The sequence below is a fragment of the Nycticebus coucang genome, chromosome 21 (genome assembly GCF_027406575.1).
Source record: "Nycticebus coucang isolate mNycCou1 chromosome 21, mNycCou1.pri, whole genome shotgun sequence".
Classification (NCBI taxonomy): domain Eukaryota; kingdom Metazoa; phylum Chordata; class Mammalia; order Primates; family Lorisidae; genus Nycticebus; species Nycticebus coucang.
This window is the reverse complement of record NC_069800.1, coordinates 34342697-34413640: the sequence shown is the minus strand read 5'-3', so window position 1 is coordinate 34413640 and position 70944 is coordinate 34342697. Positions and strand designations below refer to the sequence as shown.

Below are 70944 nucleotides of genomic sequence, written 5' to 3'. Positions count from 1 at the left end.
CGCTATTATTTGGTTTTCCACCCAATTTTATCCCGTAAAGTTTTCTGTTTGCTTGTTTTGGTTTGATTTATAGCATTTTTGTCTTTCCTCTCTACTTGGTGGAGGTGGGTTACTGTGTCTGATCAGGTTAGCAAAGAGCTGCTGACCTCAAGGGAACCACACAACTGGGCACCCCCAGAAGGTGGTTTTTTTTTTAAGGTTGTATCAAAGTACTGTACTGTACACCTATATTGCTCTGTCTCCCTCGTTCTGTGCATCTCTTCTTTTTGTCAATATTCCTTTTACCCACCCCCTCTCCTTTCTCTATTTTTCTTTCTTTTTTTTTCTTATCACTCGGTCCTCCTTTCTTTCATCCCTTTTTTGCTCTTCAACCTTCTCACCCTTCTGGTCCTGTAACCTTAGTCCACAGGCACGAGAACTTAAAGAGCAAGAGGAAGTGAAAGGAAAATTAGGGCAAGGAAACAGATAAAAGAAATCCCTCATGAGGAAGAATCAGCAGAAAACTCCAGGCAACATGAAAAACCAGTCCAGAACAACCCCGCCAAGGGACCATGAGGTAGCTACTGCAGACGATTCCACCTATACAGAAATGTTAGGAATGACAGAAAGGGAATTTAGAATACACATGTTGAAAACAATGAAAGAAATGATGGAAACAATGAAGGAAACTGCTAATAAAGTGGAAAATAACCAAAAGGAAATTCAAAACAGAATCAAATAAGAGATGAACGATATGAAGAATATAAAAAGGATATAGCAGAGCTGAAGGAAATGAAACAGTCAATCAGGGAACTTAAAGACGCAATGGAAAGTATCAGCAACAGGTTAGACCATGCAGAAGAAAGAATTTCAGAGGTAGAAGACAAAGTTTTTGAGATAACTCAGATAGTAAAAGAGGCAGAAAAGAAGAGAGAGAAAGCAGAACGTTCACTGTCAGAATATAGGACTTTATGAAGCGTTCCAACATACGAGTTATAGGAATTCCAGAAGGGGAAGAAGAATGCCCCAGAGGAATGGAAGCCATACTAGAGAATATTATAAAAGAAAATTTCCCAAATATCACCAAAGATTCTGACACTCTGCTTTCAGAGGGCTATCGGACCCCAGGTTGCCTCAACTCTAACTGAGCTTCTCCAAGACACATTGTGATGAACCTGTCCAAAGTCAAGACAAAAGAAAAGATTCTGCAAGCTGCCAGGAGTAAGCGCCAGTTGACCTACAGGGGCAAATCCATCAGAGTGACCGCAGACTTCTCTAATGAAACTTTCCAAGCAAGAAGACAATGGTTATCTACCTTTAATCTACTTAAACAGAACAATCTCCAGCCCAGAATTCTGTACCCTGCTAAGCTAAGCTTAAAAATTGACACAGAAATCAAATCATTTACGGATATACAAACATTGAAGAAATTCGCCACAACAAGACCAGTTGTACAGGAAATACTTCAACCTGTTCTGCACACTGACCACCACAATGGATCAACAGCAAAGTAAGAACTCAGAAATTAAAGGACAGAACCTAACCTCCACACTGTTGCAAAAGATAAAACTAAGCAATGGACTCTCACAAAATAAGACAAATAGAATACTACCACACTTATCAATTATCTCAATAAATGTTAATGGCTTGAATTCCCCACTGAAGAGACATAGATTAGCTGACTGGATTAAAAAACACAAGCCATCCATTTGCTGTCTGCAAGAAACACACCTGACATCAAAAGACAAATTAAAGCTCCGAGTCAAGGGTTGGAAGACAATTTTTCAGGCAAATGGAATTCAGAAGAAAAGAGGAGTTGCAATCTTATTTTCAGATACATGTGGATTTAAAGCAACTAAAGTCAAAAAAGACAAAGATGGTCACTTTATATTGGTCAAGGGAAAAATACAACAAGAAGACATTTCAATTCTAAATATTTATGCACCCAATTTAAATGCTCCCAGATTCTTGAAACAGACCTTACTCAGTCTGAGCAATATGATATCTGATAATACCATAATAACAGGGGACCTTAACACTCCTCTTACAGAGCTGGACAGATCCTCTAAACAGAAATTAAACAAGGATATAAGAGATTTATATGAGACCCTAGAACAACTGTGCTTGATAGATGCATATAGAACACTCCATCCCAAAGATAAAGAATATACATTCTCCTCATCACCCCATGGAACATTCTCCAAAATTGATCATATCCTGGGACACAAAACAAATATCAACAGAATCAAAAGAATTGAAATTTTACCTTGTATCTTCTCAGACCATAAGGCACTAAAGGTGGAACTCAACTCTAACAAAAATGCTCGACCCCACCCAAAGGCATGGAAACTAAACAATCTTCTCTTGAATAACAGATGGGTGCAGGAAGAAATAAAACAGGAAATCATTAACTTCCTTGAGCATAACAACAATGAAGACACAAGCTACCAAAACCTGTGGGATACTGCAAAAGCAGTTTTGAGAGGAAAATTCATTGTTTTAGATGCCTACATTCAAAAAACAGAAAGAGAGCACATCAACAATCTCACAAGCCATCTTATGGAATTGGAAAAAGAAGAACAATCTAAGCCTAAACTCAGTAGAAAAAAAGAAATATCCAAAATCAAATCAGAGATCAATGAAATTGAAAACAAAAGAATCATTCAGAAAATTAATGAAACAAGGAGTTGGTTTTTTGAAAAAATAAATAAAACAGATAAACCATTGGCCAGACTAACGAGGAATAGAAAAGTAAAATCTCTAGTAACCTCAATCAGAAATGATAAAGGGGAAATAACAACTGATCCCACAGAGATACAAGAGATCATCTCTGAATACTACCAGAAACTCTATGCCCAGAAATTTGACAATGTGAAAGAAATGGATCAATATTGGGAATCACACCCTCTCCCTAGACTCAGCCAGGAAGAAATAGAGCTCCTGAACAGACCAATTTCAAGCACTGAGATCAAAGAAACAATAAAAAATCTTCCAACCAAAAAATGCCCTGGTCCAGATGGCTTCACTCCAGAATTCTATCAAACCTTCAAGGAAGAGCTTATTCCTGTACTGCAGAAATTATTCCAAAAAATTGAGGAAGAAGAAATCTTCCCCAACACATTCTATGAAGCAAACATCACCCTGATACCCAAACCAGGAAAAGACCCAAACAAAAAGGAGAATTTCAGACCAATCTCACTCATGAATATAGACGCAAAAATTCTGAACAAAATCCTAGCCAATAGATTACAGCTTATCATCAAAAAAGTCATTCATCATGATCAAGTAGGCTTCATCCCAGGGATGCAAGGCTGGTTTAACATACGCAAGTCCGTAAACGTTATCCACCATATTAACAGAGGCAAAAATAAAGGTCACATGATCCTCTCAATAGATGCAGAAAAAGCATTTGATAAAGTCCAGCATCCTTTTCTAATTAGAACACTGAAGAGTATAGGCATAGGTGGCACATTTCTAAAACTGATTGAAGCTATCTATGACAAACCCACAGCCAATATTTTACTGAACGGAGTAAAACTCAAAGCTTTTCCTCTTAGAACTGGAACCAGACAAGGTTGTCCTCTGTCACCTTTACTATTCAACGTAGTGCTGGAAGTTCTAGCCAATACAATTAGGCAAGACAAGGAAATAAAGGGAATCCAAATGGGAGCGGAGGAGGTCAAACTCTCCCTCTTTGCTGACGACATGATCTTATACTTAGAGAACCCCAAAGACTCAACCACAAGACTCCTAGAAGTCATCAAAAAATACAGTAATGTTTCAGGATATAAAATCAATGTCCACAAGTCAGTAGCCTTTGTGTACACCAATAACAGTCAAGATGAGAAGCTAATTAAGGACACAACTCCCTTCACCATAGTTTCAAAGAAAATGAAATACCTAGGAGTATACCTAACGAAGGAGGTGAAGGACCTCTATAAAGAAAACTATGAAATCCTCAGAAAGGAAATAGCAGAGGATATTAACAAATGGAAGAACATACCATGCTCATGGCTGGGAAGAATCAACATTGTTAAAATGTCTATACTTCCCAAAGCAATCTACCTATTCAATGCCATTCCTATCAAAATACCAACATCGTACTTTCAAGATTTGGAAAAAATGATTCTGCGTTTTGTATGGAACCGGAAAAAACCCTGTATAGCTAAGGCAGTTCTCTGTAACAAAAATAAAGCTGGGGGCATCAGCATACCAGATTTTAGTCTGTACTACAAAGCCATAGTGCTCAAGACAGCATGATACTGGCACAAAAACAGAGACATAGACACTTGGAATCGAATTGAAAACCAAGAAATGAAACTAACATTTTACAACCACCTAATCTTTGATAAACCAAACAAGAACATACCTTGGGGGAAAGACTCCCTATTCAATAAATGGTGTTGGGAGAACTGGATGTCTACATGTAAAAGACTGAAACTGGACCCACACCTTTCCCCACTCACAAAAATTGATTCAAGATGGATAAAGAACTTAAATTTAAGGCATGAAACAGTAAAAATCCTCCAAGAAAGCATAGGAAAAACACTGGAAGATATTGGTCTGGGGGAAGACTTCATGAAGAAGACTGCCATGGCAATTGCAACAACAACAAAAATAAACAAATGGGACTTCAGTAAACTGAAAAGCTTCTGTACAGCTAAGGAGACAATAACCAAAGCAAAGAGACAACCTACACAATGGGAAAGGATATTTGCATATTTTCAATCAGACAAAAGCTTGATAACTAGGATCTATAGAGAACTCAAATTAATCCACATGAAAAAAGCCAACAATCCCATATATCAATGGGCAAGAGACATGAATAGAACTTTCTCTAAAGACGACAGATGAATGGTTAACAAACACATGAAAAAATGTTCATCATCTCTATATATTAGAGAAATGCAAATCAAAACAACCCTGAGATATCATCTAACCCCAGTCAGAATGGCCCACATCACAAAATCTCAAAACTGCAGATGCTGGCGTGGATGTGGAGAGAAGGGAACACTTTTACACTGCTGGTGGGACTGCAAACTAGTACAACCTTTCTGGAAGGAAGTATGGAGAAACCTCAAAGCACTCAAGCTAGACCTCCCATTTGATCCTGCAATCCCGTTGTTGGGCATCTACCCAGAAGGAAAAAAATCCTTTTATCATAAGGACACTTGTACTAGACTGTTTATTGCAGCTCAATTTACAATTGCCAAAATGTGGAAACAGCCTAAATGCCCACCAACCCAGGAATGGATTAACAAGCTGTGCTATATGTATACCATGGAATACTATTCAGCCATTAAAAAAATGGAGACTTTACATCCTTCGTATTAACCTGGATGGACGTGGAAGACATTATTCTTAGTAAAGCATCACAAGAATGGAGAAGCATGAATCCTATGTACTCAATTTTGATATGAGGACAATTAATGACAATTAAGGTTATGTGGGGGGGGAAACAGAAAGAGGGACGGAGGGAGGGGCGTGGGGCCTTGGTGTGTGTCACACTTTATGGGGGCAAGACATGATTGCAAGAGGGACTTTACCTAACAATTGCAATCAGTGTAACCTGGCTTATTATACCCTCAATGAATCCCCAACAATAAAAAAAAAAAAAAAAGAAATAAGAGGGTATAATCAGTACTTGTTTGGTGTAATTTAATATGTGTCGATTAGTTCTAGTTGCCATTTGTTCACTTTTCTTTTTCATCAGTTAATAGGAGGGGAGGGCTGTGAAAATTTCAAAGTACAATTGTGATTTTAATTGTAAGAATTTCTGCTTTCTGTATATTTAGTTACATCATCATGAGAATTAAAATTTAAAATTCTTTGGTCAGAAAAAAAAAAGAAATTTGCTGGAAATATTGGTTACTAGCAATACCTTATGTTCTATAATATACATGAAATAGTTTAACAATAAACCTGAACAAAGGTTAAGATTTCTTTATGTGTACTATTTTGTAGTGGGAATATATCCGACCATAATATAATCAGAATACTATGTTCAAAGTTAATTGACGTAATATTTTTCTCTAAGTAGTTGTTACTTTTCTGATAATATAGTTGGATACATTTATTTTGGGTTGTATTCAATTTTAGGGTTTGCCTTTTTCTTTTCAGTTTAGTCTTGGAATATTATAAAATATTTGCACAGTTTAAAAGTTAACACTTTGGCTGGGCACAGTGCTGAATGCTGGTAATCCCAGCACTCTGGGAGGCCGAGACAGGTGGATTGCTTGATCTCAGGAGTTTGAGACCAGCCTGAGCAAGAGCAAGACCCTGTCTCTTCTGAAAATAGAGAAGAGCCAGGCATGTGTTGGGCACTGGTAGTCACAGCTACTCAGGACGCTGAGGCAAGAGTTTGAGCACCTGGGCGCAGTGCCTGTAGCTCAGTGGCTAGGGCGTCAGCCACATACATCGGAGTTGGAGGGTTGGAACCCAGCCCGGGCCTGCCAAACAACAAAGACAATTACAAGCAAAAAATAGCTGGGCATTGTGCTGGGCGCCTGTAGTCCTAGCTACTTGGGAAGCTGAGGCAAGAGAATCGCTTAAGCCCAAGAGTTTGAGGTTGCTATGAGCTGTGACGCCACAGTACTCTACTGAGGGTGACATAGTGAGACTCTGTCTCAAAAAAAAAAATAAATAAATAAATAAAAAAGAGAAAAAAGTTAATACTTTATAACACATCTCTTTTCCCTCCACTCCAGCTCTTGCCATGCCTATTGGCAACTTCATTTATATCTAGTTCATCTTCTGGTTTTTAATTTACGCAAAAACAACACATGCACTCTTCATAACTATATCTTTTATGTGTCTCTATATATCTATCTTATTTACCTTTGATTCTTACACAATGGGAAATATACATGTATTATACATACTTTTCACACTTTGCATTTTTCATGTAAAAATACACCCATATCTATGCACAGCCATCAGCCTCATTCTCTTGTACAGCTGTGTAGATATACCAAAGTTTATCCAACCAACTGCCTATAAATATGTGGGTTGTTTTTGATCATTTGCAATGACAAATAATTCCGCAGTGAAATGTCTATTGTTTTGCATTTGTGGAGTTATGACTTCAGAGTAGATTCCAAGGAAAAGTATTGCTGGGTCCAAAGCATATGTAACTTCATAGGAAATCTCTCTTTAAACCTTGATCTGATTCTGTGACAGTGACTTCCTATAGCTAGGATTGTGATCTCAGACTCTCATCCTGCTTACCCCTGACCTTGGCTCTAAGCACTGTTCTTCACTGAGCAAGCATACACAGTCAACACTCTCTACTAAGACTATTTCCTACCATGGAATGCTTCTTTGGACTGCTTCACCAGTTCAGATAGTACATAGATCCAGAATCTATTGCCAGTCTCACCTCCTCCATGAAGCCTTCCCTGAAGTTACCAAATAATATCTTGTTTTGTTATTTAACTCTTCATTCACCATTTCCTGAACAGAACAACTTAAAGACCAAGACCTGGTACTGCTTTCTGGGAGCCCATGCCAAATTTCTCTGTTCACATGCTCAAAAAATTGTTTGAATGAATGAAGTGCCAAATAGAGATTGGTGTAGGGAAGGGCAGACCTGGAGGCCCAAGGACAATTTGGGAGCTGTTGCAATCACCCAGAAGGTCAGTGAAGCCTAGTCTAGAGTAGATGGATATGACGCTTTGGCTATCAGGAGCGAGAGCAGGCAAATAAGTCTCAAAACTAGGCAAAGCATCCAACTTTCTGGCCTGAGCAACAGGACTGATATTGGTTCCTTCACCAATCAGGTAATTTATAAAAGAAATAGGATTTTATGGGTACGTGGGGAGGTGGGCTTCCTTTTACAGGTATTTTGTTTGAAGTACCTGAGGTTCATCCAAGCAGAGACATGTAATTGTCAAGAGTTTGTATGAAAGGTCAGGGGACTTACCTAGACTGAAGGTATCAATTTGTGGGTAATTAGTATATGGATGGCAAATGATGAGAGTGTGACTTGAGAGAAGTGGACAGAGCCACTGGAGGAATTGCCACATTTATGAGTTGAAAAAAGGAGACTGAGAAAGAATGTCCAGAAAGGTGAAAGGAAAGCCAGGTGGCTGGTGCCAAAGAGACCAAGTACACTTCTAAGGAAGGAGGAAATGGTTAGGGAGCCAAATGATTCCCAAGAAGGTTAGTCAGGGGAGGATGTGCAAAGATCTGCTGAGGATGTTATCATTACAAAGCAGTTTCAGTAGAGTGAGGAAGGCAGAAGTTCCAGGGGCTTGAGTGACATGTGCAGCAGAAGGCAGGGAGGTACCAACAAAGGTTTGCTCCATAAGCAATGAGAAGAAGCTCAAAGTGGGGGATGGATCGATGAAGGAAGGGGGAACCCTTTGAAATGGGGTCTTCATTGTCCCTCAAATCCAGCTAGGGAGGAGGAAATCTATGATGGGACACAGAAGTAGAGGAGGAATGTGCCAACTGCCATTCACCCCATCCGAGGAAGCCAGCCAAGGCTGGGCCAGAATATCTGGAACGGAACCCATCTTCCTTTTGCAGCAGGAAGTGGAGCTGGGAGCTGAGTTGACTGTGGAATTTCCGAGCTTGGAGGATGTTCCTGGTGAATGCATTTTATTTATTTATTTTTTCATTCATGAAGAAAGAGTTGGAATTAAGCAAGCCCCCACCCCCACCCCCAAACATTCCCTCCCACAGAGGAAGCACTGAATTTAGCCTTAAGTTCTTAGTTAAAAAATATCCCTGAGGTTTGAAGGCTTCTATTGGGTTGTTTGTCACCCTCTAATATGGCAGGATGTTAAAATCAGACTCTTTGAGTCTTGATTTCGGCTGAGTAACTAAGAGAATAGGTGGCACCGTCCCAACCACAATGCCAAGAGGAAGTCCTCTTAGACAACCTGCCAGGGATGTGGGAAGAGGTGTTGAAATCCACCTTTGGGAGCCTTAGATGACCCTGGCTTCATAAAAGAGGTTGGTGAGAAAAAGAGGGAGAGGTGAAAATCAGTGAAAATTTCTTTAGAGAATTTCATAGGCACTTGTGCAATGGGTCTATCTCCTTTGGGATGAGAGAGAGAGAGACGGCTCCCTCCTCCATTAGGGTCGAATGAAGAGGTTTTCATGGCACCATGGAGAAAGCATGCTATAAGCTCTGGTAGCTTGCAGGACAAAGTAGATTGGTATTTGATAAACCCAAGAAATTTGATCTTTTATAGACTGAATATAGCTGACTGTCAGAGATCTAAAAGAAACTATGGTTGTGTTTGGAAAGTAACTACAACCCCAAAGTGGCAAATTAAAGGGCCTACTAGTCTTGGCCTGGTACAATGGCTCACGCCTATAACCCTACCAATCTGGGAGGTTGAGGTGGGAGGCTTCCTTGAGCTCAGGAGTTCAAGACCAGCCTTAGCAAAGTCAGACCCCATCTCTACTAAAAATAGAAAAATTAGTCTTCTCATAGCTGATGTGGCCACACATAAGAGGCAAAGAGGATTGTTTAGATCCTTCCACAAAGGACTTCATGGCATAAGGTGGTGATCACAGCATAAGGAGCCTTGAGATGAAGCATCCAGATACTTGGGTATCTATAGAGGTGGCTTTGAAAAGAGATAAGAGTGGACCCCAAGGTTCTTTAAAGCTTTACAGGCTGCACAGGGGGTACCTGACCAGCCACAAAGACCAGAATATAGCTGCTCCCCTCACAACTAAGTCTACTCTTAAATGTACTCGAGGGGGCTATCGTTAAGCTGAATAAGGGAGGATGTCACAGTACAGAGCCAATGAGTGAAAGTTAAGATTTTCCAAATGTTAGAAAAACATGTTCTTTGTACTTAAACATCAAATTGAGTATGAACAAATAGACTTGAAGCCTTGTAGGGAGTTGAAAAAGCTGGATTGCTAACTCCAAGTCTGGTTTGTACCCCCGACAGCAATCCTTGGGCCTGCAGATTTGCACCAGCAGGAAGCCAGCTGCCAGAGCCATGCAGAACCCAGGAAGGGCACACACTTCAAAGCCCACTCTAAATTGAGAAGAATTGATCTCCATGTGGGCAATGCCAAGGTCCAAGAGGAAAGGAGCAGCATTAAATGGAACAACCAAGGAATTCATCCTTGCTGTCAGGGCAGGGAGTTTCATAATTCCTGTCCATTTACTGGGGCTTGACAATAGCCTTGGACTACCCTCTGCTGTGCAGGTTTTCCATTCCACCATTTTTCAAAGTAGAGCTTTTTTTGGTTGTTTTTTTTTTTTTTGGTTATCTTGTTTTCACTCCAGCATTGTACACATCCCCATGGGTAATGGGGGCCAGATAAATTGTCTTTTATGTGGGTCACTACAAAAGTTTTGAGACAGTCTCTTATTGTCCATTATTTCACTTCCAAGAAACACAGTCAACAGACTTCTTCCTGATTCACCCCTGCAAGTTTCAACCTGCTCTGCTTACTGGTGTTGCTGGGACGGCTTCATTTATTTCCCTCATGTGGATTTTACATTCTTTGATTAGTGTGTATCTCAAAACTCTTTAATGGCCATATTTTATAGGCCATTAAACATCCCTGATGGAGAGAGCTATACATTTCCCAGAAATTTTGGACTTTGAGCTGGAATTATTAATTGGATAAAACTTTAGGATCATATCCCCTGCAGAAGGAGCAAGGGTTTTTCTATGGATGGGCAGAGGTATTTGCATGGATTAAGTAGTGGGCTGTTAGAAAAATTATCAATGTGGCTTGGTGCCCATAGCACAGTCGTTACGGCACCAGCCACTACACCAGGGCTGGTGGGTTCAAGCCCAGCCCGTGCCAGCTAAACAACAATGACAACTACAACAAAACACAGCTGGGCATTGTGGTGGGCACCTGTAGTCCCAGCTACTTGGGAGGCAGACAAGAGAATCACTTAAGCCCAAGAGTTTGAGGTTGCTGTGAGCTGTGATGCCAGGGCACTCTACCCAGGGCAACATAGTGAGACTATCTCAAAACAAACAAAAAAACAAAACAAAAAAAAAAAAAGAAAAATTACCAACTTGTATCCCATCTTCTTCATTTTCCTTTTATTCTGTAGCAGTAGAAGTTTGTTCTGGGCACTTGATTGCTCAGCTATGACCTTGTTTCCTAGCTTTCTTCTGCAGCTAGATGTGGCCCTGTATCCAGGTCAATGGGATACAAGTGACACATGCTTATGTACAATTCCCCCTTGTACCCTTAAAAGGAAATTTATTTATTTATTTTTTCTTTTGAGACAGAATCTCACTCCCTCACCCTGGGTAAAGTGCCATGGTGGCATCATAGTTCACAGCAACCTCAAATTCCTGGGCTCAAGAGATCCTTTTGCCTCAGCCTCCAGAGTAGCTGGGACTATAGGCATACGCCACCATGCCTAGCTAGTTTTTCTCTTAGGGGGTTTCATTCTTGCTCAGGCTGGTCTTGAACTCCTGAGCTCAAGCAATCTTCTTGCCTCAGCCTCCCAGAGTGTCAGCCACTGCCCCTGGCCAGGAAATTTACTTGTATTCATTCTAGTTTAGGTTTCATTTCTGCAATTTTGATGTCGAATTCTGCATTTCTATTTTATTTCAAATTCTTTAAGTGCTTTCTTTCTCTCTCTTTCCTTTCTTCCTTCTTCTCTCCTTCCCTCCCTCCCTCATTCCTTCCTTCTTACTTTCTCTCTGTCTTTTTTTTCAGAGTCTCACTCTGTTGCCCAGGCTAGAGTGCCCTGGTGTCAGCCTAGCTTACAGCAACCTCAAACTCCTGGGTCCAAGCAATTCTACTGCCTCAGCCTTCCAAGTAGCTAGGACTACAGGAGTGCACCACCAGGCCTGGCCATTTTTTTCTACTTTTAATAGAGAAGGAGTCTCACTCTTGGCTCAGGCTTGTCTTGAACTCCTGAGCCACCCACAGTGCTAGGATTACAAGTGTGAGCCACCATGCCTGGCCCCGTCACTTTATTTATAAGTTTTTCTATTCTGATTTATGTTGCTGTTTCATATCTTACATAAGTTCTCAATGTCTTTTAGCTCATTTCAATACAGTAGATTAAATTTTAAAATCTATTTTGTGGGCTCATCTTTCTGGCTTGTGTTTGTTGTGGTGAATGTTAAATCATTTTTTTTTTTTTTTTGAGAGAGTTTCATTATGTCGCCCTCAGTAGAGTGCTGTAGCGTCACAGCTCACAGCAACCTCAAACTCTTGGGCTTAAGCGATTGATTCTCTTGCCTCAGTCTCCCAAGTAGCTGGGACTACAGGCACCCGCCACAACACCCTGCTATTTTTTGGTTGCAGTTGTCATTGTTTTCTGGCAGGCCTGGGCTGGATTCGAACCTGCCAGCCTTGGTGTATGTGGCTGGCACTCTAGCCGCTGAGCTATAGGTGCTGAGCCAATGTTAAATCATTTTTGAATTCTGGAGGCATATCTAACTAGGGAATGATGTATTATTGTTTGAATATATTGCTAGATATAGTTCACGGTATTTTGCTTTTCATATCTATGTTTATAAGTGATCTTGGTCTGTGATTTTTCTTTCATATTTTGCTCTTGTTTGGTTTAGAGAGGAAATTTTCTTTAACTTCATGAAACGAATTGGGGAAGGTCCTGTTTTTATTTTCTGGAAGAATTTGTATGAGATTGGAATGATCTGTGTCTTAAACGCTTTGGAAAAAACTGCCCATAAAACCATCACAGGCTATTTTTTAGGGTGTAAATGTTAAATTCTTGATTAAATTTTCCAAATGGTTATAAAATTACTTAGTTTTTCTATTTTTTCTTGAGTCAGTTTTGCATGAATATATTTTCCAGAAGTTTACCTGTTTTACCTAAGTTTTTAAGTTTAGTGGCAAAAAATTATTTATTGTTTATACTTGCTTATAGTTTAAATAATTTACTATAATTATGCATTTTTATTTTGAATACTGTCAAGTTGTGCCTTCTTTCCTATGTATTTTATGTGTATTTAATTCCTAAATCTTATTATTTTATTCCTTCTGTCTTCTTTGGATTTATGCTATTATTCATTACTTCATGTCTAATGTTAACTGTGTAGCTCAATAATTTTCAGTCTTTCTTTTTTTTTTTTAATTTATTTTTGAGACAGAGCCTCGAGCTGTCGCCCTGGGTAGAGTGCGGTGGCATCAGAGCTCACAGCAACTTCCAACTCCTGGACTCAAGCAATTCTCCTGCCTCCACCTCCCAAGTAGCTGGGACTACAGGCACTCGCCACAACGCCTGGTCAGTTTTTGGTTGCAGCCGTCATTGTTGTTTGGGAGGCCTGGGCTAGATGCGAACCCACCAGCTCAGGTGTACGTGGCTGGCGCCTTAGCTGCTTGAGCCACAGGCGCTAAGCCAATTTTCAGTCTTTCATCCTTTATTTTCTTTATTTATTCTTGAGACAGGGTCTTGTTTTTTCACCCATGCTGGAGTACAGTGACGTTATCATACCTCACTGCAGCCATGATGCAGCCTCGAACTCCTGTCCTCAAGCTATCTGCCCACCTCAGCCTCCTGAGCACACCTGGGACTACGGGTGTATACTACTCTGTTTCCCCGAAAATAAGACAGTGTCTTATTTTAAGGTGTGCTCCCAAAGACGCGCTAGGTCTTATTTTCAGGGGACATCTTATCTTTCCTGTAAGTAGGTCTTATTTTCGGGAAACAGGGTACCATGCCTGGCTAGTTTTTGTATTTTGTGTAGAGGGGGAAGTCTTGCTATGCCACTGAGGCTGATCTTGAACTCCCAACCTCAAGTGATCTTCCCACTTTGGCCTCCCCAAAGTGCTGGGATTACAGATGTGAGCCATTATGCTTGGCCTTGACTTTCTTCTTTTCTAATATTACCATTTATGGTTATACATCACTCTTACGTCCTGTTTCCTGTTTCCTACGATGGATATTCTTTACTTGATCTTAGCCAAAAGGTTAAAAAGCAATGAAGATGGAGATTCTTGTGTGAGAGATTTTTTGAGGGACAGTTCTCAGAATAAGGGAGCTAAAGGAAGCTGGAAAAATGATGCAGAGGATGGAGCTAAGCAAGGATTTGTGTTTAGCTGCGGTCTGCCCTTGGCTTAATTTCACAAGGTGCTCTGGAGCATAAGCAGCCACAGAACTGGTCCTACCTTGAGGCAAGTAGGCTAGACTTTTGTATCCCTATTTGAGTCAGTGATGGGCTACGGACAACTGTGGGATGGTGGCTGTTAGCATAATCTCTCAGGTGAGATGACTGTCATCAATTGAGGGCAAGTCTTCGGAGAAGCAGCAGCCATGAGTTGATACCAGCAGCCAGAGGATGGGCACATTGACCTGTTATAAGGGATATTGTTGGGGTAGTTAAGTAGCCTCAACATCTATATACTTTAAATAGGTGAATTGTATGGCGTGTGTTATATCTCAATAAAACTTATTGTAAAAAATATATTCAATGATATAAAGACAAACAACCCAATTAAAAGATGGGCAAAGAACTTAATAGACACTTCAACAAAGAAGATATACTTTTTAAAACTAAAAGATTAATAATTCATAGGGCAATGAAAGTTTTCATCTTCAAATGCAGTTTACTGTTTCACTGGGGAAAAATAAAGATGGTCTAAAAAATAGATAAAAACAAACAGAAAAGATGACAAAAAAGCACACCAAAGGATGTTCAACATCATTAGTCATCATGGAAATGCAAATTAAAACTGCAATGAGATGCCAGTACACATCTACACTCAGCAATCAACTTCTAGTATTTATCCAAGTGAAATAAAAACATTGTTCAGAGCCAAGTGCAGTGGCATGTACCTGTAGTCCCCACCATTCAGGAGGCTGAGGCAGGAGGATGATTTGAGCCCAAGAGTTCAAGGTCATAGTGCACTATGATCAAGTCTTGGCATAATTACTCCACTCTGCCCCTCTAGGCTGGACAACAGAGCAAGATTCCATCTCTAAAAGCAAACAAACAAACCAAAAATAACTTCTATTGACACATAAATCTTAAGCATATGTTTATGGCAGTTTTATTCATAATTTCCCCAAATAGGAAACAATTCAAATGTCCCTCAATTAGTGAATGCATCAACTGCTGCACATTCACAGAATGGAATACTACTCAGCAATCTCAAATGCAGAAGCCAGACTCAAGAGGATATATGCTGTATGATGGCATTTATTGTGGAAGAAGCCAAAAGTATAGGGACAGAAAACAGATGAACTAGTTCCAAAGGCTGGGGAATGGGAAGGAATTGATTACAAAGTGGCATGGGGAAATATTCTGGGGTGATATAACTGTGTTATATATTGATTATGCTAGTGATAACGTAACTGTATGAATGAATCAAAACTTGCAGAACTATACACTAAAAAGTGTGAGCATTACTGTATATAAATTATACCAAAAAAAAAAAGAAGAGAAAAAAATGGAGGCTGCGTAGTATATTTTATAATTTTGCTGTCTTTGTCATGGACATAAATGCTGTTTATACATTCCCCTCCCGACATACCCACATTCCCCTCCCCATGCCCCCCAAATTGGTTGTTGTTGAGTCAAATTTCCAGAACCACTTCCTCCAGCCCTCTTTTTAACAATGACTTTTCCACCTACCTTACTGACAACTGGATTAGATGAACACATCTGACCTTTCTCTCCTCCATCTCAAATTTCCTCTCCTTATTCATATGAGAATATAAGATGACTTCTAAGCACCTCAGGATGTTTACATTCTAGCATGGAAAATAATTAAAAAAATGATTAACAAGTATGCTGAAAAGAGCAGTGAGGAAAAGAATTTTAAAAAGTAGAATAAGCTCACCAAAAAGTATAATGAGTTGGTGGTATGACCAGACATTGGCATCCCTGAACATTTCAGGGCTATTTGTGAACTATTTAAGGTTACATGGAAGAAGCCAATTTGAAAAAGCTATGTACTGCATGATTTCAGTTATATGACATTCTGGAAAAGGCAAAACTTAGAAGACAGTAAAAAAAATCAGTGGTTGCAGGGGCTTGGGAGAAGGGTGGGATAAATAGGAAATTATTATTCTGTAATGTTGGATTTATGTCATATGTATTTATCAAAACTCATAAAGTGTACACCAAGAGTGAACCCTAATGCAAACTATGGACTCAAATGAACAAAAATGCATTGATGTGGGCTTATCAGTAGCAACAATATACCACACTAATGCAAGATGCTGAAAATAGGGCAGCAGGGGAGGGAGTAAAATGTAAATTCATTTTATTTATTATTTTATTTTTCAAAGACAGGGTCTTATTTTGTTACCCAGGCTGAATGCAGTGAAGTGACCATAACTCACTGCAGACTTGAACTTACAGCCTAAAGCAATCCTCCTGTCTCAGCCATTTGAGTAGCTGGGATTACAAGCATGTACCACCATGCCCAACTAATTTTTAATTTTTTTTGCAGAGACAAGATCTTGCTACATTGCCCAGGCTGGTCTTGAATTCCTGGCCTCAAGCCATCCTCGCACCTGGGCCTCCCAAAGTGCTGGGATTATAGCTGTGAGCCACCAGCTCAGTCTCTTTATATTATTCAATTAGAGTTTTTCTGTAGACCTAAAACTTCTCAAGAAAAGAAGTCTACTAATTAAAAAAAGGTGATGTGAATGAGTTGAACTTTAAATGTGAAATTTTAGGAATTCTTAGCCAATTTTATTCTGCATAAAATTTGCTTCTTATGTAAGTATAAGAGTGACAAGCCATAATTCATTGATCCTAACACACATATTTTAAACATCTCTGAAATCAGGTTGCATCTTAAAATGAATGGCACTTTACATTTGATGAAATATGGTATGGTATGGCTCAGCACCTGTAGCTCAGTGGTTAGGGCGCCAGCCAAATACACCGGGGCTGGTGGGCTCGAACCTGGCCTGGGCCTGCTAAACAAACAAACAACAGTAACAACCAAAAAAATAGCAGGTGCCTGTAGTCCCAGCTACTAGGGAGGCTCAGGCAAAAGAATTGCTTGAGCCTAAGAGTTTGAGGTTGCTGTGAGCTATATTATGATGCCACGGCACTCTACCAAGGATGGTGAGACTCTGTCTCCAAAAAAAAAAAAAAATATGGTATGATAAAATATAAATGTTCAAATAAGTCTAAAAGAGCTCATTTAATAAGTATAAAATTATCTAAGAAAGTATTATATCAGAATTTTATCGGCAATATTTTTCCTTTTTAAAAAAATTTCAGGTTAATTTGAGGGTATAAAGAATGTTTGCATTTGTTAGGTAGAGTCCCTGTTGTAGTTGTGTCCTGCCCCAGGAGCGTTGCCATATGCCCCCATAATATACCCATTAAGTGGGAGCAATATTTTTCTTTTTAAGTGAGGCTTAAAATAATAGTGCATATTACAGTTAATAAAACCAATCAGATTAAATTAAACATGGCATAAATTTAAGTTTAAATGGATACTGATTTATCTATTGTTGTAGGGAGCTAAAGGGATTACTATTTGATTTGTAGTGTTTTTGTTTCTTGTATTTAAAAATGGTATTAAACATTAACAATGATAAAATCTGAGAAGCAGAAGCATGATGTTATGCCTTTCTTGGTTATTTCTGTTATTTACATATTTTAAATGACAAAACAGAAATGCCTGAAAAAATAATATACAAGAACAGCTCAGAAACCTCCTTGGGGCAGCCTGCCAACCATTTTATTTGCTGGGGAGTATTCTTGGGCATTTAGGGGATGGTGGAACTTGGGGGAGGAAAAAGTTAGCCAGGCAGACCCAAAAGGACAAACATCGCATGATTCCACTGATATGAGGTGCCTGCCATAGTCACCTTCTTAGAGACAGAAAGCAGAATAGTGGTCACCAAGAGCTGGAGCTTGGGAGAAGGGGGTGTCACTGCTAAATGGGTGCAGAGTTTAATTTTGGGATGATAAAAATATTCTGGAAACGAAATCTAGTAATAGTTGCACGAATTGTGAATATACTTAGTGTCACTGAATGGTACACTTAAAAATAGTTAAAACAATAACTTTTATGTTACATTTGTCACCTCCCTCCCACCCCCTGACTGCACACACTCACACAAGTAGGGCAGGAAACGCCTGTAATCCTAGCACTCTGGGATGCTGAGGTGGGAAGGATGGCTTCAGCTCAGGAGTTCAAACCACCCTGAACCAGAGTGAGACTGGTCTCTGCTAAAAATAAAAAAAATTAGCCCTGCATTGGGGCGGGTGCCTATAGTCCCACCTACTTGGGAAGCTAAGGCAGGAGGGTTGCTTGGACCCAGACGTTTGAGGTTGCAGAGTAAGCTAGGCTGATGCCATAGCACTCTACCCAGGATGACAGAATGAGACTTTGTCTCAAAAGCAAACAAACAAACAAAAAAAAAACAACAAACCAAACAAAAAAATCGAAGGCCCGTCACACCTGTAATCCTAGCCCTGTAGGAGGCAGAGTGGGGAGGATTGCTTGAGCTCAGGAATTCCAGACCAGCCTGAGCAAGAGTGAGACCCTGTCTTTAAGCTGGGCTCTGTAGCTCAGTGGTTAGAGTGCCAGCCCTGCGAGTTTGAACCTCACCTGGGCCTGATTAAGGAAAGAAAAAAAGCATCATTGTGCTGGGCATATGTAAAAATTCTGAAACAAATACAAACAATAAGTGAGTGAGATCCTGTCTCTACTAAAAATAGACTAGCTTGAGTGTGGTGGCATCCACCTGTAGTCCCAGCTATTCAGGAGGCTGAGGCAGGAGGTTTGCTTGAACCTAGGAGTTTGAGGTTGCTGTGACCTGTGATGCCATGGCACTCTAGTCTGGGCAACAGAGTGAGACTGCCTCAAAAACCAGCCAACCAAAGAATGGTTTTATTCTGGCTGTGTTAAGTATGAGATGCTCAGGAGGTAGTTGGATAAAAATCCAGGTTCATGAGAGTGAGCCAGGCTGTAGCTGTCATATTAGCAGACACCATTTTGATGCTGCCCAGCCAGCCAGAGGCTTGGGGAGGGGAGGCCATCAGGGCCAGGATGGGCCCTCCCACATTCAGAGGAGCAGTGTCCAGTGGGGCAGGAGGGAAACCAGGAGAGTGTAGGGTCAGAGAAGCCCAGGGCAGAAAGCCTCCTCAGAAGGCGGCAGTGGTCAGTGTACTGAATGTTTCTGGAAGACGGTGGGAGGTGAGGACCATTGGATTTGGTGCTGTGGGAGGCACAGCTTCAGCATAAGGCTAGAAAGAAAGCTGGGTGGAGGTGGGCTAGAGAGGGAAGGATCCCCAGCCCTTGGCAGGAGTGAATACTAGCTAAGGAGTGGAGTGTTGCTGAGGACAGATAAGGAAGTATAGTCTTGTTTTAGGTGAAAGGGACAGAGAAATGCTTGTGTGCTTATGGCAAGGGTCCATGAGAGAAGGGGTAATGGAAGACATAGGAGAGAAAGGAGACCTGAAGGAGGAGGGACAACTTAGTCTGAAGGGCCTTTGGTGGGAAGGACCTTTACCTTCTCCATTGCAGGAGGGGCAGCAAAGAAATGGGCCCAAGGAGGTGGGGTTGAATCTGGTGGTGAGAAAATGATGGCTTCTGTCTTCTGCCTGAGGTGGGAGCAAGGTCAGCTGCTAAGCTGGGGACTCAAGGGAGTGTTAGAGGCTTGAGGACACACAAGATGGTGTGGATGGTCACAGAACAGAGTGAGAAAGACAGCCAGACAGTGCAGGGTCTTGGGAACCTTGGGGCCTAGGTACAAAGGGAGACTAGTGTGATGAGACTGAGCCATCTCCCCAGCAGTGTTCTCTCTGCAAGTTCTCTGAGGGGCACAGGTGTGTGTGCAGAGTGTGTGAGTAGGTGGTAGGTGAATCTAACCCCATCAGCGATGAGCTCCCCAGACCAGCAGCATCACCTGGGAACTTAGAAATGCAAACCACTGGGCACCACTCCAAATCTACTGGATCAGAAGCTCTGGGGGTGGGAACAGTCATCTGAGTTTTTCACAAGCTGTCAGGTAATTCTGAAAGTTTGAAAAGTACTGAAATAGGGTGAAGGAGCCAAGGGTGTACAGATGATCTATAACATCTGGATGAGAACGCCTGCCTTCCTCCAAGGCAGCAGAAGCTCCCAGCGCAGTGGTGGTGTTTTCTCTATTAACCAGTGACAGATCTATAAGCAAACCCTAGAAATTGCCAAGAATGAAATGTCATTTTAAAAAAACTCTGAATCTTTTTTTTTTTGAAACAAGAGTCTCACTCTGTTGCCCCAGACTAGCGTATAGTGGGGCATATAGTGGCTGCTCTATCACAGCAACCTCAAACCTCAAACTCCTGGTTCAAATGATCCTCCTGCTTCAGCCTCCTGAGTAGTTGGGATTACAGGCAACCACCATGTGCCAGGCTAATTTTTCTATTTTTAGTAGAGATGGGTTTTCACTCTTTCTTAGGCTGGTCTCAAACTCCTGAGCTCAAATGATCCTCCTGCCTTGGCCTCCCAGAGTGCTGGGATTAAAGGTGTGAGTCCCTTGCCCGGCCAAGAAACTGAATCTTTCTAATGAGAGGTTATTTCAGAAGGCAAACAGCATTACTTAAACATACTTATTCTTGGTTTCTAAGTTTGTATTTAAATATTGAGTTTGGATATATCGATCTTCACTCCTGCTAAAAGAGCCTGGACTCTCTCTCCATAGGTCACCTTTTCTATGCTTGACCCAAGGTCCTTCTTGGGTCTTAGTCTGTCTTTCCACTTGGCTCAATTCTAGTTTTCAGTTCTGTTGGGAAATAGCAACGACCTAGCCATCTGTGTGTGTGAAGCCTTTTTCTTCTCAGCTGAAATAAAGACAACGATGACTCAGCCTCTCTCAACATCCAGGATTTCCCAGTCCTCCCAGTGACTCAGAGGATGGTCTGTTTAATGGGTAAGTGCTCCTCCCAGGAAGTTGGCAGCTTCAGCCTCCCCCCACCTGAGTCACCAGTCCTGGGGTGCACCTATCAAGGTCCACTTACCACCAAGACCAGGGGAGGCCAGCCAAGAAAATGATAATTCAAAGGCTAAATTTGTTCCTCTTTTGCTGGTGGTGGTGGGCTGATCAATAAAGGACTCAGCGCCTCCATTTGAAAATGGAGAAATTGTGCATCCTACCATGTTAGTAAACCCACATCCCCCCAAAGGAGAGAAGATAGTCTGATTGGAGAGTCACTTTGGAACTGTGGGAGCCCTGAGGGTGGTTGAACCTGGTGGATTGCTAGGACAAGCTGTAGCAGGAACAGGGCCTGGCACAAGGGTGGGTGAAGGTGGGGAGGCCTTCATGGGTGAGGCCAGGATGAAAAGAGAAGGCTGCAGCAGATCAGGTGTGGGGAGGGCTGGCTGGTGGCAAGGTTTGGGGTGAGAGTGGGAGGCAAAGAGGGGATCCCAGCAAGGAGAAACCTCTGGGATGTACCTAGGATCACAGAGCACCTGTTGGAAACACAGTAGCTGAGACCATGGTTTCCTCCGCGGGTCGTTGGCTCTGGCTTTCTTCTGTCTCTGTTGTCCTTGTTCTTCTCTATTCATCCCCTCCCCCTTCCCTTCTCTCCTCCCCTCTCTCCTGTATCACAGGGAGTATGGAGGCAGCCCTTCCTCTGGGCTGAGTGTTCTCCTTCCTGTTTAGATAGTGGGTGGCATCTGCTTACAGAGGCAGCCATCGACCCATCCTGTTTACTTGTTGCTGACAGTGGGTTGTGGTTGAGCCTGTCTACCACAGCCCCCCAGGGTGGGGTGGGGAGCAGGCTGCTGACACCTACAGGCACTCACATAGCAGTGAGCAAGTCAGGCTGAGGAGGCCTGGGCTGTCCCTACTCCGATGTTGAGGATGCTGCGGGCCAGTTGGGCTGAGGTCACCTCTTATGCTGCTGACATTGACAGCCCAGCTTGCCTGGCACGGCCCAGGATGCAGAAAAGACCTCCTGACAGAAGCTGAGTGCACAGTGTACAGCTCCTTGGAGGTTTGGGGAGGTGACAAAGGCAAGACGAGGGCAGTGTCGAGGTAGGGTCCCATTTCACATGAGGGAGTCAGGGCTGGACCGTACAAGGGACTTGTGGATGGCGCCTTGACCACATCCTTTCTCTGTTCTGCCTCCCATGATTGGTCCCCTCCTTAATTCATATGATTTGAGATACACTCCTTAGTTTGTTTTTCTTGGTTTCCCCAAATCTGTGCCATGGCTACTGTTCTGAGTTTGACTGAAGATTGGTGAAGGCTTCCAGGCGTGGGGGCATGGGTGGGAAAGGTGCAGGTTTGTGGGAGGACAGAGGGTGGTGATACAGTGCATTTAGATAGGGGCATGGAGGAACCCAAGGCAAAGAAAGTGGTCCTCTTTTTACAAGATGGTTGCCTACAACCCGATTCCTAAACTCTGAGCATAGGGCCCAAACATACAAAGATTGTCAAACAGAAAAAACAAGGAACAAACAAAACCCATATAAGTAGGGAGGCTAGGTGCACAGCCTTTGGTTCTCCAAGGGAATTTATGGAATTCCTGAGGTCACCTGAAACTCTCCAGGAATCTGGCCTCCTAGGCTGAATGAGCACCAAGAATAATGGTGAAAAGCTCTGGGCTTAGGACACCCAATGTGCCACTCCCTGCTGTGTGACCAAGTTCACACTTTGATTGAAAAAGTTTTCATCATTTGTCTGAAATTCAGACTTACCTGGGAAGCCTGTATTTTCATCTGCTGAATCTGGCAACCCTTCCAAACCGTCCAGAGGGCAGCCTACTTGACCTGAGGTCATCAACAGCAGACCTGGAATTACTCTGAAGTCTGAGATTTCACCTCAAAAACTCACATAAATTTTAAGCTCTTCTTTATGTTTCTATTCTTGTTTTGATATAAAACAAGTCTTATATTGTCCTGGTTAAAAAGCAAATGTTTCTCACTCCTTTCTATACAGCTGGCTGTGGATTGGTGCACATCTCCACTTTCCAGAGGGACAGAGGAAGACCTGGCCCCTGACTGCAGTGCTGGGAGTGTTTGCACCAGGCACCAGGAAATGAGGAAAAGAAGGGCAGGAGTGGGAGATTTTCGAAAGGTCACATTTGAATTTGATCGATTCCAAGGTCTCCTCTTTTGCCTTCCTATTTTGCCTTTTTGATATGTGTTTAATTGTCTCTTCTTTCACAAAATGAGAATAATTTCAGTTAATAAAAAGCTTAAGTTCCCTTACTTGGCAAAATAGTGGAAAACAGAGAGCTAGAACTTCAGAAAAGTGGGGAGGGGGCAAGGAGGTACCACGCCCCTGAAAACAGCAAAGGGTATGTTCAGGGCTGTGGCTATGCATTGAAATCTCCTGGGAGATTTACAAAATGAGGGTATGCAGATTGCACCTGAGGCTCACTGCATCAGAAGCTTTGGTGATGGGACCTGGCATTAGCACTTTTAAACTACACATAGCAGTCCCATGTGCGCCCGAGGTTCACATTATTGCTTTAGAGTTTTGCTGCTCCAAGTGTGGCCTGCAGAGCAGCTGCAGCAGCCTTACCTGGGAGCTTGATAGAAACACAGACTCTCAGTCCCTACTTCAGGCCTGCTGAATCAGCACCTGCATTTTAACAAGGTCCCCAGGTGATTTGTATGTGGTCTGAGAAGACCTGCCTCAGCAGACTGGTCAGGAGGCCATCTTGATGGGCAGGTAGGAGCAGCAGCAGGTGTCCTTCAAAGCGGACCTGAAGGCCACGCATGCTTGCCCTCCCCACCAGAGCCTGCCCCAGTGTCTCCCACCCTGGCTGTACAAAGTTGGAGCTTTTACTTACAGGAGTGGAACTTGTGTCTTTTGCCTGGGTCTGCGTCTTTTCCATCAATGCATCATTGTTCTCTTGGAACAACCATACAGTAACCAAGAATGTTGGTGGAAGATCAGGGACTCCTATTCTGGAGGATAAACCTCAGAATAACCAGCCAGGATATGTGTGGAGAAGATAAAGTAGGAAGTTTGGCTTTGACTTCAGATGCAATTTCTATATATTGCACAGCCTTGCAAGCCTGCTTTTAAGCCACGTACCTTCTTGTTTTCTAATTCTTTCTTCAATCATATTGTGCTGACACAAGTTATGAAAAGACTGGGCAAATGAGGAGTATTCATTTTGTGGATCAGTCAGTTATTATCACAACAGTGCTGTGTAATGGCCAGGAAACCTCGCTGGCATGCAACAATTTGTTCTTATTTCTCACGTGTGTAGGTTGGCTGGGAAGACTACTGATCTCATGCATCTGTAAGTTGGCTGGGCATTTAAAAACTGAACTAGGCTTGGATCAGATGGGTGGCTTTGCCTCAAGATACTGGTCTGGGTGAGTTCAGCTCTGGGTGCTAGGTTGAGCCCTGGCCTGCTCCTCATTGCATTCATTTTGTCTTCTGGGGCTAAAGGACAGTAGCTGCGTAGGAAAGTACTTTTCATGGAGATGGTGAAAGCTGAAGGCTTTCAGAAGGAAGTGGAACTATGTAGGAACTCTTTCTTTTAGAGACAGAGTCTTCCTTTATCACCCTTGGTAGAGTGCCGTAGTGTCACAGCTCACAGTAACCTCCAACTCCTGGGCTTAGGCGATTCTCTTGCCTCAGCCTCCTGAGTAGCTGGGACTACTGGTGCCCACCACAATGCCCGGCTATTTTTTTTGTTGCAGTATGGCTGGGGCCAGGTTTGAACCTGTCACCCTCAGTATGTGGGGCTGGTGCCCTACCCACTGAGGCATAGGCACCACCAACTCTTAAAGGTAAGGCTCAATATGGACACAGTATCACTTCTGTCCCATTTCATTGGGACAGAGGAAAGAAGATAGAGAAAGTCACACGATCCAGTCCAACATCAGTGAGTAAAATAAAATAAAAATATATTCCACCTCTCTGAGTCTATGGCAAGAAAGTGAATGCAAAGTTTATACAGGGAATTGGAGAGATGTGGTCTATTAGTCAACTCATTATATCCTCCAACCAGAAGCTACCCTTCCACGAGATATATGACCTATCCCTTCTAGAACTTTATAAACTCCCTCATGGCAGACTGCTTACTGGTACCCAAATATCACTGTCCTAAACATTTCCTAACACCCAACTAGAACACATTTACCAGCCTCCCTTGTTGTTAGGTATGACTATGTGATGTGTTTTTGTCAATGATCTGTGAATATAGGTAATGTCATTTTTCAAGCTAAGGCTTTGCTCTGCTGCTGGCTTTGGGCAGATAATCACAAAACTGTAATGGTTGCTGGAGGCACAAGATGGGATGAGCTTCAATCTTTGAATCACTATGTGGAGGAAAGCCATTATGAAATCAGAATACTCTTTTATTGTGTAGGTAAGATCTACATTTCCATTATGTTGGAGCCAGCATATTCTTCGATCTCTTTGTTATATCAGTCAGCATTACTGTAACGAAAACACTTCTTAAAACCTTTGTTTGTTACTCTGCTCTCAGATCATGATGCAATCCAACTCCCCGTGATGGTGGGTGTGAAAATGCTTTGCATGGCTGGGCGCCTGTAGCTCAGCCACTAGGGTGCCAGCCACATACACCGGAGCTGGCAGGTTCGAATCCAGCCCGGGCCTGCCAAACAACAACGATAACTCCTGGGCCTGCCGAACAACAATGACAACTCCGCTGTGGTGGGCATCGTAGTCCCAGCTACTTGGGAGGCTGGGGCAAGAGAATCACTTAAGCCCAGGAGTTGGAGGTCGCTGTGAGCTGTGACATTACGGCACTCTACTGGGGGTGACAAAGTGAGACTGTATCAAAAGAAAAGAAAATACTTTGTACATTGTGAGGTGTTCCACACATGTGAAGTATGACTGTGACCAATACTTTACTAATGTTTCAACACTAAATGGAGTCTCAGATGTACTAATGTGGCAGAAACTAACACTAATAATTACTGACATTTGAAGTGGACTTGATGGCTTAGACATCACTTTTCCTACCCTTTATTCTTTTTAATCCTTACCATAACCCTGAGAGATAGGTTTTTTATCATCACCCCCATTTTACAGATGACGAAATGGAGTGTTCCAAACTTGCTTACAGCTGGAGCTGGTGGTCAGATACTTGAGCCCGTCTTCCTTCCTCCTCACTGTCCTGAGAGGAAACAATGAGGAAATGTGTTAACTTCACACCAGTCAGGTTCCTAGGTCCTCTTAAAAAGCGAGGCCCAGACCTGAGGCTGCTGCTAGTGCTGCTATGACCTGTAGGAAAATTTAAATTTCCCAGGGCCTACTTGAGCTTGCCTTTCCCAAGAATCCATTCTTGGAGACCATGGAGAGGTATTTCTAGGGTCTTCTTCTTGGTGGTAGATAGACTACAAAGATGGCTGCCAAAAAGTCTTTCAATTCTTGTGTGCACATTTGATATGGGATAAATTGCGTTCTCCCTTATCTTAGAGTTTAACCCTAAGTACCTCAGAACATGACCTGATTTAGAGACAGAGTGTTATATTATTACATATACTTATATTATACATATATTACATATATGTATAAGTACACATTATACATATTATATATATGTATAATAATATACATTGAGATTTATTCACAGTTCCTGGCTCATAGCTCCTATAGCCCTTTGTCTTTGGTTTATGACATAGCTTTGGAACAGCTTCAGAGTGATAAAGGGGAAAGGTAGTTTTTTGTTATAAGCTTGGGGTACTTTAGGCCTCAGAAGCAGTCCTCATAAAACAGAATCTCTCTCTCCAATTGCCTGACCTCCTTTCACCTGCTTCTTATTTATGTCCAGCCGTAGAAAAAAAGATATACTCTAATCTTTCCCCAACCTTCTGTCTTGGAGATGCCCATAAAGAAATTATCTGACTTATCTGATTGCAGGTCATAATACTTCCTATTTTAGAAGGGGTCTTGCCCCATACCTTGGAGGAAGGAATGCTGCACAGAAAGGCCAAGAGGAATCTGAACAGATTTGCTAGGTTTTCCCAGTCAGTCTATTAGTGTTAGATGACACCCTTTTTGTCTGATCTTATTTCTAAATGGTTGTCCATGCTTTAGCCACACCTAGCCAATGAAATCTCAATGAAAGGCTCAAGAAGACAGGGCACACGGAGTTTCTGGACAGCTGAACTCATAGTAAGGTGAAAAAGAACTCATCCACATGCCAGGAGGGTGGTGCACTCCAACTCCATGGGAACAGACACTCCTGCACTTGGGATCCTTCCAGACTTCACTCTCTATATTTCTTCATCTTGATGTTTATTTGTATCCTTTAAAATGTCCTTTCTAATAAACAGTAAACATGTTTCCCTGAGTTTTGTGAGTTGCTCTAGCAAATTAATTAAGAATGCATGGGAAGATGATGGCAGAAATAGGGGTGAGATATATATTAATACAAGCCAAGGAACACCAAAGATTGCCAGCTACCAGAATCTAGGAGAGAGGCATGGAACAGATTCTTCTTCGTAGAAGAAACCAATACTACTGACACCTTGATCTTGAACTTCTTTTTTTTTTTTTTGTAGAGACAGAGTCTCACCTTATTGCCCTCGGTAGAGTGCCATGGCGTCACACAGCTCAAAGCAACCTCCAAATCCTTGGGCTTAGGCGATTCTCTAGACTCAGCCACAACACCCGGCTTTTTTTTTTTTTTTTTGTTGTTGTTGTTGCAGTTTGGCCGGGGCTGGGTTTGAACCCGCCACCCTCGGCATATGGGGCCGGCGCCCTACCCGCTGAGCCACAGGCGCCGCCCTGATCTTGAACTTCTATCCTCTAGAGTTGTGAGACAATACATTTCTATTGTTCTATTGGTAAAGCTACCCAATGTGTGACATTTTGTAATGGCAGCCCTAGCAAATAAATATAACACTCCACGCTTTCCATCTGGCCTTGTGACTTTCTTTAGCCATAGGATGTCGTAGAAATTGTGACTTGCCATTTCTGAACCTAGGTCTCATGATGCTTGGCAGCTTCCATATTCACCTTCTGGAAAGCTGAGCCACCATGTTGTAAGGAAGGGTAGGCTATCTTGCTGGAGAGGTCCCTTGGAGAGAGAAGCCATTTTGGTTGTCCCAGCTGCAGCCAAACTTCCAGCTAATATCCCTAGTCAACATCGCATGCAGCAGAGGAACCATCTAGCTGAGCCTGATCAACCCCCAAAATTATGAGAAGTAAGACATTATTGCTGTAAGCCACTAGGATTTGGGGGTGGTTTGTTAGGTAGCAAAGGACAACTAAAATATGATTCTGCATTTTTTTTGGCAAGTACTCCAGCATCTCTGCCATTGTTACCTGTTGACCCCAAAGCCAGATGCCTCCAGGGCCATCCTTGCTAGATTTGTATGGTAGAGTGCTGTGGCCTCATAGCTCACAGAAACCTCAAGTTCCTGGGCTCAAGCAATCTTCTTGTCTCAGCCTTCCTAGTAGCTGGAACTATAGGCACTCCCCACAATGCCTGGCTATCTTTAGGGATGGGGTCTTGCTCTTGCTCAGGCTAGTTTCCAACTCCTGAGCTCAGGCAATCCACCCGCCTTGGCCTCCCAAAGTGCTAGGATTACAGGCATGAGCCACTGAGCCCAGCCCCCCATATTAATATTTTCATTTAATAAACTCTTCGGAGTAGTACCATTCATTAACTCTATTTTACAGAAGATGAAGAAGCAAACAAATTTAAGTAACTTCCCTGAGACTACATGGAGCTACATTCAAACCTAGGAAATGTAACCCCGAGAGCTCACTCATAAACATTTTGTTCTCCTTGGTGACAAGGAAAGATTCACAGAGGAGGGTATGACATTTAATCTACATTTAACCTCAAGAGGGCATAGGAGTTTGCGGGGAGGGGTGAGGAGAAGAGGCTTCCAGGTGGATAGAAAGCTTGGTCCAAGACAGGCCTTTTCTGCTGAGAAGAAACCTGACCAGAAATTCATTTGTCCATACCCTGAAGCCTGTTCCCAAGCGGTTCCTTCTTGTAGGGGAGCATCAAACCTCATCTCTCCAGGGTCACCTCCATCCTCTTAGCTTCTGAACCCTGCTGACCTATGCTCTGCACCAGGGCCGGTCTAGTTTAGGGAAGTAGGGAGGGAGTGTGGGTCCAGGTGGGAACCGGGAAGCCAGGCTTCCCAGGCAGGGTCAGTAGTTCCCGGCTTTACTGGCCTTCAGATTTTCTCCCCGGAGGGGCGGGCCCGGCCCGGGGAGGGGCTCGGCGCGTCCCCGCCCAGAGGCGGAGCAGAGGGCGGGGCCGGAGCGGGGAGGGTAGGGGACGCGAGGCGGAGCGGGGCTCCACACAGGCCGCGGCGGCTGGCTCGGGCCCCTACGGTCCCGGCGGCGGCTGGAGGAGGAAGCCAGGCGGCTGGCCGCGGAGGAGAGGCGGAGGAGGCCGAGGCCGGAGCGCCGCTTGCCGAAGACTCATTTCCCCGGCTCAGCAGGGAAAGGTACCTTGCGCTCGCTCTCTAGCCGCGAGCCCGGGCCTTCAGCCCTCCCCCGGTACAGGCGGGGGCTGCGGCCGCCGCCAGAGGGTGAGGGGCCCAGGGCGGCCCCCGAGGGCTCCGCCGGCGCGGGGCTCTGGCGGCCGGCGCGGCGCTCCGGCGAGAGGGCCGGGGTGCGGGTCGTTCCGGGAGGCTGGTGGACAGCGGTGGGCGCCGCGCCCCCCTGGCTCCCACGAGGAAAGCAGTGGTGTAGCCCCGGGTGGCGGCGATCGCGAGGCGAGAGCTGCGCGAATCGGGCCGGACGCCGTGGCTGGAGGGTAAGCGGGACCCCGCGGACTGCGTGAGGGAGTGGAGCGCCCCAGGCACCCGGCAGGCGCGTCCCATGGGCGCAGACAAAGCCGGGCGCCGACACCCCGCGACGACTCGGGCGTCCCGAAGGGTGGGCGCTGAGGAGAAGAGAGAGGGCTCCGGGGCGATGGCCGGGACACCGGGAGGCTGGGCTGCTCTCTTTCTGGGCTCCGGGCGTCCAGGTGGTTTCCTCGGCGACCCCGGGCAGTGTGGGAAAGCAGCTCTCCGGAAGACCAACTAAGGGCTCACCGGTTTTCCCGGGCTAGGCGAGAGTCAGGTTCCGAAAGGAATTGACTGTGTTGGAGTGCTCACTTTCGGGGAGGGGCTGAGTAAAGTCACGCGGCGGAGGGGCCGGGGCGGGGGGAGGCGGCAGTAGCCGATGGACCCTTCGGAGCTTGTACCAGCAGGGTCTGGGCCCGGTGAGCTAAGCGTGTGGCTGGCACGTGTAGTGAGTAGAGCCCACAGGTTGTTTGTGGAAACTACTGGTGGTGGCAAGTCACGTACCAGTCGACTAGGGCAACTTGGCCCTGGTAGGAGCAAGCAGCAGGTGTCCGGGGATCAGCAGGCGTGGGCATGAATGGAGGGCAAGTTAAGCGTGCATCTGAAAGTGTGTGAAGTGAAGGCCCTACATTTGCATTCTGCCACCTCTGCCCTCTTCCCTCTTGTTCTTAGTGCAGTGCTAGATGGCCCCTTACCCGGGAGGAGTCATGGGAGAGGAGGGATTGCAATTCCTACGGCTGGCCAGTGCTCCCACTTGAGCTCCAAGGTCCGTCCCCTGTTTCCCATTACTCTGCCACCTTTCCTCTCTCCAGTGTTATAAGTGGTTTATTTCCCTCTGGATCATTCGTAACAGTATATGAACATGCTTTGCCACCCGGCACAGTGGCTTATGTCTGTAATCCCAGCACTCTGGGAGGCTGAGGTGGGTGGATTGCTTGATCTCATGAGTTCAAGACCAGCCTGAGCAAAAGCAAGACCCCATCTCTAAAAACTAGCTAGGCGACTGGCAGGTGCCTGTAGTCCCAGCTACTCAGGAGGCTGAGGCAAGAGGGTCACTTGAGCCCAAGAGTTTGAGGTTGTTGTGAGCTAGGAAGCCATGGAACTTTACTCAGGGTGACAAAGTAAGACTGTGTCTCAAAACAAAAACAAAACCTCCCACCTCCCAGTTTTGTAGTCCCTTTTTTGGCTGATCCTGGATTCCCCTCCATCTAGGAACCCTGTTCTTTTCACAGCAGAACTTCTCTGGGAGCTGGCTCTGCCTGCTCCTTAAAGCACATCTCTTAGGTTCTTTAGCAGTTTGGCCTGACTTCTGTGCCGCACACCCCTCGACTGAAACTGCTCCAGCCACAGTCTCCAGTGATTTCCCTGCCCCCACAAGCAGATCTTCTTCCCCCTCTCTTGGTCTCCTTGAATAAATACTTTTTCCTTCTAGAACTAATGACCTCCCTTGGCTTGTCCTGGTTTTCTTCTTCCTCTCCTGCCTGCCCCTTCCTTAGTCTTTTTAGACAACTCCTTCACTCAACTCTAAATCTGGGGGGCCCCAGGGCTCTGTTCTCTGCCCCCTCCTTTTCTCACACTCCCCTTCTTTTCCTTCCTATTTATACCCCCTAAATTCATTCTCTTATGATTTAAAAAAATCAAGCATTAATTTATAAATACACAGATTTTAAACGTACATAATTTTCATTCTCATGATTTTAAACAGCAGATTTGATCTTCAGCACCAGCCTCTGTATCTCACCCCACCAGCTGATGATTTATGGTGTCCTGGATGATGAAAACCTTAATATAGACAAAACAAGAGCCCTGACTGCACTCCCTGAATGTGCTTTTCCCTAGGTCTTCCCATGTCAGTAAATGCCCATTCACTTTTCTTGTTTTTTTTTTTTTGAGACAGACTCTCACTCTGTTGTCCTGGGTAGAGTGTCCTAGCATCATAGCTCACAGCAATCTCTAACTTTGGGGCTTGAGTGATCCTCTTGCTTCAGCCTCCCAAGTAGCTGGGACTATAGGCACCTGCCACAACGCCTGGCTACTTTTCTGCTTGAGCAATCCTTCAGCCTCGGCCTCCCAGAGTACTACAATTATAGGCATGAGCCACTGTGCCTGGCCAATCCACTCACCTTTTACAGCAGGAGACCAGGTAGCATCAACTTTTCCAAGAAATAGTCCTTTTGGCTTTTTTCACAGAATCTATCTCAGGCCTGTTCTTTGTGCTCTGATTCTACTCTTATTGCTCCAGGCCACCCGTTCAAGTCCAAGCTACCTTTTAAGTCTTGCTCAAATGGCTGGGAATGGAAGTTCATCATGCCTGTAATCCTAGAACTTTTGGCTCAGTGGGTAAGGCGCTGGCCCCATATACCGAGGGTGGCGTGTTCAAACCCAGCTCCGGCCAAATTGCAACAACAACAACAAAATAGCTGGCGTTGTGGTGGGCGCCTGTAGTCCCAGCTACTTGGGAGGCTGAGGCAAGAGAATTGCCTACACCCAGGGGCTGGAGGTTGCTGTGAGCTGTGTGACGCCTCGGGACTCTACAGAGGGCTATAAAGTGAGACTGTCTCTACCAAAAAAAAAAAATCCTAGAACTTTGGGAGGCCGAGGAAGGAGGGTTATTTGAGGCCAGGAGTTTGAGAGCAGCTTGAGCAAAATAGAGAGATCCCATCTCTACCAAAAAAAAAAAAAAAAAAAAGCTGGGTGTGGTGGTGTGCACCTGTAGTCCCAGCTACTTGAGAGGCTGAGCCAGGAGGAACACTGGAGCCCAGGTGTTGAAGGCTGCACTGAGCTATGAGGATACTACTGCATTCTAGCTCCAGCAACAGATGGAGCCCCTGTCCTCCCCTACAAAAAAAATTCTTGCCTGAATGCTGTAGTAGCAGCAGCTAACCCTCTCCCCATGTCTCTCCTTGCCTTTGTCTGATCCATATTAGCAGACCAGGAAGAATGATACAGAAAATTTTGAATAGATCCTCTCATTTCTTTAAAAACTATAACTCTCTATTGCACTGAAAAAAGATTTTGAAACTTTTCCATGGCCTTCCCGATCCTCTATGATTTGGCTGAAGCTGACCTCCCAGCCTTATCTTGACCATTGTCCCCTTTGCATTCTCCCTGACAAGTATAGCTGAATCATTTCTGCCCCTTGAACATCCTAAGCTTTTTACTGCCCCAGGGCTTTTGCTTGTGCTGTCTTCTCTGCCTGGAGTGTTTTTCCAGAACCCTTCACTGGACTAGCTCTGCTCCTTATTTTTCAGGCCTCAACTTAATTATATCTTCCTCAAATGCTTTACCAGTCTTGGTAGAGGTTCTTTTCTCTCCTATAGTTCATAGTTAACACCTGACTTGCTTACTTTATTATATTTATTATAGTCTGTAACTATTCGTTACAGTTGTCTGTTTACTTTCTCTGGTTTCTTAGGGACTTGAACCTTCACTGAATGAACCATTGCTGTGTATCTAGCACAGGGCCTAGCATGTAGCTGATGCCCAGGAAATCTTGAGCCAGGTGGGTAGGTTGGGGCTGAACTGAGGTGTTGCAGTTAGCACAAGGAGCCCTCTTTAAACCTCAAGTGACCCTGAGGATTTTTATTTTCTTTCCACAAAAGCAGTTGTGCACATTGCTGCAAGAATCTGAGGGGACCAATGGGATGTGAAAAAGGGAAGTGGAGAAGGTACAGTGGCTCAAGAGTTGGCCTGTGCACTCCAGAAGAGCCTGGGGACCCCACAGGGTGTGAATCTATGTGTAGGGCGTAAATGATTTTCTCCTGCTTTCTTTGGTGGAAGTCCAAGCTAGGTCAACAGAGCAGGTGTGTGTGTGTGTGTGTGTGTGTGTGTGTATGTGTGTGTTAGGTGGGAGGGAGATTCTCCTAACTTCGGACATGGGGCAGCTTAGGCAGGGAGGGATTTCAGCCTAACTCCCCTAGGTGACTTTTGGGTGTCCAGCCCTGGGGGTCTCCCTATAGATCCTGTTTCTCTACCCACAGTTGTTCTGTTTACATAGATGAGCCAATTGAGTGTTGAATCATGTGGCTGGTACTCTCAGAATGGAGGGCTGAGAGCCAGGGGCCCTCAGATCTGGAAAGGAGGGGAGTTGGGGGCAGGGGGATAAGGATGAACCAAGATAACACCATGAAGTGGGCACTGGAACTAGGGACTGGTAGTCCGTATCTGGGGTTTGGCCTGCCTAGGAAAGGTCTTGAGCTGGTATAGGTGGGAACAAGCAGGGCATCCCTGGTGGGAGAAATTAGGCCAAAAGGTGGGGGCAGGTCTCTGGTGGGGTGCCAGACATTGTTTTAAGGATTTTGCAAATATTAACTCCTTTTATCCTCTTAACAGCTCTATAAGGTAGGTCTTATTCCCATTTTAAGGTGGGGTAAACTGAGGCACAGTCATAAAGCTAACTAGTGACAGAGGGAGGGCTGAATCCAAGCAACCTGGCTTCCGAATCCTGGCCATACATCAGTCTACTCTGCCACTTCTCTCTATGCCTGAGGGCTTCTTAACAAGTGAGGTTTTTCCTGCCTCCCAGAGGTGTCTGGCCATGGGGAATAGGGAGGTAGGAAAAAAGCTATGCCCTCTAAGATAGAAGGGGTCCTTGCTTGGGGTGAGTGAGCTTCACGCCCCACTTTTTCTTCCAGGAGACTGTCTAGACCCAGGCTAAGAAGCCGGGCATCATGAGTCTATGACTTTGGGTGCTGGGGAGATCTTTGTGTGCTTCTGGTATAAAAACATCTTTCTGCTGGAGATGTCACTGTCAGAGTATCAGGCTTCTTGCTTTAGCATTGCTCTCTCATTATCTGCCTCTTAAAATCCCAGCCTTCTGGGTGAAGGGAGAGAGGTCAGGTAGAGGCTCTGTAGATAAGCTGGCCTGTTTTGGATTCCTCTAGAATGCTGTGAGGTGGAGCTTTAGGGTTGGCCTTGGGACACCTTGGTGGGGGTCTGAGTTGGGCCAGATGGAATGTGGAAGCAGATTTGGGAAAATAAATGGGAAATGGAAACTTAATCCACTTTGCTATTGGTCCTGCCTTGATCTTTTTTTTTTTTTTTTTTTTATCTGTCTGTAAAATGGGATTAGGGAGACTTTTTTCTTTGCTTCCCTGAGGGTACATGCTTGAGTGCCTTCTTGCAGACCCAGTGCGAAGGAGTAAGGATGTCCCGTGAGGTGCTGGTCCTAAGGAACAGGGCCAGGAAGGAGGGAGGAGGGTGAGGCACCTCTGCCGGTGAGGCTTTCTTGTTTGGGAATGAGGACACTGCTGGGCAGGTGACCTGGCTTCCCAGGGACCTGACTGGCTGTCTGAGGAAGGGTTTGCTGACCACACAAGAATGGGGTCTGTTTTCTTCATATTCTTAGTCACAGAGTTGAGGGGATCTGCCCATTGGTCCAGAAGGAAGAGAAGGAGGCAGGGTTAATGGTCATTCTCTTCTGCATCTGGGGAAACTGAGGCATGGAGCAAACAAATTGCTATTGGAAGTTCACCAGGCTTCATTGTTGTCAGGAGGTGCTCTCTGCTATGGCAGGGGGGCACAGAGGAGGCCTGTCCTGAAATAAAGGCTGTGGCAGAGCCAGAGGTGGGTAGGCTAAAGCTGAGGGTGGACTTCCTGACAACTAGATGCTGGGCCTTGTTGGCTGCAATTTGCACCTGGCACCTCCTGTGCTCCAGCCTGGTGCTCAGAGGCTCTGGTCCTCACTATCTAGGAAATAAAAATGAGCCATGCCAGGTGTGCTATGATGAGGTGCAGTTTAGATTATCTTTCTGGAGGAAGGGGTGCTTTGAGAGGGTCCTGAAGTCCTAGGTAGCTTTGGCTGGCTGAGGAGGGGATCGCATTCCCAAGGTAGAGCAAGACTGGAGAAGTGGGTTGAAGCCAGGCTGGGAAAGGCTGTAACTGCCAAGCTGCTGAGTTTGCCCTTGATTCACTGGGCCCTGGGGAACCATTGAAGGTTATAGGCTATAGGTGTAGTTCAAGTGGAGCAGAACAGGTTAAGGGAACCACCTCCCTCTTATAGACTGTGTCAGGGGAGGTATAGGAGCTGCCTCTGTGGAGGTCCCAGGGGGTGAAGGTGAGGCTGGGACCAGGCAGAGAGGAGTGTGTAGGGTGTGGAGTGCAAGGGGCACTCTGCTGGGAGGTGTGGCTTGGTGAGGGGTCTCAGGCCAGGAACACAGCCCTGAATTGCAGCGTGCCTGACTGAGGAGCTCCCCAGACCACAAGGGGGTATATTGGGTAACTGTGTCCCAGGACAGGGTGACATGCAGACGGCATGCAGGGCACCTTATCTCTTCTCACAGCTGAGTCTGGCGCTGTGGGTAGCCAATCTGGGGTTAGCACCCTTCCTCCAGCCAGGGTGGGGCCAAGAGACGGGGAAAACAGCTGACTCCAGCCCTCCAGCTCCAGTGTGACATGTTCTCATAAAAACCCTCAGTCTCCCCAGCTGCTGGGCCATCACCCCCAGCATGTGTTGTGTCCCTTGCCCTAGCCTGTGTGAGTCTTTGCTGCTACTGCTGATGGTTACGTGAGCTGCTGGCAGGGTCTTTCCCACTCTGGCTACCTCCCTGGTGTACATGGGAGTCAGGGGGCCTGGATGCTTCTCTCTGCTTTGCCCCTGGCTGGGCCACCACAGGTAAGTGGCTGTTCCCCTTTGAGGCCTCAGTTTCCTCATTTGTAAACTAAGGGAGTCAATGCTCCCTGGAGTGCAGTGGCCCAATCATAGCTCCCTGGAGTGAAGGAAGGGAAGAAGGGAGGATGTTACAGGGTTTGCTGGGTGGGGCATCTTCCCAGAGTGGCAGCTTAACACAGTTTAGTTCTGGCTTAATATTAGAACTAGCATGCTAATGATGGAATAGAATTGGCAATTTGCTTGGAAAAGAAAACCTGTCCAACTTGCTTTGGGGGATCTCCCAACGTCCCTTGTTCTCTAGGCTTTGCATGGCTTGGGATGGATATCTGAGGGCAGTGGTCAGTTGAGGTCCCCCTAGAATCTAGGGGGGCCTAGATGCTGGCAGGGGGTAGTAGTAGTCATCACACTCCAAGGAAAGCAGGGAGCGCAGATGCTGAGGGCAAAGATTCTACTGCCTTGGGTGGTGCTGAGAGGGGGCTGGCAGGATAGGGGTTGACATGCTGTCAGTCTGAGCTCCCCAGATATCCCTCCTACACACCTCAAAGGACGGTGAGCAAGGCCAAGCCAATCACACTCCCCTAATCTCTGCCCCTGTGCCAGGCTGGAGTCCTAGGGTGGGAGGGAGCAGTGTTTCTCAAAGACTGTTGTGAGCAACCTCAAAGGTTCAGGGACACATAAGGGTAGACACTGGGAAATTCACCCCCCTACTCTTAAATACTCAGAATGTATTTAAGAGAATTAAATGCTCTAGTAAGTCCTATAGAACAGAGATCATTTAGTGTTGCCCAAACTGATCTGACCATGGAAATCTTTTTTAAAGATTTCCCAATAATATTTCACTGACACACACCCCATGGGAAGAGCTAATGTGGAAGTATGCTGCTTATCCGGAGACCACAAATACGGATGGTGGGAATGCCAGGAAGGAAAGTAAGGATGGAGGGATAGCTTTCTGGACTTGGTGGCATGGGCATGTTTCTACAGTCAGAGGAAGAAAAGGGCATTCCAGAGGGAGGGATGGCCTGGCTGTGACCTGGGCCCAAAGCCAGCCCTGGGATCTTGTGGCAACTGGGTATGTGAGGAAGTGACCTAGAACGAGCTGTCTGGTGCCCAGGACCTCATGGTAGGTAGGCCTGGCTCTTCCAGATTCTGGGAGGGCCTTTTGCCCTATACCTCCCGATCACCTCCTTGCTCTACAAGTTCTCCAGTCTTTCATCTCAGGTTAACAAAGCCGGATTGTGATCTCCAAACAAGAACCCAAACCTTGCTGTGGATCTGTTTCCTCATTTGTACCATGGTGATAGCATTACCTCCCTTGTGGGGTGGCTGTGATGCTGGAATACTTGTCAGCTTTCATGAGTGTGATTAACATGGCTGGAGGGAGTTTCTCTAGGAGGGACCCTGGAAAGGGGCTTTCATTGTGGACACCAGAGGCATAAAAGCCAGCAGACAGTAACGTGAGGCTTAGGGTGGGGTCCTGGTAACCCTGAGCAGTCAGTAGAGGTGAAGGATGAGTGAGGGCGGAGGTAGCCAGGACTAGTTTTCTGGAGGAGTGGCCAGCTGGGTGGGGAGGTTCGGGCAGAATGAGAAGTCACAGGTTTGGGTCTGGGAGTCAGAGGATCCTGGTGTGTGTGTGTGTAGGAGACAGGTAGTCCATGGGCAGAGAGGAGACGTCAGGGATCTGCCTTCATTCATTAGGCCCGTGGGGAGCCATTGAAGGTTTTTTAGCAGGGCAGGGATGTGATCAGAGCAGTGCATTAGTGAGAAATGAAGCTGGGATGTGCAGTGATGGTGGGTTGGGTGTATGTGCTGGACCTCCCATAGAGAGCTGTGCCCCTTCATGGGTTCAGCCTAGGGAGGGGTCGGGTTGCCTATGGGACCCTCATCCTCAGATCCTCAGGACAGTCATGAAACTATCCTGCTTTGCCCTGTTTTACCTCATTTTCTGTGCAGTGTGAGGGCTTTTTGTTCAGCCCCCTCAGGTAGGGGAGGTGTGCTGTGGCATTGCAAGCAGTACCCAGGTAGAGGAGCTGCAATGGGGCAACATCAGGTCCTGGAAGGCTGCTGGGGGTGGGGGACAATAGCCTTCAGGGAGGTAGGGAGTTCAGGAGGTTGTCTTACCCCAGCTACTCTCTCCTGTTCCCCTTTGCCCCTTTGTCTTCATATATATATATATATATATATATATATTTTTTTTTTTTTTTTTTTTAATGAAGAAAAAGTGTATATTGCATTTAAAGCAGAGATAAACACAGGCTTTTCCAGAGAGCGGAAAAGGGTTCCCCTTGCAAGGAAGAAGAGACCTTTTCTTTTTGTGAGACAAAAGTCTCTCTCTGTTGCCCACTACAGTATCCTGGTGTCATAGCTCACAGCAACCTCAAAATCCTGGGCTCAAGCAATCCTCCTGCCCCAGCCTTCCAAGTAGCTGGGAATATAGGTGCCCACCACAGATAATTTTTCTATTTTTATTTTTATTTATATTTTCGAGAAGGAGTCTGACTCTGTTGCCCTGGATAGAGTCCCATGACAATCATAGCTCACAGCAACCTCAGACTCCTGGGCTTAAGATCCTCCTGCCTCAGTTTTCCTATTTTTAGTAGAGACAGGGTCTTGCTTTTGCTCAGCCTGGTCTCAAACTCCTGAGCTCAAGGGATCCTCCTGCCTCAGCCTCCCAGAATGCTAGGATTATAGGAGTGAGCCACCTCATCTGGCCCCTTGTCTGTCTTCTTCAAACAGGCAGGAGCCCAGGGCTCTGTACACCTGAGGGTTGGAGGATGGAGGATGAAGAAAAACATCTGGGTTCAGGAAGAGCAGGGGAGCCTGGCTGGGCGAGAACGCAGCACTCCTGCATTCTCAGTCTAGATTCCCTTAACCTCTACCTGCTTCTCGGGGTAGGGTATTAAGGAAGGTGTGATTTCAGGCCAGGAGGAAAAGCACTTTGAAATGAGTTGTAACTTATTAGAAAACAGAACAGAGAACTCAGCCACCCCTGCCAACTCTTTGCCAGGCCCTGGCAGACACACAGTTCCTGTCCTCCACACACAGCCCCACGAGGCTTGAGCTAGGCGGGATGAGACTCACATCCAAGCTCTGGGACATCTGGCCCTATGCCCTTACCTCACCCCTCCACCCCCCTCAGAGTCTGTCCTCAAACCTGAAGAAAGGGCCTCACTCATAACCAGACCCCCTGGGCCACCCTAGCTCAGCTGCCTGCACTCTCTTCAGATTTTGGGTGTGGGTGTGGGTGGTGGTACTCTTTGCAGACTGGCAAAAAACTAGGTCCTGAGTCAGCTAGATTTTAGGATGACTCAACCAGGAGACACCCAGGACCACCAATGGGCAAATATTCTTAAGAAAGATTTTTAAGTGATGCTTTTGAATGTTAAACACACAGAATCCTTTGACATTCTATTATTTTGAAACATTAATTTAAAAAATCACACACAATGTGAAACCTTATGAATTAATCTGGAAAGGTTTTGAGTTTAAAAAGTAACTGAAGGAAAGACAATGGACTTGACTCCTTGGTTAGATTTAAAAAAGAATAAGACCTGGGGTTTAGGATCTTACTAAGTAAAGTTTAGAGTGCCTTCTGTCATATGACAGGTTGTGAAATCTCTGTGAACCTCAGTTTTTTCCTCTGCAGCATGGAGGTACTGATTCCGTGTGAAATGCTTAGCTCTGCGCTCTATACTTCAGTGGAAAATAGCAGTAACAATGATGATAGAATTTTAAGAACAGACTTTTCTTGATTTCAAAAGATGGTGAGGCTCAGAGCCCATGGCTCAGTGAGTAGGGTGTCGGCCACATACACCAAACATGGCGGATTCGAGCCTGGCCTGGGCCTGCTAAACAACAATGACAACTGTAACCAAAAAATAGCTGGGTGTTGTGGCAGGCTCCTGTTGTCCCGGCTCCTCAGGAGGCTGAGGCAAGAGAATTGCTTAAGCCCAAGAGTTAGAGGTTGCTGTGAGCTGTGATGCAACGGCACTTTACCCAGGGCGACATAGTGAGACTCTGTCGCAAAAAAACAAAAGCTGGTGAGTTATTAAGTCTCTCTTTGAACTCAACAAAAGGGCCTGAAGAATATGTTTATTGTCCAAACTCAGTGTCTTAACTCCGTAGGTGTTTTATAGATTAAGTTACGAGCCCAGGGCCCACATGTGCATTTTGAAATGAACACCAGTGGCTTTTCAGAACCTGCTTCCAGGTTGCTAGAGTGGGTGGGGGTGCTGTGCTTCAGAGTAAAACTTTATGGAGAGCCCTTCGTTGTCTGGTCTTGTGCACTGGTTAGGACAGCACAGTTAAAACACTTGAAGTCTGCCGGTGGGGGTGGGGGGAATCTCAGCCAGGGAGAGCAGGTAATTGTCTAGACTAGTGTTTTTCAACCTTTTTTATCTCATGGCACACTTGAACCTATAGTTAAACCTTGGAGGCACACTTAAATTATGTTGATCAAAAGAAGAGTAAAAAAAAGAATATTCTCAGTATGCTTTGAACTTCTTTTGAAAATAATTAATAATCTTTAAAAACACCAGTTGAAAATCACTAGTCTAGATAGAAGGAATTAAGAGTTAGCTGCTCTTTAAATTTTTTTTAATGTTTTTTTTCTTTTTTTGAGATGAGGTCTCATTCTGTTGCCCCAGGTAGAGTGCATTGGCATCAGCCTAGCTCAAGCAGCCTCTAACTCCTGGGTTCAAATGATCCTTCTGCCTTAGCTGAAGGTGGACTCAGCTACTTAGATGGATCTGAGTAGCTGGGACTAGAGGAGCCTGCCACAACACCCAGCTACATTTTCTATTTTTAGTAGAGACTGGGTCTCACTCTTGCTCAGGCTAGTCTCCACTCCTAAGCTCAAGTGATCCTTGGGCCTCTGCCTCCCAGAGTGTTAGGATTACATCCATGAGCCACTGTGCTTGGCCTGAATTTTCTTTTGTGTTGGCAAAAGCAGTTAGGCAATGTCCCTGACCCCATTTATGGAGGTGGAAACTGAGGGTGAGGGGCTGTGGCTTGGCTCGTGTAGAGACTGGAAAGCCCAAGCCAGCCCCATGGGGCAAGGAGGCCAGGGTGGCCTGCAGCCACCCCACTTAGTGCCCAGGTGTCTGGTGGTCTCTCTATGGCAGGCTGGGCTGCTGGGGTGAGCTGACAGACTTTGAGACAACTCTCGCCAGCCCCAAATGGCTGGCACAATGTGTGTGGTGGCAGTCAGTACATGTGGAGGGATAAGACAGAAGTGCTGAGCTCAGGGCTGTCCTGGGGCTTGTCAGTAGGAGGCTGACTGGGGGCCTGAAAGCTAGGCAAGGGTTGATAGAAAGAGCTGAGCCCAGAGTTGCCAAGCCCTGCCTTCCCCCTCACTCCATCTGGGTGGCCTTCATCATGCCTATGAACCTTTCTGAGCCTGTTTCCTCATCTGTAAAATGGGCACATGGAATAAATGTAAGGTGGCCAGTGCAGTGCTTGGGCTGGGAAGGGTAAACTAAATAGAGGTTTGCTGTGGGGTTCATGTAGCATCTGGATTTTTCTTGGTCATGTTTTCCATTTTGTGATTACTCCCTCTGCTCTATGATGAATTGTGCTGTGTGGGGACTGTTAGAGAGATAATTTTCTGGGAAAAGGATTTACAGTGAAGATGGGCCCTTCCCCCACAAACGTTGCCTGGACCCAGCAAACCTTTACCAGTGGGGCTGCCATGTCTTTGAGTGCAGGTCCCAGGCTGGATGGGGTGGGACCCTGTGGCTCAGGAAAAAAGATCGGCTGACAGGAGACCCCCCTTCCCAGAGGCTGGAACTGAAAGCACAGTTGGGCTTTGTGCAGAGTCACGAGGGGCCGCCGAGGGGGAACTGCGCCTGGGCTGAGCTTCTTACAAGCCTCAGTTCTTGAAAGTGGTTTTGAAAGTCAGTGGAAAGTGCTGACTGGGCTGTCCTCCTTCACCCCAGAACTGTGAGGCTGTGGCTCCTGGCAGGGGGAGGGGAGAAGCCCCACCAGGAAGCCACCTCTTCATCTGCCAGCTTTCACCTCCTAGGGATCCAGTGCCCAGAATGGGTGGATCTCTGTGCAGTGCAGTGATGGGGACACTGATTAATGCCAGGTCTGTGTCTGCAGGTGATGCCTGATGAAGAGGGGCTGTGTTGAAGCATGCTTGGCCCCAAGAGGGAAGGTGGCCTGGAGAAGCTCTCCCAACCCTGGTGATAGCCCTGAGGAAAGACCTGGGCTTAGGAATCAGGCCACCTGGGCCTGCCTCACACCTGCAGGTCTTGCTTTGATTGTCTGGCAACACAAGGGTCAAGGGGATGAGCAGTTGACACAGTTAGAACTGGTCTGGGTTCATCCCAATGGTGTCATGCCTGGTCACCCAAGGCATCCTGATCCCACCTCTGCTGTCCCCCTTCCCCATGCCTTCAGCAAGTCCCCAGGAGGTGGACACAGCCCTGTGTAGCAGGCTTACCTGGCAGAAGCCTTCTCTGACGTTCCTGTTCCAGCATGTCCCTATCCCCCCACCCTGCTTATCTTTTTACTATGTCACTTGTCATTCTGACCTGTCAGATCCTTGAGGGAAGGCTTCTGGCCATTCTGGCCATTGTTGTATCCTGAGTGCCTCAGATAGCACTTGGCACTGGGTAGCCCTCACTACCCAGTTTCCCTGCCCTGCCCCTCCCTGGGGTGCTGCTGGGGGTGAGGGGAGCTTACCTGCATTAGGGTGCATTCTCCACCCCTGTAGGGGTGGGGTTAGGGAAGGCCCAGTGCAAAGGCGAGGTGGAGGCCGGATGAGATGTATCCTCCCTACCTGGTGCTGGGATTCCCACTTCCTGGGGCTGCTGCTGCTACTGCAAAGTCATCAGGTGAGTGTGTGGCAGGGACAGGGGTGAGTTATGGTAGAGAGGGAGAGCAATAGTGTTGATTTTGTAGTGAGGAGTAGATTGTAAGCAGTGCCTCTGAACCTTTCATGTGTGGTTCCCCTGGCCAGAACCCACTTCTCTCCCCTGGAAATCTTCTTTGCCTCCTCCCATCCTCTTCCAGATTCACAATAACCTTACTTTTATTTATTTATTTTTGAGATAGAGTCTCACTCTGTCGCCCTGCTTAGAGTGCTGTGGTGTCATAGCTCGTAAGCAACCTCAAACTCTTGGGCTCAAGAGATCCATGCTCTTGCCTCACTCTCCCAAGTAGCTGAGATTACAGGCACCACAGCATCGGGATATTTTTAGAGGTGGGGGTCTCACTTTTGCTCAGGCTTGTCTCAAACTCCTGACCTCAAGCTATCTATTTGCCTCAGCCTCTGAGAGTGCTAGGATTACAGGCGTGAGCCATGGTGCTGGCTACAGTAATCTTTACTGAGTTAATTGGCTGTGAGATGCAGGGCAGGGCCTGGTCTCTTAATCCATGGCAATGTCCTCTTCAGGGACTAACTCAGGTTCAGGCAAGACTGTGTCTTGGGGGATACAAAACATACAAATATAGGTTTCTCCCATGGACTTTTGACCAGGAGCCTTTGACTCAGTAGAGATCAGAGCAGATGTGATGGTAACACCCTTTTGCAGATGAGGAAGCATCTTTCCAAGATCACTCAGAGCTACACCCCATTCCTGCACCCTGGGTCCTCTCTCTTCTAAAAGGAGCAGTCCTGGTGCATAGGCCTCTGCACAGGTGCAGAGGGCCCTGCGTGGGCCTTAGATATGCAGAGGGGAAGGGGAGGATGATATGGCTGTGTGCAGTAGCATGAGAGCAAGGGCAGATGAAGACATCTTTCTGGCTTAGGTATATCATATACATGGAACACAGAGGGCTTTGGAAGCCAGGTAGCAGTGGCAGACCAAGCCAAGGTCTCCTGGCCCTCTGTGCTTTCTCTGCCTCCATTCCTACACTAGCAGACCCTGAATGTCTCTGGGCTGGCCTGGAGTCTGCAAATGAAGGCTACTCTAGGACAGAGAGTATAGCCTTGACTATATATTGGCATCATGTAGGTCCTTAAAAAAGTATACATGCTTGGGGTCCACCCCAAAGAGTCTGATTTAAATGACCTTGTGGGTGTAGGGGACATTTGTAAAGTCTCTAGGTGAGTCTAATATACTGGTGGGGAAGAAGATCCTGTCTCCTGGGCCTTGTAAGCTGTAGGGTCTGGGCCAGGCTCCCTATCCTCCACCCACTCTAGCTCGGCATTTCAGGGAAGAGGGAACTGAAGCCCTGAGTAGGATAGAGGTTTTACTTGAGGGTCTCTGGAGAGAGAGAGTTGCTGGCTGTTAGTTACCTATTGCTGAGTAACAAATCACCCCAACACTGGTAGCTTAAAACAGCAATAAACATTTATTATGCTCAGATTCTGTGGGTTAGGAATTTAGGAGAAGTTTCTTTTATTTTCTTTTTTTGGAACAGGGTCTTACTCTGTTGGGCTGGCTGCACTGCAGAGGTGTCATCATAGCTCACTGCAACCTCAAACCCTGGCCTCAAGAGAGCCTCCCACCTAGCCCTCCAAAGTGTGAGGATTATAGCCATGAGCCACCATGCCCAGCACAGGAGCAGTTTAATTGAATGGTAGCCTGACTCTGGGTCTCTCATGGGAGTATAGTCTTCTGAAGGCTTGACTGGGGCTGGGGGATCTGCTTCCAAGATGGTACACTCACATACTAGGCAAAATGGTTTTGGTTGCTGGTAGGAGGGCTCAGTTCTTTACCTGTGGGCTTCTTTATAGGGTTGCTTGAGTGTCCTTGTGAATGGTGACTGGCTTTTCCCAGAGTAAGTTGTCCAACGAGGCAAGGAGGAGGCCAGCCATAGTGTCTTTTATCACCTAATCATGGAAGTCATATCTCATTGTTTCTGCAGTATCCTATTAGCTACAAAGGTCAAGTTGGTAGGAACTACACTAGGCATGGATAGTAGGCCAGGGTCATTGAGGGTCTCTTCATAGGTTGTCCTGTTATTCTTCTTGTGGCCTCACAGACCTAGCTATTTAATAAATGGGGGAGATTCAAACCACTTGTATCCAAAAGCCAGTATCAGACCCCAGGACCCATGTGAAAACCATGGTGCTGTAAGGCATCCTCAAATAAAGGGGCTGTTTATTAAGTTGGGTTGTCAGGGGAAACTTAAGGAAGTGGGCTTTTGTGACTGTGTGAGAGAAAGAGAGGTGTTTCTTCCTGGGGTCTCCCAAAGGCTGTGTGACTTGGTCACCTCAGAACAGGGGTAGGATCTTGGTCTGCAGGCTGCTTTTCCCTCCCTGGATTTCAGCCCTGGTAGGAGACCTTTCTTTCCAGGGGAGCAAGCAGTTCCTGTTGGCTCTCCTTGCTTGTGGCCTTGTCTGCTGTCAACTAAGGGCAGTCTTGTGCCAGTATAGTCATCAGGATGGTGACTAGCTCTGTTTTTTCTTATATGATTTCCTGGAGGGGGATTCAGAGTTGGGGTATCAGGTCCTGTCAGAGGGAGGGAGTCCAGGCTGTAGTGTCTCCTTCTGAGTGACTGAAGGGCACCACAGTAGACTTTGCTGGGGTCACAGGGGCTGGTAAGTAGGGCCTGGGGACAGGGCTGGCATCACTCAAGCTATAGGTGTGACTGACCCCATTTTATAAACGGGAAAAACAAGGCTGCTGTCTGAGCGACTTCATCTTCTCTAGAGATATACAGCAGTGGCACAGGCCTCCCATCAGATTCTTGACCACTGGGAGGCCATGGGTCTTGCCGACCTCTGCAAGATTTAGGATCTGAGTCGAAGAATGTGTGTCCCATCTGCCAGGAGGTGACTTTCTACCTGGCAAGCTAGGGACGTCTATGTACAGACATACTCCTAGATGGGAAACCAGGGCATGGAGTGTGAGGGTTCTGGCATTGGAGGTAGAAGCTGAGCTGACGATGAGCTTGAAAAGTTTATGGGAGGTGATGATCCATGCACTACTTTTAGCTGAAGATGGCATCTGTAGGGTGGGGCTTGGGGAAAGCCCTTGGGGTGTGGGCACTGGGGGAGGAATTGCAGTCCCAGGCTCTGTTCTGGCTGGTCTCTACCTGTTTCTCCTGCTGACACCGTCATCTGGGCCCTCAGGTGAGCTTTATGCTTATCACAAGATCCTACTCTTTCTCTGGCTTCTTTCTAATCTTCTCCTCCATCCCTGCAGGGAGCTATAAATTGCTTTATGTTTCCATATAACCTTCCAAACCATCAGGGGAAATTAAAGACCAGTCCAGGGGTGCTCACCTCTCCTGGTATGTCTCTACCTGCTCCCCCCACCTTTAGTACCCCAGGGGCCATGTCTTTTGCTCTGTCCCCCCATGCACCACATAAGACAGGGGTACCTGAGCATGTTGCACACACACCCCTACCCCTGGATGACCTCTTTTCTTCTGAGATTGGCTTACAAGGCCTTGTATTTTTAGGGACTTTATACTATTAGGGATGAGATCAGGGTAGCAAAGATATTCTTTTCAAGAGGAATCTATGTGCCAGGCAGGAAGTGGAGTCCTTCCCTTTGTGGATACTGTGAGGGCCAAAAGACATTGCTGGTGGGGAATGAGGTACTTTTCTTTTTATGAGCTTGGAGTTGGCTAATGGCCACCACCTCTGGTACCCCTGCCCCTCAACACTGGATAGGATGAGTCAGGGTTGGGGGGCTCAGGCCCAGTTAGTGTTGGGATATAGAACTGTGTAAATGATGTCAGGGTCAAGGGCTAGTCTGATACTAGAGTTGGGGCTGAGTCTGAGGCTGAGATCTGAGCTCAGATCAAGATTGGGGTTTTTCTACAAGTGAAACAGTTCTGGGCCCTATGAGAGGCAGCTTCAGCCTCTGTACTGGCCTTCTGGGGGGATCTTCCTCCCTCTTCTTCTATCTTTGAGATGGCCCTTGCAGGTGGCCATGCCTTTTACCTGTGCTATCTCACTATCCTCCCAGCAGTCTTACCAGGTAGCTGTACCTAAGCCCGTTCACAGATGGGAAAGCTTGCAGTCCAAAGGAAGTATTTAAATATTCCATGAGGTTTAGACAGTGTTCCCAGGAGTCCAGGGACAGGTACTTGGGGAATTTCAGAGGTGTTGGCTAAGTGGGGCTTGGAGATGGCAAGACACAGGTCCAGGGGGTACCTGGCAAGGGAGAGACTTGAGCTGGAGCCTAAACTGGTCTCTGGGCCCCTGGGCCAGGCTGTTCTTTTCCCTCCCCTGCTATCTCCTGGGCTCCTAGACTGCCACTGCTGTGTCCTTCTCGCCTGTACCCCTTCGCCCCTCTCCATGGCTGGCAGGCCCTGGCTCAGCAGTCCTGCTTTTACTTCCAGGCTGGTCTCAGTGAAGAGGCTGGGGAGGGTCTGGCTGGGATGAGGGGTGGGAGGAGCCTTGCTGGCAGACACAGAGGTCCTTTGTCTGGATAGTTGAGCAAAGCAGCTGGTCTGGGATTTCTGGGATTTTTACATTTGAAGAATAATTGCATTGTCTGGGGGGCCTGGAGAATCCAAATCCCTCCCCAGACCTGCAGGGCAGTCCAAAGATATTCCCCCCGAGCAGCCCCCAGCTTCTCTCCCATAACCTCCTCCTCTTAGGGGTTCCTCCTGGGAAATGAGGTGGGGCTACTGCTCTCAGAACTGGGGAAGAGAGGCTTAAAATCCCCAAGCTTGGTCTGGGAGGGTACAGGTGAGCTGGACTTAGGGCTTAGAGGAGGGAGGACACTGCTGGTGGAAGCTCTGGGCCCACTTTGGGGTGCTTCAGTCTTGGGCCCCAAGGAGGAGTGGGGTGAAGTAAGGTAGGTGGGCTAATTGCCTCAGGCCTTACCCCCTTCTCTGGGAAATGGACAAGGAAATTTCCTGAGAAACGCATAGGGTGCAGGTATACTTGGGAGTAGTCTTTGTTCCCAGTGGGCTAGGGATGTGTAAATTTTTTATCTCTTTTGAGAGGCATCTTTGGAAGGGTATGAGGTACTTGGAAGGCTGGCATCATTTTTATTGGGCAGGGAAGTGATTTGCTGGTTATTGGGTGAGGCTGAGGTGGACTTCAGTGTTGAGGAGGAGGGGACACCCCTTATCCAGCCAGGCCATCGATGCCCTTGTGGTTCACTCATAGGGTTTGGCTGCGCTCAGCCTGGGGGAGGCTCCTGGTCTAGCTAGGGACCTCAGCCTGGTCAGTGTCTGTAGGGCCTCAGCCTCAGTTGTGAGATAATGACAACAGGATTTTCTGGGGTGAGATGCCCATGCTTTAGGGACAGCCGGGGTGCAAGGGTTATATTGTAGAATGAGAGAGTCACATGTCAGGGGTGGCTGTTACTTCAGCAAACAGTAATGGAGCAGTGCTTCTTGGCAGTTTGAACAACTCACAGTCCTGCAGTCACACAATTACACAATCACAGCACCCGGCACAAAGGTATGCAGAGGTTGAGAGAACCCAGAACTAGTTTCTCTGACATGAATGAAGGAGGATGTTTCCTATAGGCCTTCGGGTGGCCTGGGCTGGGGAGGCCCCAGGCTTTGAAGTTCTGGGGTTCTGTGGTTATGTTGTGTGTGTGTGTGTGTGTGTGGGGGTTGTAAGTGAGAACTGAAGCTGCAAAGGGCAGCCATGCAGAGCCTTTCCCATGCCTGGCACATAGCAGGTGCTCAGTGAATTGCTGAGTTTTATTCCCTTGCCAATGGGAAGCCTGGTCGGGCTTATCTTTAGAGGGTGAGACTGTGGGATTGAGACTGATGCAGGCAAGGAACAGACAGGGGAAGCAGGCAGTGGAGGTGATAGTGAATCAGGCTTGACCCAGTGGATAGGAGTGTCTTCCACTTAAAAACGCCTCCAGATTAGAGCCTTGAGTTTGCTCCCATAAGGCAAATGCAAGGAGATGTGTGGTGCCCCAGTTCAGATCTGGGAATTTCCAGGCAGGGCTTGGCAGGGTCAGGTCTTAGTGTTTGGCCATCAGGAAGCCTCTGTTGGAAGGTAAATTTCTACTTTTTTCTTTTTTGTTGTTTTTGGAAGGTAAATTTCTGAGGGTGACAAATGAACTTGGTGAGGATGTTGGGGGTAAGGAAGTGGCAGTCAAAACAAAGCTCACGTCTGTAATCCTAGCACTTTGGGAGGCTGAGGTAGGTGGGCTGCTTGAGCTCAGGAGTTTGAGATCAGCCTGAACAAGAGTGAGATCCCAGTCTCTGCTAAAAATAGAAAAACAAGCTGGATGTGGTGGCACATGCCTGTAGGCCCAGCTACTCAGGAGGCTGAGGCAAGGGGATCAATTGAGCCCAGGAGTTGGAGGTTGCTATGAGCTATGATGCCATGGCACTCTACCAGGGATGACAGAGTGAGATTGTCACAAACAAACAAACAAACAAACAAAACAAAAACAAAGCTTGGCTGCTCATTCCCACTGATCTTTATCCATTCATCTTTGGAGACTCTGCCATAGGACCGAGCAGGGTTTTCCTTCCCTCTTCTCCTTCCCCTGCTGCCTTTCTCTATAGGGTGTGGCTTCTTGGGCAGCTTTAGGCAGAGTATTATGGACTCTAGGCAGTGGCGGGCAGGCCAGAGAAATAGCTGGGGGGAGGCAGCTGGGCATCTTGAATGGAGGAGGGCAGTTATGCCCTGGCTGATCTGATTTCTTTTCTTTTTTTTTTTTTTTTGGCCGGGGCTGGGTTTGAACCCACCACCTCCAGCATATGGGACCGGCGCCCTACTCCTTGAGCCACAGGCGCCGCCCGTCTGATTTCTTGAAGTTCCCAGGCTTGGCCTGCTGGGAGACCCGGGAGCATGAACTTGAGGGCCTGGATGCAGGCAGTGGGCTAGAGGCCCCAGCTCCCACTCCCAATTTGCCATGGAGGCTGAAGCAAGAAGGCAAGTGTCTTTTTGCCCTCCCCTTTTCCCTCCTCCTCCCTGCCTGGCTGAGCCAGCACTTTTTTCTTCTTTCCTTTATCTGCTTGACGAGTACAGGGTGTTCTGTTTCTCCTGTGCATACAGATCAAGGAGCGGATGTTATTTCTTTCTTTCTTTCCCCAAGGCGAGAAAAGGACAGGCAGGCGCTGAGGGCCATTTAAGTGGTTCTCCTTCTTCAATAAGGCAGTTTCTCCTAATTAAAAAAAAATCCAAAAGGGAAAAGAAAAGATGACACAAATCAACAGAAAACAAGTTGTTCCCCCCGCCCCAAGATAATAGTATCCTCAAAGGTCCATTTGAGCATTTAGCACTTAGTAAGTGTCCTGGCTGTGTCTTCTCACTTTTAGTTGTGGGGAAGGGGAAAAAGGGAAAGGGGGGAGGAGATGTTTGCTCCAGGGGCTGATATGGTGCTTCAGGGCAGACTCACTTCCTTGCCCTCTGTGGGCTGGGTATGGGGTTCTTGGGACAGGACCGTGGGGTTAGCTGTGAGGGTACTACGGACACACATGCTCTTGCTTACCTGCATCACCTCTACCTGGCACCCTGTGTGTGATGTCTGAGTTCAAGTCCTCTTAGACCTGGTATGGGGAGCTGGGGGGTTCTTTCTCTGCTCACCTTAAAGGCAGAGCACCTGCCCCCATTTCCTATAGTGCATTTCACAGTCCATTACAGAGACAGTTACTGTAGACCTTGAGGCCCTAGAAAATGCTGGCAATCTTGTGACATCCAGGTAGGGCCTTACTTGACTGTGACAACAATGTGGTGAGGACAAGTTGGCCTTGTTGGCTCAGTGAGGCTCCTGGAGCCAGAGAGCAGGTAGCTAGCTGGCTGGGTAGGCCCTGCTGGCAACAAGCCCTCTCCTGGCTTCCCAAGGGTGAAGCTTATCTTGCCCCCTGGTTTCAGAGGTGGTGCCCAAAGGAGCCTGGGGAACCCCCAGTTTAATGGCTATTATACCCTGGACCCCACTGCAGCTTTTCAGGAAGGGATTCCACCGGGAAGGTGTGAGAACCACAGTAGCCACCTGCCCCTTTAGTGTACCCAAGAGATTGTTTGGGGAGGAGGATGGTCTGGGACGGGGCGTTGGTAGGGCCTCCCCAGCCCTGGGGAGCTGTGGCCAGGAGGAAGTGGTTGCGGCAGCAGAGCCACGTCAGTCAGTCGCGGGGTGCCTGGCAGCAGTGGCGTCACTTGCAGCGGTGGCGTCATCCTCTTAGCTGGCTTGGGGCCCTGCAGAGCACGCCGCGTGTTGACAAACCTGATGCAGCGTCCCAGGCTGGGCGGGCAGACATCCGGCAGCGGCAGCATCATCGCTGACCCTTCCCCCGCCGCCCCGTGCGGGCAGCCACATACTCACCTCTAAATTTAGTCCACAGGAAGGAGAACCTGGGGGAGGGATACGGGTAGGGGAGGAAAGGACTCCTGTACCAGAGGAAGAGTCGACCTAGCCCTGACCCCTGCCCTCTGCGAGGGAGGCAGGACCTAGCACCCCTGGGGCAGGAGGAGACAGGAGAGTCAGGACGGGGGTGGGGGGAGAGGAAAGGGCCCAAGCCCACCTGATTCTGCGTGGCTTCACCTCCAGGGAGAGCAGGGACAGAGGCGCTCCTGGAAGCGGGTGGGGAGCCCCAGCCACTGAGCCGGAGGCTGCCCTGAGGGGCTCTGGGCCTCGGGCGCCACCTCCTGGCCTTGTTAGAAACTGGCTCTGCACCAAATGGGGCTGGCCAAGGTCTCAGGGAGTTTGGAGCAGGGGGCGGAGGAGGTAGGGTGGGGAGTGGTTTCTGTCTGGGCCCAGGTGTCCCACTGTCCCATAGGTGGGTGGAAAGGATGGGAGGAGGCACGAGGAACAGCTTTTCGGCCTGATCATATTTCAAGAAGTGTGATATTGGAGGACACTGTTCCAAGTGGCATGGAAACCTCAGTGGTCAGACCTTGATATGTGCTGAGAAGAAAATTAGTGTGGCAGCCTTTGGTCGGTTGGTTGATTGGTTGGAAGGCACGAATGCATGTCTTGTTATTGAGATATATGTGAATACATACAACAAATTGCATGCATCTTAAATGTGCAACTCAAGAAATCTTTGTATGTATACATGCAATGGCTCACATCAAGATATGTAGTCCCTCTACCCTCTCAAGTTCTCTCCTGTCCGTTTACAGTCTTCTCCCCTTCCTCATAACCTCTGTTTTCACCTCTGTCTCCACAGATTTGGTTTACCTCTTCCTGAATTTCATGTCAATGGAGTCATACAGTATGTGTGCTTTTATCTCTGACTTATTTTGTTATGTGTAATGTCTTTGAGGTGCATCTGTGTTGCTCACAGCATCAATAGTTGGGTTCTGTTTTATTTGTTGAAGACTATTCCATTGTGTGAATATGACATATACCACACAATGTATTTCTCTGTTCTCCCATTGATGGACATTTGGAGATTGCTGTTTGGGGGCTATTATGGATTAAACTGCTATGCGTGTTTGGTAGAATGTGCCCTTTTTCTCCTGGGTTTATTCTTAGAATTGAGATTCCTTTTTTTTGAGACAGAGTTTCACTATGTCACCCTTGGTAGAGTGCCATGGCATCACAGCTCACAGCAACCTCCAACTCTTGGGCTTAAGTGATTCTCTTGCTTCAGCCTCCCAAGTAGCTGGGACTATAGGTACCTACAAAATGCCCAGCTAATTTTTTTTTTTTTAAAGACAGAGTCTAACTCTGTTGCTCAGGCTGGAGTATCATGGCATCAGCCTAGCTCACAGCAACTTTAAACTCCTGGGTTCAAATGATCCTCCTGCCTCAGCTCCCCCGCCCCCTTCGAGTAGCTGGGACTGCAAGTGCCTGCCACAATGTCAAACTAATTTTTCCTCCTTTTAGTAGAAATGGGGGTCTTACTCTTTGCTCAGGCTGGTCTCGAACTCTTGAGCTCAAGCCATCTTCCTTGCTTAGCCTCCCACAGTGCTAGGATTACAGGCATGAGCTACTGCACCCAGCCAGGACAACAGACTTTTTAATATGCCCCTTGTCTGCTGTCCTGCACTCACATTTGTCCCTGTTAGATCGTGGATAGTATTAGATTCCAATGGAACCTCAGCAAAGCCAATTGTATTAGGAAGGAATAGTGACAGGATCAGAGCTGAGTGGCCCCCCAGGATGGCCCCCAGATATCTCTAAAACCTCTTGGTCATTCTGGGAAGAGAAGGGCAGCCTCTCCTAGCCCTAGGGTCAAATTCAGGGACCCTTGGCCTCCCAGCCATCAGCTCTCCTAGGCTGGCGTCTCTGAACAAGCTGGCTTAGTGTAACTGTCAATTTCATGTCTGGCCTCTGGTGCCACGGGTGCTCATGGTCCACTGTTTCCTGGGCTCCTTGCTGCTTTGCGGTGACCGAGGGGCTGAGTGGCTGGGGAAAACAGCCTACCCAGAATAGCAGGCTTGTTGGATGCTGGCCTCGTGGCACTTTCTGGGGAGGAGGGCGGGACTATAGCCTGCCCACCAAATTGCCACCTCATTGAGGCTGTGAAAGACCAACAGAAAGCCAGAGGAGAAGAGAAGGGGCAAGGGAGAAAGAGAGTACCAGGGGAGAGTCAGGCAAGGGAGGGAGAGCCGAGGGTCCACATTGTATGTCAGGTGTCCAGGGGTTGGTGTGCGCCTCCTGAGGTCTGTGCAAGTGTCCTGGGGTCTGTGTGAGTATCCTTGGTTGGCATGAGCTGGACCCCAGTAGCTGTGTTGGACTGAGCTGCTGTGAGACCAGCAGCCCCGGGATCAGTCTAACTTTGTCCTTCTTAGTCATCTCCTCGCTGGCCACCTTTTTCACCTCTTTGGGGTCTGTGGTCAGTGAAGAGGCAATGCCTAACAGGTTTGAGGGTGGGATTGAGGATTTGAAGGGCTTCGAATTGGCTTCCAGTTCTTTTGTCCACTGGTGGGGTCTCAAGTTATATCTCTCCCTACTTTCTTTTTTTCTCCATTCTTCCCACCTTCCCATGGCTCTTCCTTCCTCATCCTTTGTGGGTGGCCCCTCTTGCCCAGGTCCTCATGGAGGGCTTGGTTTCCCCAGAGGGCAGAGTGTGATGGGAACCTGTGAGTGTCACTTGGGCCAGGTGAAGTGAAGGCAGGGCAGATGTGTGACACCCTCTCCTCCTACAGGTTCCTAGGAGGCGAGTACGGACGGTATGCAAAGTTGTGAATCCAGTGGCGACAGTGCGGATGACCCTCTTAGTCGTGGCCTGCGGAGAAGGGGACAGCCTCGTGTAGTGGTGATTGGTGCCGGTTTGGCTGGCCTGGCTGCAGCCAAAGCACTTCTTGAACAGGGCTTCACGGATGTCACTGTCCTTGAGGCTTCTAGCCGCATAGGAGGCCGAGTGCAGAGCGTGAAACTTGGTAAGTACCATCCCTGCCTAGCCGCCTCACAAGGTCACCTTTTGTTTCCTAATCCCTGGCCCTGCCTGAAATCTTATTATTTTAGCTTCTTTCCTGGGATAAATGTTTCATCATGGATCCTGTCTGGGCATTTTTCTGAAACTTGCTTTGCCCCTCATGGCAGCCCTCCGAGGTGAGTATCGTTGGGCTCTAATCTCCATTTTCTTAAGAATGCTGGCTTGATGGTGGCCTAGAGTTCATGCACAGTGTTTAAGAGAGAAGGGACACCAAAGCTTTCATGGGCCTGATTGAGCCACTTTCTATTTTATAAGAAGTAGAATTTGGCAAGTTCCTGTTGGTTATTACTTATTTTATTTTTTGAGTTAGGGCCTTGCTCTATCACCTGGGTTAGAGTGCAGTGGCATCATCATAGCTCACTGCAACCTCAAACTCCTGGGCTCAACTGATCCTCCTTCCTCAGCCTCCAAGGTAGCTGGGGCTGTAGGTACCTGTCACCGTGCCCAGCTAATTTTTCTAATTTTAGTAGAGGTAGGTCTCAATCTTGCTCAGGCTGGTCTTGAACTCCTGGCCTTAAGTGATCCTCCTACCTTGGTCTCTTAAAGTGCTAGTATTATAGTTGTAAGCCCTTGCAGAGGCCTAGCCATTAACTTTTAAGTGTGAATTAATGTATATGATAGGGCTCCCTAGCTCTAGGAGCTCAAGTTAGCAAAGGTGGAAGGGCATTTTGAGCGTCCTTGTGGGCAATGAGCATGTCTTCAGATTGGCTGGCAAGTGGCTCTGTCTAGATTGTAGAGTAATAAGGACTATGGAGAAAGCAGCCAGATAAGAGACTTGCCCCCAGGGGTGGGCAGATTTTTTGCCTGGGGTCCTAGAGAGTGGGGACATTTTTCTGAAATGCAGCTGGAGGTCAAATCTTCTTAGTCAGGAAGGGGTCTGACCATTCAGTGGTTGAGTGTATAGGGACCATGAAAATGTTCCCGTGAGACCATGCATGGTGGCCTGGAGTGGATTGGCTACATTGACCCTCTGGAGGATTTTGTGTCTGTGTCTGATCTTACACCAGGCAGCAAGGCCAGGCAGAGACTATGCCCACTTGCTCAGAGAAGTGGTCAGGTGTAGAATCAGCAGAGGTTGATGACATATGGGTACTTTCTCTCCTCTTGCAGAAACTTTCATTATGTTAATCTTCTTCCCCTAGAGCAGCAGTTCTCAACCTGTGGGTTGAGACCTCTTTGGGGGTTGAACAACCCTTTCACAGGGTTGCCTAAGACCATCCTGCATATCAGATATTTACACTATGATTCATAATAGTAGCAAAATTACAGTTATGAGGTAGCAACGAAAATAATTTTATGGTTGGGGGGGTCACCACAACATGAGGAACTGTATTAAAGGGTCGCGGCATTAGGAAGGTTGAGAACCACTGCCTTAGAGCATTGCCTGGTGTACGTGAAGTTGTGTCACTCTTCCCCTGGCACACACGGGATAGTCTGCTGGCACTGATGGTAAAAGCACCATCCAAAGCTTAGTAAACCTGGGACAGCCAGCGGGGAGGCCCCACGACTCTGCGGCCAACACCCAATTGGCTGGCTGGATGCCTTAGCAAAGGGGAGGGCTGTAGTTATGGTTCTTCAGTCTTAATGTGACATTTGGGCTGTGACAGAGAAACAGAAGATGGGAAGACACATGGCCCAGACTCAGTGGTAGCTGACACCTAAGATATGCCATGAAGGGAAAAGGTGGTACTAGGCAGTGAGGCACAAGAGATGGCTCAGCAGGAAGTTGAGGGTATACAACTGATCAATTGATTCATCTGTTGATTGGGTGGGAACATTCCCTTGGGAGAGAGAGAGCACGCTTGGGTGGGCCTTGGTGATCATGGGAGTTGGGTAGGTAGTGAGAGGAGAGAGGGAACAATAGGATGTATTTGAGGAAGTTTGAGGCAGAACCCTGCTGGGAGAGGGAGAACAAGTCAGGGCAGGTGCTGTGTGTGCAGACATGTGGGGCTGAAAGCCCAGCTGCACTTGCACCTACTGCACCCGGAAATGGTAGCTGTGAACATGTTAGTGGTGAGAGCAGTGGTCAAGGGCCAGAGGTTCCAAGAACACACTGGGGTAGGTGTGGAGAGGGTGCATGATATCCTTTGGATGCAGAGGTGTGGCAAGAATAGCAGAGATGGAGGGGTTGTGAGAGAGGACAGGAAACATTTTTAGATGGAGGCCTGTGTTGCGTGACCCGAGACGCGAATGAGCAGCAGCTTTGCTGTAGGTGTAAACTCGCTCCTGTAATTATTAAGTCAAGAAACAGACTATACACCATGGGATGCCATATAGCAAAGTTCTTTATTCCAAGTTTAAGTTTTATACTCTTCCAGTCACGTACACACCTAATCCATTATCTATTAGCGGAATTTTAACTTGAAAGGAAATATTTATCATATCAATGTAACCACTAGTGTAGTAAATCTCTTCCTCTAAACAGTGACTAGTTTTCCCGAGCAGGGCACAAAGACGAAAACAGCTATAGGGGAACAGAGTTAATATCTTCAGGCATTCACTCAGTTTCCTCAGTATGAAGTAATGACTGTGACCTTCCTTCAGGGCAGAGCACCTATAGACCTCTGACAATATGTTGTTAACATATGTCAACCCTCTGGCCCGTATCTCTGAGGAAGGGCGGCTTGCCCTTGGATCTCAGGCTTCACGGGGTGTACTGCTTCAGAGAAAAGGCCTAAGGAATTTTTACAATTCCAAAAAAACCTAACTCTGTGAGTAACCCAGGGGGGGTCCCAGCGTCTTAAGTCTCTGGAAGAAAAGCATGTCATTTTAAACTCACACTGAATTTACTTTGTGTGCTTGATGTAGGATAAGTTTATTTCTAAATATTATCCTACAGGCCTGCTCTGGTCCTCTTGCCTCCTTAAAGAGCCTGGGGATAGGGTGGCACCTGTGGCTCAAGGAGTAGGGCGCTGGCCCCATATACCGGAGGTGGCAGGTTCAAACCCGCCCTGGCCAAAACTGCAAAAAAAAAAAAAAAAGCCTGGGGATAGAGGTGGGGCACTGACCTTGTCCCTTATCTGGAACTGTTGACCTCTTTCCTGCTTTTTGCTGAGTAAGGCTGCCTAGTGGTTGTGTGCTGAGAGCTCTTTGTCATGTTCTTGGAAGGGTTCAGGTCCCCTTTGCTCCTATTGAGAGCTCAAACCAGGCAAGACATTTCAGGAGCCCCAAGCCTGAAGCTCTAAAGGAGGTTATAAATTAAATGCCCTCAAAGCACACCAGGAATCCATTGAAAGAACAACAGAGGGCTTCCAGCTTTTGGTGCCCTCCAATTTGCCCACGTTTCCCAGACAAGGGGCCTATATATTCTTGCCTGTTTTTCCAGAGAAACAGGGCAATTTGTGTCTTGTTGGCTGAGGTGTTAACGTTGACTGTGTTTTCTCTTGTTTTTGGTACCTGCATGCATGCAGTGTTATATTTAGTAACTGGCAGTTTGAGTAGAAGTAACCCAGGAAAGGGAAGGCATGAAGAAGAGGCATGCCGAGTTCCTGGGGTGAAGGGTAATATTGCTGTTTTTCTTTTTCTTTTTTTAAATTTCAGATTAATGTGAAGGTACAAACTGTTAAGTTATAGTATTTGTTAGGAAAAGTCCCTGTTGTAGTTGTGTCCCTCACCCAGAAGGTGTGCCACACCCTTGCATGGTGCCCATAAAGTGGGAGCACAGCCTTCCCTTTCCTCCTCCCCCTCCCCCTCCCGCCTCCCTTCCCTCATCTTGAAAATATTGCTGTTTGTTAGAGTGTATTGAATAACTATTGCTGCATAACAAACTGCCCCAAAATATAATGGCTTAGAACAATACCATTGTATGGTATTGTCAGAAATTTTGGTGGGACTGAGTTAAGTGTTTCTTTTGCCAGCCTTGCTTAGGCTTCCCTACACCGCTTCAGTCATCTGGCAGCTTGACTGGGGCTTCTTTGTCTATGATGACCTTACCCCCCAGTCTGGTGGTGGGCACAGTCTTTTGGCTATATTAGACATTTCTGGCAGTATGGAAGAAAAGCCTGGCTTTTCTTCTGTGATTGTCACTTTCTAGGATGATGAGAATGGAAGTCATGAGGCCCCTTGAGGCATAAGCTCTGAAACTGTAAACATCACTTTCCCCGAATTCTAATAATCACAGCATGTCACAAGTCCAGCCCAGATTCAGAGGGTAGGGAAACAGACTCCAACTCTCAACGGGAGAAACGACAAAGTAACGTTGCAAAGGGGCATACATACAAGGATAAGGAGGGATTATTGCGACTGTCTGGCAAAAAATATACCACAAATATTTTGAATTAGACCTGTAAAAACAAAATACTCCAAAATATTCCTATCCTCCTTCTGTTATTTCAACTTCTTTGAGTGCTAGGCAGGGAAGGAGACAAATTTGTCATAGTCCCTGCAGCATCAAAAGAGGAAACTGAGGCCTAGAGACAGGGACAGCCTAGAGCACCTGGCACCTCGGCTGGGCTGGGATTAGGGTAGTACAACTGGTTTCCAGGCCCATCCCCACTTGGACCCTGCTGCAGTCAGACTCTTAGGGTTCCAACTGTGCCAGAGGCTTAGTGAGCTTAATTTTCCCTGAAATCTGTTTTAGGCTGCTCTAGGGAGGAATCTTCCAAACTGGAATGCTTGTCCTCCCCTGCTCTGTGCTGAATTGGGAGAGCACGACTTTCTGGGAAAAGGCTTTAGATTCTGTGGCTTGTGGAGATGTTGAAGAATTGGAGGAAGCCAACTGGGGACCTTGCTGTTTCACTGGGACCCTCAGGGACCCACAGTACTTCTCCCGCGTGGGGAGGCACTCATGAGGAAGGGGGGCTGGTATCTGGCCTAACTTTAGAAAAAAGAGAGTCTTTTAACTGGTGTGGTGAGGTGACTCTGGGACAAATCACAATCATTCAGGGTGGCAGTTATCTCTGCTATAAAGTGGTTTTCACTGGGAACTTTTCACTAAGGACTTTGGTTGCCAGAAGGGGACTCTAAGCCCTTCCGGCCTGCTGTGGGAGGTGGAAGAATGCTCTTGGAGGAAGGAGGAGGAGGCAGTGGTCTGGCCCCCTCTGGAGAAGGTCCTGCCCCTCTAAGGACCTGTTGTTGTCACTCTCAGGACACGCTACCTTTGAGCTGGGAGCCACCTGGATACATGGCTCCCACGGGAATCCTGTCTATCATCTAGCAGAAGCCAACGGCCTCCTAGAAGAGACAACCGATGGGGAACGCAGCGTGGGCCGCATCAGCCTCTATTCCAAGAATGGCGTGGCCTGCTACCTTACCAACCATGGCCACAGGATCCCCAAGGACGTGGTTGAGGAATTCAGCGATTTATACAACGAGGTGAATTGTGAGCAGAGCACCTGGACGTGAGGGCACTGGGGGAGGGGGAGGCCTGGGAGCTCTTCTATGAACCTGGTTGTGTCCTTGCACTCTTTGGGCTCTGCATCTGAAAAAAACAGGACCGTGTGGGGATAAATGAACATGATTGAGTGCAAAAGTGCCAGGCAAGATTACTGCTGTGTATGATTAAATATTTCTTCAAATGGCCTTTTTAAAGATTTATTACTAAGTACTTGGGTGGTAGTGATTATTGTTACTATTTTTTGAATACTCTTATATGTTAATTAAAAAATTTATTTTCTTGGAGGGAGGGTGATGGGTGGGGCCACCCATTACCGGTGCATCTTAGAATGGGTACAGGCGAGACTTACTAAAGGCAGAATACAATTGTCTACATACAATAACTAAGAAAATGCCACAAAGGCTACATTGAACAGTTTGATGAGAATATTTCAGATTGTATATGAAACCAGCACATTGTACCCCTTGATTGCACTAATGTACACAGCTATGATTTAACAATAAAAAAAATTATTTTCTAATTGTTCCCACTATATAGAAATATAATTGATTTTTTTTGTTAATTAGCTATATTGCTGAATTATTTTAATTCTAATTATATATCTGTTATGTTAATTATATTATATTTTAATGCTGCTCTGGAATTTTATGTGTATAATCCTACACAAAAATGAGAATTTTGTTTTTTTCCTTTTTTTTCTTTTTATATTTCAGGTTAATGTGAGGGTACAAACAACTAGGTTACAATATTTGCATTTCTTAGGTAGAGCCCCTCTTGTAGCTGTGCCCTGTACCCAAGAGGTGTGCTATATACCTTTGTTTTTTTCCTTTCTAATCCTCAGATCAATAGAACTTTCTGCAATGGTGGCGATGTTTTAGACCTGAATTAGCCACGATGGTCGTTACCAGCCTCATGTGGCTCTTGAGTACTTGGAATGTAGCTACTGAAACTGAGGAGCTAACTATCTAATTTATTTATTTATTATTATTCTTTTTAGTCCACTGAAGTAGTAGCTGTATATATCTAAATTTTTCTTATTTAATAGAATACCTTATTTTTTGTTTTTATTTTTTAATAGAACTTATTACCAAATATTTAATTTTATTTAATTTCGAGGTGCTACAGGTGTCTTGTGGCTATTGTGTAGGCTAGCATAGCTGTAGCCTATTTTTTTTCTTATTGTGCTAGTACAGTATTGGATAGCAGTGGCAGTGGCACACAGCCTTCTCTTATTTAGATTTTTTTTTTAAATTATCATCTTTGGTATATTTTAGTGGTGTTGTAAATTGCACTGAACTAGCAAACTAATACATAGGCCATGTCTTCTGCTAGCTTGTCATTTATGGTACAGCCATTCTTTGCTCCACGTCAGTAATTGGCCATCAAGTACCTATTGTGCATTTTCTTATCTCTTGGGCATGAGAAATGAGAAATGACCTTTGCTTTGGGGTGGTCCCTGCTCTATGGAGGACAGGCACACTCAGTATCTTGAGTGTGTGCGCTGACAAAGAATGTTGTGCTCAGTCCCCTGGTATTGTGTATTGTGTGTTCTCACTCATGTGCAAAGAGACTGAATTATTATTGTTGTTATTATTATTATTATTATTATTTGAGACAGAGCTCAAATGTCACCCTCAGTAGAGTGCTGTGGCATCACAGCTCACAGCAACCTCCAACTCTTGGGATTAAGCAATTCTCTTGCATCAGCCTCCCAAGTAGCTGGGACTACAGGTGCCCACCACAATGCCCAGCTATTTTTTGTTACAGATGTCATTGTTGTTTAGCTGGTCCAGGCCAGGTTAGAACCCACCAGCGTTGGTGTATGTGGCTGGTGCGGTAACCACTGTACTATGGGCGCCGAGCCGACTATCTCTTATTTTTTAAGAGATAGTGGTCTCACTCTGTTGCCCAGGCTAGAGTGCCTTGGCTTCAGCCTAGCTCACAACAACCTCAAACTCATAGGCTCAAGTGATCCCCCTGCCTCAGCCTCCTGAGTAGCTGGGACTACAGGCGCTTGCCGCCATGCCCTGCTAATTTTTTCTTTTATTATTTATTTATTTAAAAAGTAGAGACAGGGTCCTGCTTTGCTCAGGCTGGTCTTGAACTCTTGGCCTCAAGTGATCCTCCCACGTCAGCCTCCCAGATTGCTAGGATTACAGGAATGAGTTACCATGTCCAGCCCCTTGTGTGGATTTTTAGGCAATATTGGAGGCCATCCTGAAGAGGTGTGCTCTAAGCATGTAAAACCCTGCCTAAGGGTGGCTTTATAATAAATATGCAGCCCCCAACCATGACTTTGGAGGGCCACTCATTTGAGTTTATTATTTATTAACAACTAAGTAAGTTTGTGCAGTAGTATCACATAAGCACTGATTTTCAACTGGCGTGCCATGAACATTTTTATTTATTTATTTTTTTCTGTGAAGTTTTTTATTTTTATTTTTTATTATTAAATCATAGCTGTGTACATTTTTTTTTTTTCTGGTTGCAGTTCAGCTGGGGCCGGGTTTGAACCCACCACCCTCAGTATATGGGGCTGGCGCCTTACCAACTGAGCCACAGGCGCCGCCCCATAGCTGTATACATTAATGCGATCACGGGGCACCATACAGTGGTTTTATAGACCGTTTTATACATTTTCATCACACTGGTTAACATAGCCTTCCTGGCATTTTCTTAGTTAGTTATTGTGTTAAGACATTTACATTTTACATTTACTAAGTTTCACATATACCCTTGTAAGATGCACCGCAGTTGTAATTCCACCAATCACCCTCCTTCTGCCTACCTCCTCCCTTCCTCCCTCCCTTTCTCCTTTCCACCTTACCCTTTCCCCCTTCCTCCTATTCTTAGGTTATAACTGGGTTATAGTCTTCATGTGAAAGCCATAAATTAGTTTCATAGTAGGGCTGAGTACATTGGATACTTTTTCTTCCATTCTTGAGATACTTTACTAAGAAGAATATGTTCCAGCTCCATCCATGTAAACATGAAAGAGGTAAAGTCTCCATCTTTCTTTAAGGCTGCATAATATTCCATGGTGTACATATACCACAATTTATTAATCCATTCGTGGACCATGAATATTTTTAAAGATCATTAATTAAATTATTTTCAAAAGGAGTTCAAAGCACAGCAAGTATATTCTTTTTTTTTTTTTTTTTTTTAATCAACATAATTTAAGTGTGCTGTAGAAGTTTAACTATAGGTTCAAGTGTGCCCTGAGATTAAAAAAAAGATTGAAAAACACTGGCATAGAGCTTAGTTTCTGGAATAAGACTACCTTGATTTGAGTACCGTTCTACCATTCATTCCCTCTGTAATCTAGAACAAATTGTTGAGATGTTTTGAGCCTGGCTTTCCTTATCTGTACAATGGATATAGTTGTACCTTTTAAAAATATCTAATGAGGATTGGGGTATTATTAGCTGTCACAGATCTGTCCCATTTTCTTTGAGTCACTTTGGGAAGATGTCAGTTAGCCCAGGAGAGGAGACTGCACCCATTTGACAAGCCCATGTTCTGTGAAGACCATCCTAGTCAGTGGCTGATACAAGCAGTCATGTTGATGTTGATGGACTAAATTTGTTACTCCTCTGCTGGGCATTTTGGCTTCTAGTGAACAAGCTGATGACTGGCTACCATGTTGCTTATCAGAGGAGGCGAGTTGAAAGCCTGACCTCTTGGCAGTGGCCCTGGCTGAGGAATTTGCTGAGGACTCTGGCTAAGGCTAAACACCCAGCATCTCGTGACTGTGGGGAGGGAAGACTGAATAATTTAACTCATTTTCTTCTTTTTAAGTTAGACTTCAGAGACATGTTTAATTCATGCTTCTATCTCATGTGGAGGCCTTTCCCTTGAGTGGAGTGGTGGGGGCGGTAAGTGGTAGACATCAATAGGCTTTGTCCTCCTCCTTCACCCTGTGGCCCCAGGGCTGGGGGCAGGACAGAGCGAATTTACACTCTCTTTAGGAAGGGAAAGAATCACCAATCAGCTCAGCCACAGAGACCCAGCCGAGGAGCCCCCCTTTGCCAGTGTCCTGGGAATGTCAGCAGTGGGCATGTGATTGTGCCACCTTCCTGTGCATGGCCCTTCACTGATGCCAGGCCCTTGAATTAAGACCAGAGGCCTTGTCGTGACTCTCAGTGCTTTATGCCCCAGCTTCTGCCTTGCTGTTACAACTCTCCTGCTGCCCGCTCCCACTTAAAGTTTCCTGAATGCATCTCTGTCTCTCTCTCATCTTTAAGTACCCTGATCCCTGTGTCTGAAATGTCCTCCGCCCCAACTACCAACCTGGTTGTCTCCTGACTGTGCAGGTTTGTCTGGGTTGTCACAGTCCCATGATTCTTTCTTATTACACTTAGAACATCTCCCTAACTTGAGTGAGGGCAGGGGCTGGGACTGCCTGTCTTACTCACATTACAACCTGTGTCTGACACAGAGCCCAGTGGGTTCTGGGGCTCAGACCTTGCCTCTGGGGAACCTATGTTTTCCCCTGTGACTGGCTTATTTCCTCAGTCAGGGGAAAGAAGGTTTCCTCAGGGAGATCTGCCTTGCGTTCAGTGGGAGCTCTATACCAGGCAGGGGATACCGTGGGACCCCGTTCCATGGGACTGACAAATCGTCATTATCTGTGCAGAACGGGTTGGAGCTCTGCTGAAATACGCCAGTGTGAAATGTCTTTCCATTCCTCGGCACACTCAAACCTCCTTGGGATCATTCTTCTGTGTTCCTCCCTCCCCTCTGCATCCTATCTTTCTTATACATGGCTGAGGCCTAAAGTAAATGGGTACTTTGTGTAGACCTAGGCAGGCCTGTGGAGGCATCTCCAAGGGATCGGATTCCAGAGTCCCCTTTTGTTCCATTTCCCCCCATACACCAGACAATCCACAGCTCCAGACTGACCTCTGGGGAGAGAGCAAAGCAGACACACTTGGGAAGTGGTGGCAGGGGAAGGGCCGTGAGCATGGTTCTTGGAATGGTAAATGTGTGGGAGGTAGAGCCCATGTAGATCTGTGCAGAACCCAGGAGGTGGTGGTTTCTTTCTTCCACACAACATGTTACACTTTGTTCAAAGTGAGGGCCCAGCGAGAGGGCCTCTGAGGCCCATCCCATCCCCTCATGGGCTGGGGGTGAGGAAGAGGCAGCCAGGTACAGCCTCAGTGCAGTGTTGGGTGCAACGTAAATTCTCCATGGGAGGGAGACCAAGGGCTCAGTGCATCTGGGTGATGCCTGGGAGCTTGTGACTTTTGGGATGAGGCCCCTTCTTTGAGAGGGAGGTGAGAGGAGGGAGCATGTTTTCAGTTTCCTGGGATTTCTCCGACAGGTCTATAACTTGACCCAGGAGTTCTTCCAGCATGATAAACCTGTCAATGCTGAAAGTCGAAACAGTGTGGGGGTGTTCACCCGGGAGGAGGTGCGCAACCGCATCAGGGATGACCCTGACGACCCGGAGGCCACCAAGCGCCTGAAGCTCGCCATGATCCAGCAGTACCTGAAGGTATTGTTGCTGTCTCGCGAGTGAGGAAGACTGATTCTGGGGGCATCTGGGTCCGAGGAGGGCTACGCTGCTCGGAGGTCCTGCTCCTACCCCTGCCCAGCCCCAGCGGTCACCTGGCTTCTCCCTGGGTCTTCCTGCAGGTGGAGAGCTGTGAGAGCAGCTCACACAGCATCGACGAGGTGTCCCTGAGTGCCTTTGGGGAGTGGACCGAGATCCCCGGGGCCCACCACGTCATCCCTTCTGGCTTCATGCAGGTTGTGGAGCTGCTGGCCCAGGGCATCCCTGCCCATGTCATCCAGCTGGGGAAGCCCGTCCGCTGTGTTCACTGGGACCAGGCCTGGGCCTGCGCCCGCGGCCCCGAGATTGAGCCCCGGGGTGAGGGTGACCACAACCACGACACTGGGGAGGGCAGCCAGGGAGGAGAGGAACCCCAAGGGCGCAGGCAGGACGAGGACGAGCAGTGGCCGGTGGTGGTGGAGTGTGAGGACTGCGAGATGATCCCGGCAGACCATGTGATCGTGACCGTGTCACTGGGCGTGCTTAAGAGGCAGTACACCAGCTTCTTCCGGCCAGGCCTGCCCGTGGAGAAGGTGGCTGCCATCCACCGCCTGGGCATTGGTACCACTGACAAGATCTTTCTTGAATTCGAGGAGCCCTTCTGGGGTCCCGAGTGCAATAGCCTACAGTTTGTGTGGGAGGACGAGGCAGAGAGCAGCACCCTCACCTACCCGCCAGAGCTCTGGTACCGCAAGATCTGTGGCTTCGATGTCCTCTACCCCCCCGAGCGCTATGGCCACGTGCTGAGCGGCTGGATCTGTGGGGAGGAGGCCCTCGTCATGGAAAGGTGCGATGACGAGGCGGTGGCCGAGATCTGCACGGAGATGCTGCGTCAGTTCACAGGTGCGTCCACTGCCCCACTGCCCGCTCCCTAACTGTGCCCTCTGCCAGAGCAGGCAGCTCTCCCCTCCCCAGCCTGTGAGGTCGAGGTGCTGTGCCCACCGGGGGAGCCACCACAGGGTGTCACACTCAGCCTTAGGCTCCTGAATTGCTGTCACCCTGGGTTGGGGTGTGAAACAGTCAGAGGCTGTCTGTGTGCTTCTTTATTTTTAAAATACAAATATAAAAAAAAAAAACAAATAGACATCACTGCCAGGTGCCCATTTCCTACCCATTCTCTGTTGCTGAGAGTGAGATTTATGTTTTATTCTGATCCTTTAAGATGAGTATTTTTTTTCAGCCACTATTCAGGAGGGGCCTCACAAGAACCCCTGATGTTAAAAGGGGAAACATGATTATTAGGCCCTGAAAGACGAGTGTTTTGCTAGGGTGACAAGGTGGTGCTGACTGGGTGGTGCACAGCTGGAGTCTGGCTCCCTCTCTCCTCTCGCATCCTCCACCCCTGGCAGAGGTGGGGTGAGGAGTGTCTATTCAGGGGTGTCTTCTGTATGCAGCCATTTCTTATTATCCCTCCCCTTGACTTTTCTGGCTCCCCAACAGGGAACCCAAACATTCCAAAACCTCGGCGAATTCTGCGCTCGGCCTGGGGCAGCAACCCCTACTTCCGAGGCTCCTATTCATATACACAGGTGGGCTCGAGTGGGGCAGATGTGGAGAAGCTGGCCAAGCCCCTGCCCTATACAGAAATCTCTAAGACAGCGGTGAGTGTGGGGTGAGTTTGGTCCAGGGTGAGGAGGGGAAGGGTAATGTTCACTAAGGGGTGCTAAGGTGAGGGAGAGATGGACTAGTTCCTTTAATGAAAGAGGAAACAAGAAGAAAATGTGCACTTAACATCTGGAAGAAAAAATCAGGTGGAAACTTGACATGCTTTCTTGAGGTTATGAAAATAGAGCCATTCCAGGGCATGGTAGCTGTCAGCCACTTCCAATTTAAATTAATTAAAATGTAGAGTACTACAAAAAATTAAAATTTTAGTTCCTTAGTTGCACTATTCACATTTCAAGTTCAATATCCACATGTGGCTACCATATTAGATTGTGTAGCTATCCATAATGTTCTATAGCCTCATGGAATGTTCTCTTGGACAGCACTAATTTCAATGGAAATGTTTTCCCAATATGTTTTAGAAAATAAAATTGGGAATACCGAGGCCTAAACTTATGTCAACTTTATACCTAAAAAATGGTAAATCTGAGAGAAATACACATTTTTGCTCCCATAAGGTAGTTTCGTTTTTGTTTTATTTTTTGAGGGAGAGACTTGCTCTGTTGCCCAGGCTAGAGTGCTGTGGCATCAGCCTGCTCACAGCAGCCTCACACTCCTGGGTTCAAGCAATCCTCCTGCCTCAGTGTCTTGAGTAGCTGGGACTATAGGCCACAATGCCTGGCTGGTGTTTCTATTTTTGGTAGAGATGGGATCTCATTCTTGCTCAGGCTGATCTTGAGCTCCTGAGCTTAAGAAATTATCTTACCTCATTTCCCAGAGTGCCAGGATTACAGGCATAAGACACCATGCCTGGCCTCATAAGGCAGATTTTGACTTTCCCCAGCCAAGTGTACATGTATAATAACTGGTAAAACCTCAACAGAGTTATATTTAAAACAATTCTTAGATGTAATTGGTAAAGGGAATTTTAGTCAACAAACATGTACTGTGCTTTCTCCACTGAGAGGGAGATCCCCAGAAAGACCTTTGCTGCTGTCACAGTCAATCTCTTGTCACCTGCATCGGTTAGGACTGGTGCATGTAACAAAAGGAAAACCAAAACGAACAAAAAAATTGTGGCTTAAACAAGGAAAATCATAAGGAAATCTGGAGTCAGGTAGCAGGACACAGTATCATTAGTGTCTGGCTCCCATTTTCAAGGCCATTTTGTGGCCCAGAAGGGCTGCGGAGGCGCCAGCTCTTACATCTGACTCTTAGGCTGGAAGGAGGAGGAAAGGCAGATGGACAAAGGAGGTGAATCCTTGAAGTTGAATCAGGTGTCTCTACGCAACAGTGTACTTGAAAGTTCATTGGCCAGAACACAGTCATGTGACTACACCTATCTGCTGGAGAGGCTGGGCAAATTCATTTTTATTCTGGATGGCAATGAACCCAGTTAAAAAGCAGAGCTTTGTTACTGAGGAGAAAAAGGAGGAGGGGTAGATGTGGGAGAAGGCAGTGTACAAGTACACTGTCACAATACACACCCCTTTCAGTGTAATAACCTCTGTGGGCTCCTTGTTAGTGGAGCCTCACTACTCAGAGTGGGTGATCCTTGCCTAACAAACACCAGCCTCACGTGGGAGCCTGTTAGGAATGCAGACTCTCAGCCCACCCTAGACCTGCTGAATTAAAACCTCTGTTTTCTGTTAGGATCTACAGCTGGTGCCTTTGCACATTCATTTTGAGAGGCACAGGATAAAGTCTAAACACAAGCTTGTTCCTTACCTACATCTTGCCTGGAGAGCCTCCTTTGTTGAGGTTGAGCCCTGGCTGTACTAGAATTCTCACTGTTCCCCAAACAGTGCCTTGATGCATCTTTGTCCCCACTTTTCCCTCCATCTGAAATGTCCTTTACTTGTCTATTTACCCAGCATTGTTGAAGGACCAGTCCAAATGTCCTGTCCTCTGGGAAGCTTTGTGGGATACCTCTAATACTGGGCCTCTTTTCTGGGCTGTCAGTGCCTTGTTCAAACACCCATCATGTCATGCATGACATTGTTTAGTAATTGGGTTTCGTGTCTGGCTTCCCCACCAGCATGGAAGCTCCACAAAGCAGCAGCCTGGTCACCTTTTATCTTCCAAGTGCCCAGAACAGTCCCTGGATCCTAACAGGGGCTTCATAAAGGTTTGTTAAATTACCACCTGACTTTATTGAGTACTTATGTTCTTCCAGGTTCTAAGTGCTTTAGATACATGATTTCACTTAATCCTTACAACTACCCTCAGAAGTAGGTGGTATAAAGAAGCTATCTGGCCCATGAAAAGGTCAAGGTTTAGGAAGGTTAAACCACTTTCCCTGAGTTCAGTAGTAAGAGACTGCAGAGATAGGACTCTTAACAGCCTAAGAACAGAAAGAACTGAGGCCTGGATGTTTGGGGAAGACACTGGGGAAGATGGCCCAGTGGGATGGGCAGCTCCTCATCCTTTGGAAACAGCAATACCTGCATCTCAGATGCCTGATCAAGCCTCTCTGATTGTAGTCTGGGTGGGGGGTGGGTCCTGGGGCAGATGGGTAGCCTTGGGGCCTCTGCTGCTCCTCTACTCTCACACCCCCTTCTCCCTGCCCAGCCCATGCAGGTGCTGTTCTCTGGTGAGGCTACCCATCGCAAGTACTACTCCACCACTCATGGTGCTCTGCTCTCTGGCCAGCGCGAAGCCGCCCGTCTCATTGAGATGTATCAAGACCTCTTCCAGCAGGGGACCTGAGGGCTATCCTCACTGCCGAGCGTGTTCCTTAAAGAACCACTAACTCGTGACCTCTAGCCCCATCCCTTGCTGCTGTGTGCCCCTAACTTCCTGATCCTCTGTAGGATGGATTTTTACCTTCTGTGGAGTAGAGCTGGATGCCCTCACTGGCTCCAGACCCAGCCCTGTAGCTTTTCCTTTTCTCAGAGTTGGGTGGTAACCAGGTTGGGTCCCGTTGATTTACCTCTGTTCTCGGCTCGCTGCCCTCCCCCTGCCCTCCTCTCCAGCCTTGTTATTGTAAGTGCCTTCAATACTTTGCATTTTGGGATAATAAAGAGGCCACCTTTCCCTGCCCCTCCTACTTCTCTCTGTTTTTCTCAGCCTCTGTGCCTGCGTTTATCACATCCCTGGTTGGGGGAGCTGTGGCCTGGCAGTGCTCCCAGAAGGGAAGGTTTTTCTTTTTTAGCTTTGCCTGGAGAGAGGTGTCCCCTCACCCCTACATGTTTGTGATGTGCTCCCTTGGGACTGGGTGGCGTCAGCCTGCTGGCCCCTTGCCAGACTCCTCAGAATTTGATTGGATGACAGGCTGCCTGGAGTGAAGGGCAGTTCTGTGGGCAGGTCTGTGGCTCTTTGCCAAGCTCAGACGTGTTCATTATTTATTAGTGTCACCTGGCTCTGGGTGTGCTGCTTTTGAGCCTCTGGGAAGGTAGATCTTCAGGCCATATTTTGAGATTCTTTTTGTCATGGGGGGCTGTCCTGTGTTGCCTACCTGCCACGTTCCAAGGGTTTGCCACTTATTGCTGGTAGATTTTTCTTCCCTTTTTGCTGAGTGAAAACACATATATCACCTTAAATATACTCACCCACATATACACACACACACAACCCTACACACATTCACCTATGCAGGGCACAGCTACACCTTGACACACACAGAGAACCTTAAAAACTAGTTGTTCTCTTACTCTATGTTTTTTTTTTTTTTTTCCTTGAGACAGAGTCTCACTCTGTCACCCTGGGGAGTGCTGTGGCATCATCATAGCTCACAGCAACCTCAAACTCCTGGGTTCAAGCTATCTTCCTGTCTTCCAAGTAGCTGGGACTACAGGCGTTTGCCACATGTGCAGCTAGACTTTCTATTTTTAGTAGAGATGGGGTCTCACTCGTGGCTCAGGCTGGTCTCAGAAGTCCTGAGCTCAAGCAGTCCACCAGCCTTGGCCTTCCAGAGTGCTAGGATTATAGGAGTGAGCCACTGTGCCCAGCCACTCCAGGTTTCTAATGATGGAATTTGAAATCTGTAGAGCTGAGGAGTTGGAGTGA

The 70944-nt window shown here is 46.7% G+C and overlaps 1 protein-coding gene across 7 annotated transcripts; it reads left to right on the top strand.

The window, feature by feature from the left end:
• Nucleotides 1-29038: 29038 nt before the first annotated feature.
• SMOX (spermine oxidase) lies at nt 29039-69985 on the top strand. 7 transcript variants are annotated; one of them, XM_053573951.1, is made up of 9 exons: nt 29090-29268; nt 42323-42471; nt 54150-54383; nt 59526-59752; nt 65101-65274; nt 65415-66174; nt 66772-66932; nt 68975-69064; nt 69508-69985. In XM_053573951.1, the coding sequence occupies exons 3-9, from the start codon at nt 54176-54178 to the stop codon at nt 69643-69645; spliced, it is 1758 nt and encodes a 585-aa protein (XP_053429926.1). In that variant the 5' UTR covers nt 29090-29268; nt 42323-42471; nt 54150-54175; the 3' UTR covers nt 69646-69985. The 7 variants fall into 7 exon arrangements, with proteins under 7 accessions (XP_053429925.1, XP_053429926.1, XP_053429930.1 ...); XM_053573953.1 differs by lacking the exons at nt 29090-29268; nt 42323-42471 and adding exons at nt 43043-43059; nt 52223-52267; XM_053573950.1 differs by lacking the exon at nt 42323-42471 and having other exon boundaries at nt 29039-29268.
• The last annotated feature ends 959 nt before the right edge of the window (nt 69986-70944 follow it).

Coding starts and splice junctions, on each gene's coding strand:
- SMOX (XM_053573950.1), top strand. CDS start 54,176: ATGCAAAGTTGTGAATCCAGTGGCGACAGTGCGGATGACCCTCTTAGT. Junction 65,275..65,414: donor TGATCCAGCAGTACCTGAAG/GTATTGTTGCTG, acceptor GTCTTCCTGCAG/GTGGAGAGCTGTGAGAGCAG. Junction 69,065..69,507: donor CTAACAGGGGCTTCATAAAG/GTTTGTTAAATT, acceptor CTCCCTGCCCAG/CCCATGCAGGTGCTGTTCTC.